At 46.7% G+C, this 68,175-nt stretch overlaps 3 protein-coding genes across 9 annotated transcripts in view; all 3 read left to right on the top strand.

The window, feature by feature from the left end:
- The first annotated feature begins 7,909 nt into the window (after positions 1-7,909).
- On the top strand, positions 7,910-38,851 carry bcl9l (bcl9 like). Of its 5 annotated transcripts, none has more exons than XM_030380339.1 (10): positions 7,910-8,312; positions 14,544-14,630; positions 26,503-26,576; positions 27,022-27,407; positions 29,882-30,010; positions 31,516-31,699; positions 32,444-32,528; positions 32,849-35,438; positions 36,371-36,634; positions 36,845-38,851. In XM_030380339.1, the coding sequence occupies exons 4-10, from the start codon at positions 27,080-27,082 to the stop codon at positions 38,137-38,139; spliced, it is 4,875 nt and encodes a 1,624-aa protein (XP_030236199.1). In that variant the 5' UTR covers positions 7,910-8,312; positions 14,544-14,630; positions 26,503-26,576; positions 27,022-27,079; the 3' UTR covers positions 38,140-38,851. The 5 variants fall into 5 exon arrangements, with proteins under 5 accessions (XP_030236199.1, XP_030236195.1, XP_030236198.1 ...); XM_030380338.1 differs by lacking the exon at positions 7,910-8,312 and adding an exon at positions 9,375-14,445; XM_030380335.1 differs by lacking the exon at positions 14,544-14,630.
- Positions 38,852-39,782: 931 nt separating this feature from the next.
- ddx6 (DEAD (Asp-Glu-Ala-Asp) box helicase 6) lies at positions 39,783-52,866 on the top strand. The gene is made up of 14 exons (XM_030380383.1): positions 39,783-39,927; positions 40,509-41,086; positions 41,392-41,455; positions 41,940-42,044; positions 42,668-42,797; positions 43,815-43,961; positions 44,995-45,089; positions 45,226-45,348; positions 45,776-45,904; positions 46,329-46,445; positions 46,539-46,602; positions 48,374-48,475; positions 48,999-49,178; positions 49,668-52,866. Exons 2-13 carry the CDS (start codon positions 40,884-40,886, stop codon positions 49,172-49,174), a joined length of 1,455 nt encoding a protein of 484 aa, XP_030236243.1. The 5' UTR covers positions 39,783-39,927; positions 40,509-40,883; the 3' UTR covers positions 49,175-49,178; positions 49,668-52,866.
- A 2,804-nt stretch (positions 52,867-55,670) lies between these two features.
- treh (trehalase (brush-border membrane glycoprotein)) overlaps positions 55,671-68,175 on the top strand; it is a 13,303-nt gene continuing 798 nt past the window's right edge. Inside the window, exons 1-18 of one of the 3 annotated variants that reach the window (XM_030380368.1) lie at positions 55,671-55,898; positions 56,690-56,790; positions 56,961-57,108; positions 58,048-58,135; positions 58,690-58,790; positions 58,976-59,068; positions 59,269-59,385; positions 60,358-60,468; positions 60,671-60,720; positions 61,351-61,554; positions 63,104-63,321; positions 64,201-64,312; positions 64,481-64,593; positions 64,706-64,759; positions 65,308-65,622; positions 65,931-65,955; positions 66,315-66,509; positions 68,125-68,175. The exon at positions 68,125-68,175 is cut by the window's right edge and continues 798 nt beyond it. In XM_030380368.1, the coding sequence (XP_030236228.1) occupies positions 55,810-55,898; positions 56,690-56,790; positions 56,961-57,108; positions 58,048-58,135; positions 58,690-58,790; positions 58,976-59,068; positions 59,269-59,385; positions 60,358-60,468; positions 60,671-60,720; positions 61,351-61,554; positions 63,104-63,321; positions 64,201-64,312; positions 64,481-64,593; positions 64,706-64,759; positions 65,308-65,448 (1,740 nt within the window). In that variant the 5' untranslated portion in view covers positions 55,671-55,809 and the 3' untranslated portion in view covers positions 65,449-65,622; positions 65,931-65,955; positions 66,315-66,509; positions 68,125-68,175. Of the gene's footprint in view, positions 55,899-56,689; positions 56,791-56,960; positions 57,109-58,047; positions 58,136-58,689; positions 58,791-58,975; positions 59,069-59,268; positions 59,386-60,357; positions 60,469-60,670; positions 60,721-61,350; positions 61,555-63,103; positions 63,322-64,200; positions 64,313-64,480; positions 64,594-64,705; positions 64,760-65,307; positions 66,510-68,124 lie in introns of all 3 variants that reach the window. The other 2 variants (XM_030380367.1, XM_030380366.1) reach the window with 2 other exon arrangements.

Genomic DNA, 68,175 nt, shown 5'->3' with positions numbered 1-68,175 from the left:
TGTACTCTGCCAGGCGGTGGGTGGAAGGCGCTGGCTGGGGTAGGGGCTGGCTGCTGGATGGCTGCTTGCTGGCTGGCTGTTGGTTGGCTGCTGGCCGTTGGCTGGTTGCTTAGGAGCAAGGCGGCGCTGGGAAGAGTTCCCCTCATAATGTATCAAGACCCCAATCACCCCCCCCCCCCCCACCCCCAGCCCCCCAGACCCCTGTGAGGTGCTCCCCTGTCCCCTGCAGACACTGTCCAGACCGGCCCAGGGGACCCTGTCTGTGAATCACAGCCCAGCTGAGTGGCCTTGCCTTGGGCTGGGGGACAGAAGCAGGAAGAGGGGGGCCCCCCTTGCTCTCCTGAACAAGGGGGGCCCCTGGGAGTACAGACACAGGAAATGCTGTCAGCACAAGATTTGTGCACGTTAGCTATACTGTAAGTACAGAGATGTACGCTACAGCTATACTCAACAGCAGTGGTATATGTGCAGTAGTATAAGTGTCTGCGGATTTATAGTGTGAGATCTCAGTTTCACGCATACTCGCATCGACTCTCCACCTATGCTTCTATTCAGGATGTGCAGTTATGTATGTATATATATATATCTCCCACACCTTCCTATAATCCAGTCTCAGCAGCCACTCATGATGTGTACGCTCTCTGCAGTAAGAAGGGATTCCATGTATCTCAGACGGAACCAACCTTGGTTCCGAGTGTCTGAACGACCTGTAGGGTCTGAATGGATGAGTTTAACAGGCTTCCACCGGGCTCTGGACCCCTACCTCACACACATAGACACACACACACACACACACACACACACACACACACACACACACACACACACACACACACACACACACACACACACACAGACACACACACACACACACACACACACACACACACACACACACACACACACACACACACACACACAAATACACATACACACAGACACGTGCAAGCAAACACACGCACGTACATTAACCTACAAACACACACACACACACACACGCACACACACACACACACACACACACACACACACATACGAACACACACACACACACACACACACACACACACACACACACACACACACACACATACACACACACACACACACACACACACACACACACACATATACACACACACACATTGGAGTTATTTTTATAATAGTGTTGTGAATCTGTTTGCTTACTTGTCTGTCTGTTTGTCTTTCTTTATTTCTGTCTGTCTGTCGCCCTGTTTTTCTGTGTCATTAGGGTATTTCATTAAGTGGTCAGGTTAATAGTCCAGTGAGTTAGTTTGTTGGTGGGTATTGCGTGTGTAACCTAACTGGGTTAGACACCCACCTGGGTTAGATTCCCAGTTAGGTTTGATAGACAACTGGGTTAGATACCAGGCTTCCAGCCACCAGAGTGGGATCCCTCCCGGCCCTCTTCCCTCATGGAGGGTCTCCATGTCCGGGAGAAGCGGCCTGGAAAGTCAGCAACGATGGTGGGGGTGTATGGGGGGGGGGGGGTGCCTCAGCACCAGAAAGGGCCTTCGGCTAACAGCATGTGGAGGGGCTTTGGTGGCTAATGTAGCGTGGCGTGCTTATGTTGCGCGTGCAGTCCCGACCACTGTCCGTCAGGGTCCAGGAGGCCCATCTGTCACATATAAGACCCGCTCCCGGGACCTCCTAACACTGAGAACTTCATCTGGAGCTTCCTGCTGCCCGGCCCCGGCCCCGCCGCCGCCCATCCACCCCCACCCAGCCCCTCTCCGTCTCCCTGAACCCCCAGCCCCTGGCGGAGCCTCTGGTTCAGCTGTTTACCGTACAGTAGCTGGCCGGTGGAGCTGCTGGTTGCCCCCATGAGCAGATGGTCATTCACAGAGCCCTTTGTTTTTCCGAGAGTCTCCTGCAGCAGCTGAGGGGGTTACGATGCGGGGTGCAAGCGGCGGAGGGGGGGGGGGGGGGGGGGGGGGAGTTAATGATGTAATAATCATCTTTTATCGTTGTTTTGTTTTACAGCCCTTCTGTTCTGGCTTCTGAGATGATGAGGTCCGCGCCACCGGAAGTGATGGCTTCCGGATAAGCTGTCTCCGAATATTTTATCACCATGGCGACCGTTGCTCTCTCTCGGTTAGGTGGGCGATTTCTTTATGCTAGATATTTAGTCAGTCAGTCAGTTAGTTTGGTTTTTATCGAAACACTAACCTGACATTGTTTGGTTGCATTATTTTTTCCAATTATATCCAATTCCTGCAATTTGCCCTGTATCAGGGACTTTTTAAATTAATGCATCCAAATTCAAACCCTTCATAGTGGTTAAAAAATAAAAATAAAATAAGACACTCGCTGAAGGACTTGACTGGATGGTTGTTTGTCAGAGGAGAGATGAGACGGGCAGGGTTGGATTAAGTCTTCCTCTATAGTGAAGCTCCCGGCTTCACTACCTGAGAGTGGGTCAGTCCTTGTTTATGAGCGTGTAACTTACATCCATTGAAGAACAATGACAGCCGCGTGGACGTGGATGTTTCTATTAGCTAGCAGAGCTACAAATCACACAGCAGCAGCAGGTTTGGACTGTCTGTTCTGCTCTGAGCACTGAGAGGAATAAATGCTACTGCTCCTTCTGTTAGTCTATTGGTTTCATCTCATTCTTCCCTTACCCAAGACAGAAAATAAAAAAGTAAAAACTCCTTGAATTCCTTATATGAATACAGGATTTGTTTACTATTCAGTGAACGATATCATCACAAGGAAACATTGCGGTTGTATAAATCATGTGCCAACGCAAAACAGTGGTTGGTAAAAGTGTGACCAACATTGTGGACCAGATGAATGTGTAAACCTTTAAAATAGTGTTGTTGCAGACCAGCCCGGAGCCCAAACATGAAGTCATGAGGAGGAGGTGGAGACCAGAGTTCCATTATCTCAGCATGATGCTCTGCCACATGACATCATCACCACAAGTGACAGTGTCTCTGATGTCAACCAATCACACGCCTCTTCACAAACACGGAGGCTACGCATACTAACAACCACACTGACACAAACATACACATACACACAGATAAACTAGTCCTTTTCAAGATGGCCTGGGAAATTGGCTCAGTGAGGAAAGCCGAGCAGTGAAAGTTGACATTACCATCTTGGTATTTTCTGTCTTTGATCCTTTGTTGTATTATTTTTTTTGCAAGGTAAAGACTTCTTTTTTTTCTAACACAAACTCGAAGCAGAGTGGGGCTGCAGTCATATGGAAGCAGTGTGGGTCTTGTCTCAGAGATAGAAACGATATGAATCGCTCCTGGGAATTCAAATGTCCAGTCTGGGATCAATTACAAAGACAGGCTTCCAAAAGCAAAGAGGGGTGCTGGGACACAAACACACTCTCTACCCTCGTCTGGCCCTGCACCGGCATGCAGCAACTGCTCGGCTACAGACAAACACACACACACACACACACACACACACACACGCACGCAAACGCACACACACGCACACGCGCACGCGCGCACACACACACACACACACACACACACACACACACACACACACACACACACACACACACACACAAACACACACACACACACACACACACACACACACACACGCACACACACACACACACACACACACATACGTGTATGCAGGCCCACATACATACAAACACTCACACATGCAGGCCTGACAGACGCACACGATGTGCCAGAAAATGACAACAATAAACACGCACAAAAAATACACACACACATTAAACAAACTTGAACCGGTGACCTGCGGCTTTTCTGGCGGATGATAGGCTAAAGTGGCCTTACTGAAGGCCCACTCACACCTGATCTTAACGAGCCAGTAAGGGGGGGCGGGCCTTCCAGGTGAGGATCTTCCAACCCCAGCCATTGAGCCACGTTAGGTGGGCGGGTGGTGGGGTCGGAACTTCCGTCTGAAGAAACGTAAAAGGTCGAAAGATTAGGGGTTTCGCACTGAGCACGCTCCAAAGCTTCCTGCTCGGCATCTGTTTCCTGGTAAATCTCTTTACCCAGAATTCCCTTTGTTTCTGTCCCATGAGCACATCTGCCCCACAGCCACGGTGAGGGACATAAAGAGCATGAAGGGAAAAAACTGAAAGTATAAAAGAAAATTGAGAGGAGTGGTAAGGGGAGAGAGAGAGAGAGAGAGAGAGAGAGAGAGAGAGAGAGAGAGAGAGAGAGAGAGAGAGAGAGAGAGAGAGAGAGAGAGAGAGAGAGGGAGAGGGAGAGGGAGAGAGAGAGAGAGAGAGAGAGAGAGAGAGAGAGAGAGAGAGAGAGAGAGAGAGCAACAACCAGAGACAAAGAGATTTAATATGATCCAGACTTTCTAGAAGGCTCATTGTGTTTGAGAGTGAGTACACTGCCATAATTAAACTTATTGTACTTGACGGCAAGGCGGCAGCCAAGAAAGAGCGTATACTTTAATAGTTTAACCAAGATCACAGCAACACCTTAAGTCTTTGTAACCTCTTTTAGGGTCAGGCTTAAGTTTACAGAGTGCAAGACCTCAGCAGGTGGGCTCGTAAAGGACGAGACCCTAGTTCTGACTCTGCCCACGCTCTCTCCTTTCCTGCAACCTGCGTTAATGTCAATATACACAGCTACAATCAGCTGGAAGCTACTCGTTGCTTTATGTTGCCCAATACAACTGTCTGCCTGCCTGGTAGTTAAATGATGGTACACTGCCAAGGAAATCGGTGTTGTGTTTTTGGCTACCAAAAGAAAGTCAAGGGTTATAATGGCGGAGAATTTTGGTATGTGTTCAAAAGCCATTGTATGCACAACCCACATTATATTAAATTTCAGAATGCACATTTACATAGTATTGCTTTTACATTCTGAAAATGTTCCAACAAGTGGGACGTTCCTAGATCAGATCCAATATAAAGAACGTGAACGAAGATCCTTAATTTTCCACAGAAAGACTCTGGTGCCATCTAGTGTTCAGTGTTGAGAACAGTTCAAAGATATCTTCGATGCGTAGCAATGTAATCTGTTACATCATTAAATTGTGGTGGTTAAAACCGCTAATTGGAATCTGAGTCAAAAAATAAATCTTACTTCAATCTGGAACACATTGTATTTTTATAGAATAGCAGACATCAATCGAAATTTCTGAAAATAAGCTACACCAATTTGCTTTGTAATTTGCTTTGTAAGACTACACACCATACAGCAGTAGCCCGGGCACCAGACAAATCTGTGAGCTCATGTTTAATGGGCTATTTGCGAAATTGGTCTGGCAATGTCAGGCTAATGTAGCAGCAATAATAACACTAAATTAATAAATTGATAAAACATTTATTTTAGACACACAAGTGCACACACTGGCACACAGACACGCACCCACACACACACACACACACACACACACACACACACACACACACACACACACACACACACACACACACACACACACACACACACACACACACACACACACACACACAAACACACACACACACACACACACACACACACACACACACACACACACACAGGCACATGCATGCAAACATACAAACAAATTCAGGCACACACTTACACACACACACACACACGCACGCACGCACGCACGCACGCACGCACGCACACACACACACACACACACACACACACACACACACACACACACACACACACACTATATATCTCTAGAGCGATGTCTAGGTAAGTGAGTGAGTGAGTGAACCAAGTCTTCCACACACACAATGGCAGGGGGATTGTTGTCACCACAGACACCATTCGTTGCTTGGCAACATACACATCATCTCTAGCCAACTCTAAAATCGAATCTAATGATGGTGAGATTCCGGCAGTCAGGCAGTGAGAGCGTGAGATGGAGAGAGGGAGAAAGAGATTAAGAGAGAGAGCGAGCGGGGGAGGAAGAGAGAGGGAAAGCAATAGGGAGAGAGAGTTGGAGAGTGGGATAGAAGGCTGCAAAGAGATGGGAAGATGAAGAGTGATGAGATAGAGATTGATGGAGAGAGCGGAGTGGGGGGAGAGAGAGACAGAGACAGAGACGAATTGAGATAGAATGGGATATAGATGGATAGAGAGAGAGGGAGATACAGAGAAAGAGATATTTGGGGCATGAAGAGAGAGAGATTGAGAGAGCGAGAAAGAGAGATAGCGAGAGAGAGAGAGAGAGAGAGAGAGAGAGAGAGAGAGAGAGAGAGAGAGAGAGAGAGAGAGAGAGAGAGAGAGAGAGAGAGAGAGAGAGAGAGAGAGAGAGAGAGAGAGAGGACTAGATAGCAAAGAGGGATAGAGAAAGAGATAGCAGAATCTCAACACACACTTCTAAGCTCCCAAAAACGTAGAAGAACACAAGGTGGGAAGTAGGATCGGAGAGGAGGAAGCTCTTTAGGTCTGAGGCCTCTAGTTCCTTATGTTTCATTTGTTTCTAATACTATATTTGCAGTAGCAAACTAATCGGTGCATATTTTAGTAAACTATTATTCTGAAAAAAGTACAAATATCATTAAACAAAGCCTATTGAGAAGCCAACAAGTGTATTGGGGGGACTGAGCGGTCTTACAGTTGTAATGTCAACAGCAGACATTAACTTTGACAAATCTATCCAAATAGTCCTCCATGCCTCCCCAATTCAATATTCTACGATGCCCATTTGTAGTGTACTGTATGTGCTGTCTTTTATCAGTACATTGGAGTACACTTCTGAAATACCAAATGGTTGAGCACCATTTAGCCTCGATATGTGAAGACCTTACGTTGGATATTTCCTTTACAAATGGTCATCACAGCCTGCTGAAACGAGTTCATTTCCATTTATTGTCCATAAGTATCTCCCTCCTCTGCGTAGACCTATCACATTCCCTGAGGATAAACCAATTTACATTCTTGTTTTGCTCTTCAGATCCATGCCAGTTTCCATGACAACATAGTTTTCACTTTCTCACCCTCTCTCCCTCTGACTCTCTGTACCCCTCTCTCTTTCTCCGTTTCTCCATCTCTCTCCCGCTGTCTCTTACCGATCCTTTCTTATGTTCTCTTGACCTTCCCCAAGCGTTTCATTTACTCTCTCCTTCGTCTATTCTGTTAATTGGCCGCTGCCGCTACAGGACAGTACATGCCAATGGAGGCAGAGTGTTTCGTAAAGATGTTAATGTTTTATTAAATCATTTATGAAATTGAAATACCTAATATTGTGTGCTGCTGTTGCATGTGCGTTTGTGTGTTTGTGTCTGTGTGAGACGATCGCCCTACAATTTGTTCAGAAAATCATCTCCAGATTTACAAATCTGTTTTGATTACATTACAAAGGCATTCGTCACTCACAACGCACTATTCTCATATAAATGGCAACATTTCAAATCAAGGCAAATGAAATACCAAAAAGTGAACACTAATCATCAATCAGTCATTTTGGACAGTTCACGTGAGGGAATTTCTTCCACCAGAGGGAGTCCTCTCGCGAGAAATCAGAGCCACGTTGGCTTTGCAACAAGAAACAACGGAATATAAACTTTATCATGCAGCCACTTAATTACACGGCAAACCCTCCCACTCAGTATGTCCTTGTCCACAGACTAACTGAATTGTGATGTGGAAATGTCGGCGTGCTGCTGCAGTTGAATGTGCACAACAGGGTAGTCTTAAGGAGACAACGCTTTCATCGACTGATTAGTTAATTAATCCGTTTATTTGAATTCCCTAAACGACAGATTTCTAATCAGAGTAATAATATGGGTTTTACTGTATTTTCCAGTTTTTTGTCATATAATAAAAGACAGAACCTAGAGATTGACAACACATGTGTGTTCATTATTTTATTATTTCATTTTTACATGTGATGCATATATATTTATGTTATTGTTCTATAGTTGTAGAATGTGGTGTAATGCCTCTTTCTGTCGATGACCAAGTCTGGCGTGTGATAACCATTACAGTGACATAGGAGAGTGCCTGTGGGGCCACGCCAATTATTGTCCGTGTCTGTGTGTGTTAGTGATATTCAATGGACTCCCGGTGAAACGCATCGTCCTGCCCTCTTTTATATCTCCAAGAAAGAGTGGGGAGTCATGAACCGCTGCAAGGTGACGCGTCCTCCGTCAAAAATCGAAACTTCAACCTAAAAGGAGAAAGAAAGGTTTTTTTCTTAAACACCAGCCATTTAACCATTGGACTCCTCGTCGACTATCACTGGGACCATCTTGCGCAGTAGTATACTACGGGCGGAGTGAGAGAGTGGTAGCGGCGGACACTTCGGGGAATGTCGGCCGGCCGTCAGTCTCTGACATCGGCCTCTCTCGTCTCAAGACAGCGGCGGCGTAACAGCGGGTTGAGTAGCCATCATTTCTAAAAAAAAAAAAAAAAAAAAGAACTACTGTTAGCATAAATGCTGTGGCTTCTCTTGTTTCATTTGATCGCTTTTTTCGTGAAACGGTGTACATGTTAACTTTCTGTTCCCAAAAGTCTCCGTTAAACAAAGTTTAAAGCCCCGTTAGCTAGCGTCGGTTGACGGCGACGTCAGTGTACCTAGCGCTTAGCATGCTACGTTAGCCGCTAGCTCCAGTCTTCACTTAATGATTACTGGTGGAGGGGAGGGGGGGGGGTGACACATCACATCACATCATGGGGGTGGGGGGCATGTGACTTCTCATTACCCCCTCAACACGCATACACTTAATGTCCATCGTCATCGTCATTGCACTGGTTTTGTTTGTGCTTTATGCCACATTTCCCTTCCACATGTGTCAACAACAACTAACGTTACTACTACTAGCTAGGCGGCGAGCTAATGTGAGTGATAATGTGAACGCTTGCAGCTAAACGGCTAACTGAGACCCAGTGACAGGCTATACATGACCAGAGCTGTCACTCCTACCGTATGCGTAGTCTAGCAACTCAGCCACAGGGATTCAACGACCATGCACTTACCGCCGCATGACATGACATGCAACTGTTGTTATTACCTGTGAATTATGATTTACGCGACTGCGCTTGTCTTCCCTCTCTGTCTCTCTCTTTTCTCTTTCACCTGTGCTCCTTTCAGCAATACTATTTTATACATTATTAATAGTCCCAGTAGCTATTGGGAGGCTAGAGTGCATTTGCTAACCACATGCCTAACAAAAAGGAAGAGAATATAAAATAGATGTACAATCTCTTGTCATGGACTTCGTGGTTGTGATGGAGTGGACTGGAGGTTGCTCAACGAAGGCTGTACGTCCACTTCAGGTTTCGTCACGTTTGAACACTGCTTGTTTCATTCTTTAACATATCAATACTTTTTTTATTTTACTGCTTCTACAACTGAAATACACACACACGCTGCTGTGTGTATTTCAGTTGTAGATGCAGTAAAAAAAAGGGTAGTCTCAATGCAACCTCTGTCAATCAATCGTGTGTGTGTGTGTGTGTGTGTGTGTGTGTGTGTGTGTGTGTGTGTGTGTGTGTGTGTGTGTGTGTGTGTGTGTGTGTGTGTGTCAGATCCATCCCAGTCAGCTATATATAGCGGCTAACAGAGTTTGCAACTTGATCCAAATTTTCTTTGAGGGCTACAGACTCAAATCTGCTTATATGTAGACCTTTTAGGTTTAATATTGGGAAATATTCTGTTAGACTTGCAACCTATTAATTTGGGAATGCGGTGGGAATAAGTAGAATGCTCAAATATCAATTTTAATAAATTGTGGTTGATGGTAAGTGTGCTCATTGAATGAACTGGAAAAAATGGAGGTGTACCAAGGAAATTGGGGTTGAGTCGTTAAACCGACAGTTAATTTTGATTTGACATTTGATTTTGAGAATAGATTTGAATATTGGAACATACAGTGAAGCGTCAAAATAATGACCATAAGATATAAAAACTAAACGAGCCTAAACATGAAATAATTTGGTATCAAACTGATCCTTAATATTGCTGCCTTAATAGTGCACAATATAAATCAGCTGCTCTTCAGGTGGAAACCGTTGGCAATTGCAATTGGCATTATAAATATTTGTATGAATAATTACATTTTCTATTTGTTAAAATTGTTCCTTTGACTTTATCTGGCCAAACCGCATTTGTATAGGTCTTGAGGGTTACATGACCCATGTTCAAATATGGGTTCTCACATTAGATGGTATTTTAAGTAATGTGGGTGGCATAATAGGTAAGTGTTTTGAAGTTCAGGTGGTGTTGGTGACGTCAGTGGTCAGTAAATGTCAATGGAGTGGTTTGCTCAGCCATGACTAATTTAGCAACACCAATGCAAGGTCGTCTTCTTTTCCATCTGCCTGGTTGGATCTCTGGTACCAACTAGTGCTGTTTGATGCGAGACCGTGTCACTCACCGCACCTTTGACACAGACGATTAGAAAAACCAGAGTAACCGCTAAAGGAAACTGCATTCAGCCATTTTATTCCCTCAGCTAGCACACTGACACTGCTAGGAGAAGCCCATGAAAACATTGAGATTTTTATTTTTATGAATTTGAATGAGAATTATAAGCAGTGTCTCTACCTGAAAGTCTCTGAATGAGTTGTGACATATGGCGGTCGACTCCGATGCAAGCAGAGCCCCAAGGTGGTGAACAGCTCGGCAAATATGTGTCTTATCTGGCCAGGTGATCTGAGAGCAGAGGGGTGAGTTACAGGGAGCTCCGCGAAGGCGAGCTATGAAAGAATAATGTGATATTGAGATCTTTTCCACCGTCGGGCTGGATGAGACCGTTCAGTGTGTTGCCACAAACTCCCAGCGCGAACCGTAGTTCCTCTTGAACTGTCGGCCTCGCGCTCTTGGCCTCTGCCGTGTTCTCCCGGGAATGAGAAGTTTTTAAAGATGTCACAGGGAGGGGAAATGGAAATTACCTCACAAAATAAAAATTTGTGAGGTGGTTTCTTTGTAAACCAACCAAAATATAAATTCCGAATGAGATTCAACAGCGTCGGTGGGATATCCTCTCGGTACTACACCTATCAATTATCAAATCCTGAACGATAAATACACACCAATCGTTAATTCAGTCCCAACCCAAAAACCCTGTTTTACATGAAAATGTATTATTCTTCTTGGAACTATGAATTCCATTGGACTCCATAGATAAAGAAGTATTCTGATCTCAGTCAGATTATTGAGACACATTGATGTGTATCTTCTTCTAGCCACTATTACTATTTCGGACAATATCTTTTGCATCATAATTTGCATGATTTGCTTTGGGGCAAGGATTGGGTTCTAAAGTTCTGCCTGAACTTTGACAGGATGTCGCAGAACTGGCTCACCAGAGATGAGCACAACCACAATAGATAAATTAACATAACCTGAAGTGTTGCATCTTTTTTCCCCAATCAACTCTGATTCAGTTATGCAGATTTGGGTTACTTGGGTTTTTAGCAGAAAAGCTATTTAGCAGTGATAATGTGGGGAGTACTGAGGTTAAAATCAGAAATTACCCTGGCAACATCAAATGGCAAGAGACAAACTGCTTGTTCCTTGCTGCGGATGACTCCAATATCTGAATCAAATTTAGACATAAACCCATTGTTTTCCCCCTTGTAATCGAAGTGACCTAACCTGCTTAACTATTTACCAAAGCATCAAATGCTTTTATCTAACCTGCAAAACTGAAGGCTTAAAGCAGTGCTTGAAACCACCGTTTCAGTAGAGGTGTGGATAAGTCCATCCTAAATGCCATCATACCAAAATACCTTATGCTCCTCACTCCCATCTACGCGAGTGGACGTGTTCCCGCGAGAATTGGCCTTTGAATTTTTCAAAGGCGCTGCAGATAATCAGACATTAGAGTCTTAACGTGTGTACCCCTGCAGGTTGCCAATCACCTGGTGTGAACCAACGACCCGACAGCCAGACAAGACTGATTGTCAAGACCAGTCTTGTTTACTGCCGAAGTCGGCCATGACTTTTCAAGTGGTCAAGTGTGCAGGAGCTATCCGTCCCTCTGCTCCGGAATTGCCTCCCAAATGCGCCTAGAAAGGGCAACTCTTACTGTAACGTACCATTCACATACAGATCCATACACCTTTCCCATATGAACTGCAGTCGTCATAATGGAAGTATTGGTGCATGTGGGGCGCCATTATGTTGGCATTTATGCTCATTTTAAGGCCAAACTTTATATTTCCCACAATATGTGTTGATTTAGTTACAGTTGGTTTATCCATGCATTTGACCTCCTATGCTCTTTTTTTTTTTTTTTTTTTTTTTTGTATTACTTAACATTCATCTCTGATCCATATTCATGGTTTCCTATTTTGTTACGGAAATATTCTTCCCAAGATGAGCTCATTCACTAGTGCAAGATTGGTTGTCTAATTTGAATAAATATATTTCTTCAGGGGCCAGTCCAATGCATGGGTGCGGTTTAAAACCGTTCAAGACACTTTGCCTAAGAACGTTGGTGACCGGCTTAGATGATTTGCCTCGTTTTCCCATCTGCTACGGCCGGTAAAGTGTAGTTTACGAGGGCTTGCCGAGTTTGCCTGCGTTAGTTACACTAGTTATCAGTCCTCTTCTGAAGCCGAGATTAATGGTCGGTCATATTACGCATGTTGTGGCACCTTCCAGTCAGCCTGATTTCAGTTGCGAGGCTCATTCGTTGTAGCGACTGTAAATCCCTGCCCCCAGCGACATGATTGGTCAAAATAAATTTGAGGTTAAAAAAGGTTTTGAGCTTGTCTACCATCAGACTTCAGATGTTAATCTAACGTCCGATTTGTGAGACTACTTCACCATTGACTGACATGGGAAACTTTGCTCATTAATGCGACAAGTTATTTCGTCTACCCCTGGCTGTAAGCTGTCATTCCCATAAACGATATGCAATTCATCACAATCCTTAAGACTCTTTCTTTCTCCACCAACGGAAACCGGTTAAACAACATTTTCCCGCCATAAACACATTCCGTCAACTGTCACAACCTTGGAAACAACATTCATCCAATGGCCACACATAAGCAGACCTGATACTTTCCATTTTGTGTGGCACTGTGTGTGTGTGTGTGTGTGTGTGTGTGTGTGTGTGTGTGTGTGTGTGTGTGTGTGTGTGTGTGTGTGTGTGTGTGTGTGTGTGTACGTATGTACGGACAGACCTATATTATCTGGTGGAAGTTTGACTCGGCTCCTTTTTAGTGTTGTTTGGTTATTTAACGCGCCGTCCAGGCTGGTGTTTGCTAAACACAAGTGTGTGCTAGAGAGTACAGGCAGTCTCTTCTCTCGCTGCCAGTCAGGGGTGTGTGAGCGCCGAGCGTTAAACAGAATGCCCTCTGTCCCTCCCGCCTACATAGGTTTTTTGTATTTCTTCCAGCTCTGTGTCGTACGGCCCCCCTTCTGTCTGCAGCTCGGTCTTTTTCGCATTGCTCCAGTTGGCGCACTTCCCAGAATGTGTCAGAAAGGATACGACCCTCGACCTTTGACCCGCTGTACGGAATGAGCCTAGTGCTTCCTCCCGGTCCGCGGTGGGCCCATTTACTGATGCGACCATGAAACGTAGGCCACACGCCCTTCATTTCTCCCGCGAGCCCACTCTGATTGGTGGATATTGCCTCAACCCGCCTACTTTGATCGTACACACAAACTATAAGAGTTTTCTCTCCAACATTCTCGTCGAATGATGAGTTATTGCAAAGAGGGCATGAAATATTGTATGGCGTACATAGTAAAAGACTAGGCCTAACCCATTGTTATACTTCGTACCAAATGTTCACATTATGCTGTCTCTTCAGTTCTCACCAGTTTAAATTGAGATCTTGTTACCAGTTCTGGGTGTTACCAGATGAACTAGGTTTGTTAACAAATAAGGGCTGTACCAGTTCAACCACAATGAATTATCCCAGAGTTCTCTCTAGTTTGTTGAGCAGACCACTTGTTGCAACTTACCAGTTTGGCTTATTAACGGTTTGGCTTATTAACGGTTTCACAAGATAGCTTAGGATTAGTTCATCATCATATTACCTTTGCGTGTTTGCCGCACGTTCATGGGGCCATGTCGTTTATCTGTGTCGACTAAAGCAAGATCTGTATTGAAAGCTTTTGAAGGATGGGTTCGTGAATTGGACATAGCGTTGAGAGACAGGAAATGTGTAAATATTGCTTTAGCGTCTGCATTATTCTACTATTCCAGCTTCTCTCGGTATAAACAGCATTGCCAAGCCTATATTTACCTAGCTCCATGGCATGTTTTGTTGCCGCAGCAACCTGCCCCCCCTCCCCGCCTCATGCCCCCCCGCCCCTCCAATGAGGTGATTCCTTGGCTGTCACCTGTGGGCTGTCCCACAATGCACAGCAATTTAACCTCGGCTTGTAGTCGTTCAGCACAGGAGCTGCTGGCACGGAGCACCCAGGAAAGGCTGAAGTTATGCAAATCACCTCTGGAAAAACACATCACTGATGGGGCGCGTCTTTTCTTCAAGGAACCAAAACTAGGAGGGCAGCCCCCTGCTGAGAACTCATCTAATGCTGAACAATGTGAGCATGTAGCGCCTGTGCCGAAGCTGAAGCTGATGGTGTCTGGGGTATTCTGCTCAGCTTAATGCTGTGATTTGTTTTCTGACCCTGTACGGCAGATTTTCTTGTTATCCTTCCTGCCTGATGCATCACCACGACAACAGGCTGCAGGAAAACACACTGCATGCTGGGAGAGAAGAACAAAGGTGCGAGTGAAAAAGGGAGCGTGTAAAGATTGCCCTGGCGGGGAGTGGGAGAGGTGTGAAGTAGGTTTTATGAGAGCGGACCGGCTGGTTCAACGGTCACGCTGTGAGGAGATACTTTGAAAAGACTCATTAAGGTTTCCTTTCTTACATCTGAGGGGGAGAGAGAGGGCTTGTCTCTCGCTATGCTGCTCAACGCCAGAGAGACACTCTGCAGCCATGCCAGCTATCTCCACTCGCCCTGCTCTGTTTGGATTAGTACAAGAAATAACAAGATGTCCTTCACACAAACTGCACATTCATCACATTTGTTAGCGTTGATGAGACACAAATACGGATAGTGAAACCTTTGCCACACACCGGCGGCACGCTAAAAGCAAATCACGTAAATAACCTTGGATGAATCCCCCTGCTGATGCGTTTCAACCATCTTTTATATTAACGTTGGCCTCTTAAAAGTCAGGTCACTGAGCAATGAGTCCTGTATAGGCATTGATTTACCTCCACACATTGACGTTTATATATTCAGCCGAAACCTCAATCTGAACAATTGCGCCCTATAGAAACCGTCTGGGTTGGAGTGGCTGCTATTACGTATAAAGGCATGTTTTTCTGTAGACCTGGGGTGTGTTTTCCTCCTTCCCTTGAGAGCATTATTTTCTGTATCAATAAGCATCTGTCCATTTTAGTCATCCTCTTCTGAAAATAATAGCTTTTCATCCCCGAGCTATCAGACTCGCTCCCACTGCTAAGGCCTTAATATTAATAATTAGGTCTGTCTTCCTTGAGACTGTACTATTTATTCATGTTTGTGTTTTAAATATACTAATCGCTATGGAATTCGCAACTTCTTTACGGAATCTTAATTCTCTTCTGTTCTCCACATTTCCCATATCAGAGGAATGTGTGGGTCTGATCATTTATGTATTTCCTTCTTAGCTACTTATTCAATTTTATTCTGCTCTGATCCAATCATCATTAACTATGCTAACTATGCCTTTTTTTTTTCTGTGGGGGTTATCTCCACCACTTTGACAAGACCCCACATTTTTCTTGTTTCACTGTTCTGCAGATTATATAGTGTTAGTATATTCCTGTTGCTTACAGTGACCAGGCTGTCGACCGTACTTCTTAACATTTCAAATCATCTTCTGGACTAACCCTGAATTCATCTTAATATTGCAACAAAAAATAAATTCCAATCCTTCCCGCATAATAGTCCTGTCATAGAGTGTCTTTGAATCTTTGGGCACTTGTCCTCTTTGAGCAGACCTTGATTCTTTAGCCCAATGAACAAATCCTTGTGCAACACTATTTTCAGTATTTGGCATATATATCGCCAAAGTTAGGTTCTTCTGCCTTGGCCACAGATTTAAAGAAAGTCACACAGACCTCTTATCTCTGTTGGCCTTGACAGCCTTTTACTCCCTGACCTGGCTCGTTCGAAAACTGATCCACCACTGATGGTTAGCCGAAGCATGGCTGGTTGCCTCAAACCACTACTGGTCCCTTCACCCGGGAAATTAAACTCCCGTTAGTTTGAATCTCCCTTTAACCCGGATGCCTGTTGCTTTTAGGATTGATTCTTTTTCTTACTCTTACACTTCTCTTGAACCAATTTCTAAGTTCAGGCAGGAGCTCCTCTACAGCTTCCGCATGAGCCAGGTTATGCAGGCTAGGTAAGATCCTATGGCACCGCTGGCTGTTCCAGGGTCTTGGCCATAAAAAAACTGAAGGAGACAGCGTTTTATGTTTTTATACTCCCTCACAGTCTGCTCCTGGAGACCCTGCTTGCACAGCCGGTTCCCTTCGACACATTTTCTCAGACACATCTTTACAGAAGAGCTTTGGATCTATGAAGATCTGTGATCATCCCCATTCATGTTACTCTTGATCACATTATACCCTGAATCCATTCATTTTTGTTCTTGTTACACCTATTGTATCATTTGTGATCATTTCGGATGTTGGATGTAAGGCACCTTGTTGCAATGATTGGCATTAGTCGCTTTGATGTTTCTCTACGCTTCATGTATAGAAATAGCTCCATGTGCTGTGTTTAAAGTGCAAAAAAGATGAGAACCGTTCTCTGTGTGTGTGTGTGTGTTTTGTGTTTGTGACATGCTCCCGCAAAACAGGTGATTGGATAACTTGTATGCCAACTGGCTTATTAGACGAAGGAGGATTGTTTTCCTTGCGGTAAACAGTTTGATTTTGAAGGTTGGTTCGTCTGCAAACGTTCCTTGGATTTTCACTTCTTCCTTTGTAGGGGGACATGGATGTGAGAGAGAGCTGACTGGGTTGTCCATCTCCTGTGTAATTTAACCAGCCTCTCTCCCTGGTTCTCCCTCTGTTGTGGGGACGTGGATGTGATGGAGAGCCCAGGGTTGGTTGTCCATCTTTGGGCGCCGGGCAAAGCCTCTGTCCCCGGTTATCCCTTGGTCGGCTCTGGTCTCAGCCTGCCTGCCAGTATGATTCTGTATCAGAGTGTCCTGCAACCCTTTGTATTATTCAAGACACATTCACTAGGCAGCTGTCCCTTAACAGTACGTAATGGATTTCGTTTGGGAAGTTCATTATTCTTTAGTGTGAAATCATTACTTTAATTGAGCATCCTCCGCTGAATGAACCAATTTAAGGGACTGCGGATCCATGAGCAGATGTACCCTACATGTTAAAATACACAAGTCGCCTCAACTGAGCAGCATCAGCCACTTCCTCCTTGTGGTGCATGAGGGTACATTTACATTCAGCAGGATCGCTGTCACCATCGATCCGACCAGGAAGTCGGTGCCCTGGGTCCTACAAGGACACCACTCCCTCTAGTCCGCCCGCAGCATGGCTGCTTTGAAAACAAACATGCACCCTTAGGACTCGCTGTGGCCCTGCCCCCTGACGCCTGTCCACACCCCCGCCGTCTGCTTTAAGTTTTGCCGTGCGCAGTTAGAGTTCATCAGTCCAGCCGGTGTCACAAAGTCTTGCTGCGTTTGTAAGCGTGTGAGGGCTGAGGTGTGTGTGTGTGTGTGTGTGTGTGTGTGTGTGTGTGTGTGTGTGTGTCGGTGGTTGTGTGGGCGGAGGCTGAACTGTGGTTGCACGTGTAGGCTGAGCTGTATGTGTTTGCGTGTATAGGCTACGCTGTGTGTGTGGGCTTAGCCTTGTGTTTGCATGTTTTTGTGGAGGCTGATGGTACAGAGGTTGGGGTGTGTGTGTGTGTGTGTGTGTGTGTCGTATGCTGAGGTGTGTCCGGTGTCCTCCTCTTTCCTGTCCAGCATGTCTCTATACAGCCCAGCGCTCCTGCAGGTCGCTATTAATACCTCCCTACCATCTATAAATACAGCGTACTATGTGACCCACTGGGACAGAATAGCACCGCATTCTCCAAACGGTAGACACACACACACACACACACACACACACACACACACACACACACACACACACACACACACACACACACACACACACACACACACACACACACACACACACACACACACACACTGCTGTAATGCTCTCCTATCTGACCTACATGTTACTCGCGATGCCCTTGTCCATCAGAATGTGTTGAATCCTGAAATCCATGCCTTGATCTTTCTTATTTTGTTCCTCGTCTGTGGCTCTAGGGACCCTAAAATGTATTTAACAAATATATTTTTTAAATGAGTGGGAGGTAATTGGATGAACTGGGAGCACTCTTCAGAACCGTCCGGGCTGATTGAGAACAGGGATGCTTGTTTCCACGGATACTCAGAAACACAAGGGCTCCTTGTGCAGCATCTTGTGTGTGTGTGTGTGTGTGTGTGTGTGTGTGTGTGTGTGTGTGTGTGTGTGTGTGTGTGTGTGTGTGTGTGTGTGTGTGTGTGTGTGTGTGTGTGTGTGTGTGTGTGTGTGTGTGTGTGTGCCTTAACAACAGTGTGGATGCGGTAAAGTAAACGCCATGTGCCCTGCATTTCTAAATAATTTAATAATTTCGTAGAGAGCTGTGGGAACAGATGTCAACCAGATTTAACTCTAAAAGACTTCTCCGAAAGCTCCTTGAAAGGGTCAATCATGATGTTGTTGAGGTAAAGCCCATAACTAATATTACAACGAAGAACTGGCTAGTAAAGCTTTCCGTAACATACGGTGTAGTGAAGCCCTGCTCTGTGTGCGTGTCTTGTAATATCTGTATGCACTAGAAAAGTTAGTTTTATTTTCAATTTCGTCTGTGTCTTACACCTTGGAATAAAGTCTTTCCACTGAGAGAATGTTGGACAAAGGCGTGATTGTGCCTGATGCCTCTCTCGTAAGTTGGGACATGGATTTGCTCTGATAACTTCAGGTTGGATTTTTAGCTCGGAAAAAGGACTGAAAACTGTTGAACTGGCAGTTGAGTTAAGCATATCTAACTACTGGGAGGCTGCTGGTTTAATTCCCTGCCAAAGAAAGGTGTCCCCAAGCAAACGTCTTATGTGTGAGGGTGTTCACACTTTAAGTGGCTAGCAAAGCACTTCAGTACAACTTCTTACTCTTCTGACTTTCTTCTTAAATCAGCCGACAGAATCTGTGACTCACCCTGAAAGAAGCCCACAAAGAGTTACTCCATTAATTTGAGTATGTGACATTGTATTCAACTCTCTTCCGCTATCTCGATTAGTAACTTTCTAAACAGCCTCATCTTATTCATCTTAATACTAAACTTTGAGCTTAAAGGAGTACTACAACCTGGTCCCTGCTATTTTGGGTATAGGGGACTAATGCAGGCAAAATAAATTGAAATTGGTCCAGTATTGTTTAGCGAGAACAACGTAGTTGTAATTCGCAACAACGGACTGCATTGTAATCCTTTGGGGCAATAGCACAGCGTCAATGTACGTCCTCTAAAAGTGCTTCCTTTTACCACTGACTCAAATCACATTCTAACATTATGTAAAGGATCCCTACAAAGAAACACAAATTGTCCTTCACCTTTCGTTAGATCCTGTCTGTTTTGTTATTGTGTCCCGCCAAGTTGATAGTAGATTAGTGTAGATCGGTGATATGGATATGAGGCTGTAGTCACACACACTTTTTTTTTGTTGCTTTATCTACCAGCTAAATATTCCACATAATGGATGAATGCTCACCATTGAACAGTACTAGTTCTAGAGTGATATACAAACTAAAAGGGTATCATCTTCATCTTACTACCATTTATGCTCCAGAGTACTGAGTACGGAGTACGCTCCAAAATACGCCATTTGATTCACTTTAGGTCCATGATTTGTTTGAATGTTGCTGTGATTTTGTGAGAGAATGGGCAATAAGTTGCATTCACCTGATCGGCTCAGTCCTAATGAACGAGTGAACAGGTATTAAGGACCACAATTCATGCTGGGGATTTTGGATTTGTCATTTGGATCTTTCTTATGACCCAATAGAATGGTCCATGCCACGATGTGAGTCACAAAAAAGTTATTTTAGGCGGGTGTTTATTGCTATTAATTCTGAATCATAACACTGCATTGGAGATGGGTACAACAATTGGGCTGAGCGGGAAGCAAAAACATGGACCGTATTTTACCTTTCTGGAGTGAGATTTGTTCACTATTAAGACGGGGTTTACTCTGAGCAGAGCTTGTCATTTCCTACTGATGAAACGGACTGTAATTGTAGCCACGTTACAGAAAATAATGGATTTCAGAGAGTACCTCAAGGCCAAGTGCATCCTATCTGCAGAACCTCACCAGTGGGTTGCTAGCATCTTTAGCCATGGAGAAAGACCACAGAAGTTAATGAGAACAAGCATAGCACTGTTCTTCCCAGATGGAGGCAAAGCGGTTTCTGTGATCTGATGCTAAACTCATTAACTGTTTATGACAAACTGATGACTTGGCCTACAGGAAAACATGTAATCAAATAAATCGACAGATAATACAGAAGATAGTCCCCTGTAGAAAACACTTGCGTTCAGTGGAATTGCAATCATCATTTTACTCATTTATTTTAATCTACGATGTAAATGTCACTACCATTAAGCAGTAATGGATGATCAGACCAAAATGTCTGTGAGTGCTCGTAGACCTCTCCCAATAATAATAAGTGTCTCTGATGCTTTTCTGTTCAGGATTAAAACCGCAAAGGCTGTTTGTGAAACGCTTTGTCTTTAAGAAGATGGCGGTGTGGTTACTTCATTCTTGGTGAGTCCAGTCCCTGTGTGTTCTCTAATGAACAGCTGTTCATAAACCCATCCGCTATAGGCTAAATTGACCAATACACAGCCCTTACCCGAATAGATCCCTGCATACATACAACCTGACACGGGTGAGTCGCTAACCACAGATAGCCCTTGACCAATGAAAAAATATCCTGGCACCAAATGGAACCAATATACCTCTTGATACACTAACCCATTTCAACACGTCAACTTAAGTTACGATTAGTCGAATGTTTGACTTCGAGAGGGAGGATGACCACTGCCAGTCCTGGTGAACCAGGGCAGTTGGATGCGACGGCTACCATTGGCTAAGCCACCATCCAATGCGTCCTCCTCCTATTAATAGGTTCGGCATGCAAACTTGTGGGATCCTAATCCCTCCCTTATGTTGCTTTGTTTTTTGGCATGGTGCTCCAGTAGTCCAGTATTACATCATAGAAAAACACCAGGTCACAGCCCGTAGTGAGAGAACAGCCCGGAGCATAAAGCCTCTGCCGAAACCAGAAGCACAGACATGTTGGTAGAACATGAGGCCTTGGTGGACGACAGGAGCAGAGATGCAGCCTGAGTCGATTGCGCCCTGCCACAGTATGTTGTTTAGATTTACTTTGAGCTGTTTGGCAAACGCAAGCCAGCATAATTGGTGTACTACGAACAAGCTAAAAAATTTTGGCTGCACAACCTAATTTCTAAGAACAATTGCATAATACGCATTTGCGCTTTTTAATGTGTGTTCACAAGTCTGATGAACTTTACTGGGGCAGGATAGAGTATTGATTTGATGTTTTTCTCCCAGCTGAAAGGTTCTGAGTTTGAACCCCAATGTCCACAGTCTACGTGTGGGCGTCCCATGGCAAGAAGACTTGGGCCTACCTGAGCTCCGCCTGGCCAGCGGTTGTTTTTTGACAGTCTGAGTGTATAGTCAACCTAAACATGAGTACAATAAGCGTCATCATTCTTCCTATTGGTGGGGTTTCAGTTCATGTTTTTCCGAATTGTGTGATCAAATGCTCGGTTCCTTGTCCATCCCTAACAGGATTGTCTGCCTTAAAATGAAGGAGTACATTTTGTACTTTAATTATACTTTTATCTTTTCTTTCTTTGCATCATATCAAAAATGAAAAGTAAACATAACACAAAATAAACCAATAGGCATTTAAAGTGCAATAATCATATGTTTGTAAATCCTGCTCCTTTAACCCCGAAAAATGGCTGTGAATGCTATCAACGCCCCCAAGCCTTTAGAGACTTCCTTGTATCAATCTGAGTTGGTTGAAAAATGTTGGCTGTAGAGAGAGCGAGTAAGTTAGTAAATTGGCGTTTAGGTTCAGCCCCCACCAACTCGGCACCCCTCAAGCCGTCACATATCGGATGGTGGCGCCATAATGGCTCAACCTGTTTGACGTGCTCAAGCTTGCAAGGTAATGCAAGTCGAGAATGGGCGGTGATTTATATCGCTTTTGGTGCCATTGCATTTTATCGTTTACCGGATTTGAATGAGGTGAGGTGATCTAACAACTGCTCTCTCTCTCTCTCCGCCTGCCATTCTCTGCCATACCCCAGTTAGTTTAATAAAGTTTAACTTATAATCGTAATTGTAACTGTTCTGTGTAGAAGTATAAGTCCCACTAATATAAAGGGTCACTGTTTTTAATGATTATATGTAATTATATGTCATTATATGTCATATCTCCTTGTCATTCCCTTGAGCCGGGCTGTGACATTATATGACTCCCAAAGTGGGATTGTTAGTATTTCAATCTGTCCCGAACTCTGTGTTTTCCAGTATGGTATGTTATTTTCCATCACCCCTGCTTCCTGTGCTAGTCATATATTCATTCAGTTCTTGTCACTTTGAGTGAACAATGTAAATGTGTGAAAAGAACCAGATTAATACATTTCTTTGTTGTAACTCAGTCTTCTCCACCTCGTGTTGCGAGGGGCTGAACGAATGTAGTCTCACCAAGGTGAATTGTTAGAATATCTTGTCATTCAATCATACTCTATACTATAGAGTATACAAACACAAGGTCTTGTCACTTGCGATGCGGAAATACTAAGCAATGGTAATCGAGTGGTACCTTGAAAAGCGTTTTATAAATTCAATTTATTATTAATTTTTAGTTGTCCTTTGGCCCTGAATGTTTGAAACCTTTTTATTATTGTGGCATCTGTAATATTTAATATTCAGAGTGGAAAAGTTTAGCAAAGACATATCGTTGCGAACTTATTCACCCTAGTTAATGTGATTTCCGTCACAAGAATTCGATGTTCCCAAATGACCTAGCATTTGAACACTTTATCTCTCTTTATAAAAGGTTTTCCCCAAAGGACATCATAAGTTATCATAAGTTTGGTATCAGACCAGCAGTCTTGTTTTTCTAACAGCTGTAAAGAGGACAACCCTAACTCACCCAGCTCACTATCTTGTGTATATATACAGTATATGCTAATTACATTTAGTTGCAGAGATTGCTGTGGTTGTGTGCAGAACCTCAACATGACTTTGCTCTGCAATGAACAGCTGCAGTCACCTCATGTGAGGCTTTAGTTTAGGTCGAGGGGACATATGTTGGTCTCGTATTCTGGTGTGTTTCGAAGTTACCCACAATATAAACGTGACGTAGAACTGAGGAATGGTATCTAGTAGTCACTCATGAGGTCATGACCACTGTACCCACTGATACTCTTACCTTGAAAGTAGAGCTGACCTCATACTGTTGGTTGGGCTGTTCGGACTAGATGCTTGCTTTGTTCAACAGATGTATGAGTAAATGTGCTAACCAGGAGAGTCAGTTTCCATGTAGTTATAAAGGTTTGTTGAATCAGTGAGTTCGTCCTATCATGTCTCAACCCAGCCTCTATTCCTGGGACTATATGTCTCAACCCAAGCCTCTACTTAGGCTTGGGTAGGTCTTTCTTGTCCAACACTAGTAGGCCTATCATGTGCAACACTATACTCTCCTCGCAGGACTATCGTGTCTAACGCCATCTTCTGCTCGTAGGCCTATCATGTCTCAACCCCAGCCTCTAGTCGTAGGACTAACATGTCTCTACCCTAGCCTCTTCTCAAAGTCATATCATTTCCTAATCCTATTCTCGTAGGACTATCATGTCTCAACCCTAGCCTCTAGTCATAGGACTGGTCTCTAGTCAGGTCCTAACACCCACCTCTTCTCTTACGACTATAAGGTTCCAACCCTGGACTCTGCGTGTAGCTCTCACACAGCCCTACATTGTGAGTAGATTCCACACAAACACACACACACACGCCCTCCTCCCCCCACATTGTTTTGCTGAGATCTAAGTGAACCAGACGGTGTGAGTCCCTCTCCCCACTCGGGTTAATGACTGATTGAGTCCACCGCGCGCGAACAAGGCTGGCTCTGTGTTGACCTGAGCCAGCCTTGGTTAATGACTAATAGAACTAAAGGCATTGTCCCCTTTTTGTCTTTACCAGTACTTGTCCAGGTGAGCACACTGGATAAGTTACCCCCTCCGATTTTTCTCTTTCCCTTCTCTCGTTTCTTTTGTTAACAGCTGTCCTGAAAGACGGGTCCGCCCGTTTGCTGTGGTGTGATGTCATAGTTCTGAGTCATCCCCAGAGACATTGCAGCGGTGTTGAAATGTAGTGGAGAGGTTTGCAGGGAATGTGGAATGCGTAGGTTGAGGTTCACAACAGTTGCCCGACACTTAAGGCGCGCGGGGGGGGGGGGGGGGGGGGGGGGGGGGGGCTGGCAAAATGGCTGCTCTGACAGTGATTGGCCAACTTTTGTTTCGTTGGTCCCCCTTCGTACTGGTTTTCACATGGGTGCTTTTGCATATTGTTCATGTTGTTGTTCACCTGTGCTAAGGTGTGGGGAAACAGTTCATGTCGAGACCTGTTAATATATGCAAAATGCTCAACACACATTCACATAAACGCACACACTGTCCCCAGAAGGTTTATCTGCCATAGGTCTGAATTATTTAATTACATTCTACACATGTTTTTAATTCAATGAACACACACTTGTGTCGTGTGTGTTCATTGTCAACCACAACAACATACAAGTGTGGTTTCAAAACAAGTTAGAGAAAGATTTTATTAGATAAATGTCCACATTGTTTTACTTTTAGGGAAACTTGTAGTTTGGAATGCTGGCATGATGTCTTCAATTCTCATTTCCTTGTTCTAAACTGATTTGTTAAAAGGAACTGGTTTGAGTTTCTGATCTCATTAGACTGTAAGTGGATGAATAAAATGAACGAATAGATGACAGGACAGCAGTCGGAGAATGCACCTTCCCGGCCTGCTCATCATATCCTCTTTACTGCTAATAATCCTTTCACATCCCTCCGCATTCGCAGTACAGGACAAAATAGCTAAAGACTTTTTTGTTGCCGATACTCCCACCTTTTGAGTTGAGAGCTGCAGTCGAACGATAGAATCCTAGGATTTGAACAGTGATGACACAAACAATGACAATTAATTCCACAAGCATATTACCACCAACTCAATAACTAACATGCTACTAAAATGGAGGCGGGCATTGCGTTGTGACGTCACGATGTCCAAGCCGGCCCTATTGATTTCTGTGGTTATGGCTCATCAAATATTTGGACCATTTTAGCCCAGCTCTGGCGATACTAAACCCACTGTCCCAGTGGAAAAGGTCAAAGTTCAGCGCCAGAAGTCTGGGGTTCACAGGCACAGGCAGGTGTGGGTGTTTTGACGAGCGCAGGCCAGCAGCTGTGGACTTGAACCCTGGGTCCTTTGGCCGGGGGGGGGGGGGGGGTGGTGCCTGTTGTGGCGCCGCGGTCCCATGGACGGCCCGACACGATGGTAGCTTAGCATCGAAGCGTCTGTGTGCTACAGAATCTCCGCACATTTTGGGAAATGCAGGAGTTAGGCATCGGGTTGCCTGCTCCGAAACATTCTGGTGTGCGCCGCTGTAATAATGGGAGAAGCCGAGGAAATGTGTTTCAACTTAGAATCTGTGTGACGTGTAGGAAATGATTCCTGTGTGTGAGTGTGTGTGTGTGTGTGTGTGTGTGTGTGTGTGTGTGTGTGTGTGTGTGTGTGTGTGTGTGTGTGTGTGTGTGTGTGTGTGGAAAGTGAGTGAGGGACTTTACTAAAGTAGGGGCAGGTAGTGTGAGTTTGGGACACACAGTTTGTGTGTGTGTGTGTGTGTGTGTCTCACACTCACACACAGGAATGTGTGGTGGAGTTTTTGCGGTTTGCAAACTGTCGGGGAGGGGGTGGTACCTCGCGCAGCGCGGAGAGTCCCTCCCCCTCACTAAACCTTTCTCAGTCTGCCCTCTTTTCCTTAAAGGGGAGGTTACAGCAGTCATCCAGGGTTTGGGCTCTTAAAGGGGTGGTCACAGCAGTGTTCCAGTGTTTGGGCTCTTAAAGGGACGGTAACATCAGTGCACCAGTGTGTGGCCTGGCCCTGAAAGGGACAGTAACGACATTAACTCAGTGATTATTTGACCAGGCTCTTAAAGGGATAGCCGGATCTCAGTTCCGCTGCTTATCTACACCCTCATTGGTCATCTAATCGCTGACCTAACCCCCTTTCTATTTCTTTTTTAACTTAAAGATTTGACTCCTCAAAGCCTATTCCACATACGTGCAAACGCAGGTCACAGAGATAGTGTTGTCAAGGCAGTGGTTGTGTTGTGTTCCTGTGTTGATGTTGTTGTTGCTGTGTTCCCCAGGTCAGCGTGTGGCCAATGAGGATCCCTGTAGACCAGCATGGCCTGCTCTCAGTTCACCCTCTGGGGGAGATGAGGTGAGGTTTCCAGACTTGTGGTTTTTACCCTGACCCAGACTATATTTTGTATTCTTGTGCCTCTTTCACGAGTTTGACTCATTATCTGTGTTATTTTGGATATACTTATTGCCCAAATACTGATTTTATTTTCCATCTTGGTGGAAAGAACATCATTATTACTGAGTTTATCCTGGGGCAGATCAGTCCTGATATTTGGGGAATTTAACTCCCAGCCAAAAGGTAATGCGTTCGATATCCAATGTGTGTGCTCTATATCCTTGAGCAGGATGCCCGAACCCCTACCTTCTCCTTAATGACATGTATTTTAATTCATTCTTTCACATTGGAAGAAAGCATCTGCTCAATATCTTAAGGGTAAAAGCGGGAGTCCTTATTATTCTGGGACAAAAAAATGAATGGAAAAAACAAATTATTGAATTCATCTTGTTTTTTTCCTTCTCAGTTTTGCTCGCAAGCGAGTCCAGAGCCACTCAGGCGCAGCCTAACCACCAGCCAATCAGATGCATCCGGACAATAAACTGGCCAATCATGGCAAGCAAGTGACCGGTGACAGCCGATCCCAACTAGCCAATGTGAATCAGCAGAGTCAGCAGAAGGCGGGAGCTGTGGCCCACTGTCAGAGTCCAAAGGGGGTGGGCGTCGGGGGCCATGCAGTCAAGACCAATCAGATGGCTCCGGCGAACCCTGGGCTGAAGGCCGCCAGCCAATCGGCGAGCGGCGTGGGAGCGATGCTGAAAACCAAATCGAAGCGGGAGAGGAGCGTCTCCGTGGACTCCGTGGAGCCCAGAGATGCCCTCGCCTCAGCTCTGGAGGCAGAGGCCAAAGCAGGTGAGCCGGACAGACACGCAGACGTGCACACACACGCAGGCGGGCACACACACGCAGGCGGGCACACACACGCAGGCGGGCACACACACGCAGACGGGCACACACACGCAGACGGGCACACACACGCAGGCGGGCACACACACGCAGGCGGGCACACACATGCAGACGGGCAGACAAACACACAGAGAGGCAGTCACAGATGGGCACACGCATCGACAGAAGAATAAACAGACACACAGATGGACACACAGATGGACGCATAGATAGACAAACGGAAGCATAGAAGCAGTTGGATACATAGACAGATGGACACAGACAGACAGACGCATAGACGGCAGACACATGGAAAGACGGACACAGAAAGGCAGACCGACAAATGCAGACGTGCGCATGATGACGGGGAGGCCCACTGAAAGATGCAGATTCAGCGGCGCACACAGTCACAGCCAGACAGACGGACCGTGAGAAGATTGTGTGGCGACGTGCGTCTCTGTGCGAGGGTGACTTCCTCCAGCTGCTTATCAGCCCCCATCTCGAGCAGAAAAGCCACAGTAGGTGCTTTCACCACCTCCACTAGGAACCTCCAGCGTGTGTGCTCCTGACCTTTCTCTCGCTCTTCTGGATTCCCCCTCCGGCCCCTCTGAGCACTGTTGCATGCTGGTGTTTTTTTTATTTTTTTTTATCTTTGACCATGTGTGACATTTGTCAAAATACCCCCCACTCCCAAACAAATGCGAAAAAAAAAAAGAGTTATTTGAGGAGCTCGGGGTTTAGAGGCTGTGTAGGTTTGGGTTGTTTTCTGTGAAGTTGTTTTCCTCATCTCCAGTGAGACCGGGAGATGGGGTTAGGGTTGGATCAGTGTAATTCCATTTAAAACGTTAAAATAAAAGACTTGAAAGTGTAAAAAGCAGCGGTGGAGGGATAGCTCCTTAAACTAGAATTAGATCTGTTTTGATTCTCCTCTCGTACGGAAGTGTGTGTTCTGCTAGTACCCGCTCACTGGAGACCAATGTAATGTGATTTTTATAAAGCAACATCCTGCTTCAGCCTGCTTTGTGTGTACGCAAGCACATGCGCATACACACCCACACCCACAGATGCGCGTGCACACATTCACACGCGTACACACGCACGCGCGTGCACATCCATAAACATACAGTCACTCTAGTTACTTAACATACAGGGTGGGGGAGAAGTATGGTTCTGACACAAGAGAATGAAAGCTTTTTGTAGATCCTCCCCTGGCACCATTTTCTCTCTCTCTCTCTCTCTCTCTCTCTCTGTCTCTCTCCTCCTGTGATCTTAAAACGAAAACAAAGCACATTCAAATTCACCGCACCAGGGCATGCTGTTTGAAGTGTGCCGCTGCCACACCTGCGACCGGCCAATCACGGCAGGTCGCCCTCCAGTAAAGTTCTAGAATGCTGTGTCGCCGACCAATCACAGTAGGTCGCCCTCCAGTAGACTTCAAGAAGGCTGGGTCACCGACCAATCACAGCAGGGTGTCCTCCAGTAGAGTTCTAGAAGGCTGTGTCACCGACCAATCACAGCAGGGCGTCCTCCAGTAGAGTTCTAGAAGGCTGTGTCACCGACCAATCACAGCAGGGCATCCTCCTGTAGAGTTCTAGAAGGCTGTGTCACCGACCGATCACAGCAGGGCATCCTCCTGTAGAGTTCTAGAAGGCTGTGTTCCGACCAATCACAGCAGGGCATCCTCCTGTAGAGTTCTAGAAGGCTGTGTCACCGACCAATCACAGGAGTGGGGTCGCCTAGTGGAGTTCTGGAAGGCTGTCTCACAGACGAGTGACGGGAGGCCGCCCTCCAGTAGAGCTCTGGAAAGCTGTCTCGCTCAGTGTCTCAGCGGCGGGAAAACTACTGTTTTCACACGGCTAAAGGTCAGCTATATATCTCCCTGGTCTTTGAGATGGCCTGCGCACCGCGCTCTGCCACAGGGTGGACCCCACACTGAGTAAAGGGGCTGCTCTAATGTCGGACCTCCACAAGCAGAACATTTCTCTGTTCTCTAGACTTGAGCGTCGACCCATAACCCCCCCGAGAGCTGCCAGACATCAGTGTTGACAGAATTAATATAGGTCTGTGCAGGTAGGTGTTGGGGATACTGGTCGGGCAGAATCAAGACCAGTCAATACTTGTTAGGCTCTGAATTGCTATGCATTGAAATGGAAGGATAGAGGATGGGATGGATGGAATTAGTTTTTATATAACTATTTTAGAAGAACCTTATTTTTCCATTCTGGTTGAATTCTACAGCTTGTTGTAAGTTTGTTTATCATTCATTTATGATATAACTGTACAATTTGAGCTACTGGTCAGCTCACTGTGTGTGTGTGTGTGTGTGTGTGTGTGTGTGTGTGTGTGTGTGTGTGTGTGTGTGTGTGTGTGTGTGTGTGTGTGTGTGTGTGTGTGTGTGTGTGTGTGTGTGTGTGTGTGTGTGCCGCCCGTCACCTGTGCAGAGGGTGTGATGCGTAGCAAGCGGCGCTGCGTGCTGGAGAGGAAGCAGCCGTACAGCGGGGATGAGTGGTGCTCCGGCCCCGACACGGAGGAGGACGAGGACAAGCCCCGCGCCGCCGCCCCCCCCCACCGTGAGTACAGCGCCAACACAATGCCCCCCCCCCCCCTTCGTCCGACCACCACAGCCCCAGCTAACCCCCCCGCCTCACGGCAGTGCAGGGCCCCACCACAACAGCAGGAAAAGGTGCAAGCAAGGGGGGTCTTTATCCCGTCTGTTGGATGGATGGATGAAGGGAATAGGTGGTCTTCAGCTGTTGTTTTGTCCTGTGCTGTGAAGGCAGAGGGATTTGTGCCTGGGATATTTTTGCCCTTTTCTAAAGGACTTTGTGTGTTGCGTGGTACAGTGTGCACTTTGTATTGTGTGTCGGCCTCATTGTCTAATTTTCTGTCCGACCGTGGCACTTGTGACTCAGTTGTGACAATGACGCCTGTGACAATTTTCTGAACAGATCAGACAATAAAATGATATCTTATCTGAACGCCCCCCCCACTGTCCATGTTACACAAATGCTCGTTTGACCTCCCCCTCCCTGTGGGTTTGAACAGTTTTCGCCAGAACACACCCAGAATCCTTTGCTTTACATTCCAGTGTTGTTGCTATGGAGAGGACCGGTTTAGGCTAGAAATCGCTATCATTACGTGTTTTTATTTTTTTCCCCTCGTGTCATTGACAAACATCAGTAGAGAGCATGTGACTCTCCCCCCTCCCCTGCTAGGCTTCCATTATGTGGTGTTTGGCACCACCTAGTGGTCAGACGGCTAAACTGAAGAATAATGTCAGAGTTCCAGACATCTTTATGTATGTTATATTATAATGGTCTTTTGCAAATTTGCTAGGTTTCAGTTGATCAGCTACTTTTTCTTCCCTCCATGTTCACTCTACAATAAATGTAGTCAATTTAAATATCCAAACACACTCTCTTGCTTTCTGTCTTTTTCTTTCCCTCTGTCTATCTATCTGTCTCGGCCCCTCTCTATTTCAACCTCTCTGTCTTCCTCCCTCTCTGTTTCTCTCCCTCTGTCTCCCTCACTTTCTGCCTCCTTCTCCCTCCCCCTCTGTCTCTCTCTCTCTGTCTCCCTCACTTTCTCCCTCACTCTCTCCCTCCGTCTCCCTCCCTCTCTGTTCCCTCTGTCTCTCTCCCTGTCTCCCTCACTTTCTCCCTCGGTCTCCCTCACTTTCTACCGGTCTCCCTCCCTCTCTGTTCCCTCTGTCTCTCTCCCTCTGTCTCTCTCCCTCTGTCTCCCTCCCTCTCTACCTCCGTCTCCCTCCCTCTCTGTTCCCTCTGTCTCTCTCCCTCTGTCTCCCTCACTTTCTACCTCTCTCCCTCACTCTCTCCCTCCCTCTCTGTTCCCTCTGTCTCTCTCCCTCTGTCTCCCTCCCTCTCTACCTCCGTCTCCCTCCCTCTCTGTTCCCTCTGTCTCTCTCCTTCTGTCTCCCTCACTTTCTACCTCTCTCCCTCACTCTCTCCCTCCCTCTCTGTTCCCTCCGTCTCTCTCCCTCTGTCTCTCTCCCTCTGTCTCTCTCCCACTGTCTCCTTGTATCCCCTCTCTCGGTCTCTGTCTCTCCCTCTCCCAGGGGATCGAGGGGGTCCTGGTCCCGGATCTCTCCAGGGCCTCGTTGGGCGTCCCTCTGGGGGCTCGGGGTCAGACCCCGGGGGGGCGGGGCTCCGGCGTGGGGGGGCAACAGGGCCCAAAGCGGAGCCTTCCCTGCCCTCCTCCCAGCAGGTTGTGTACGTCTTCACGACCAACCTGGCCAACAGGTAAAGCGCCTCCTGTACTGTTACCAACTATTACCGGAGCCTGCGTACTGACACTTAATGCCACGTATACATGAACGTATCTTAAAGGGGAGTTAACCACCAAATCCCTCTTTGCTGTAGAAACCGATCCTGTTTGGGTCTGACATCAAAAGTCATCAAACGGGGGGAATTCTCTGCAAAATGCAGTCTGCTAATTCCGGCTGAATACACTTAGTTTGTGGACTTTGTATGTGGGGATGTTACAAATTGCCCCAAGGAGTGCTGCTTTATCAAAGACGGAGGCTGCTTGAAGAATAATATCCTCACAGAAACCTGGTCCCCATATCTTTTGACATTACCTAGAGAGATTTGTCTTAAAAATAAATTCATCGTGCAAATTCATTTCTACTTTGGATTTTCTTTGAGGTTGCTGAAAGTCCGTTTTTTTGCAGTTGATGGGATTTTGGTGTATCTTTTGAGATGTGTGTATCATAACGCTAAATGATGAGCACATGATTTGAGTGCGATGTGTAGTAAATCCATTGTTCTGTTTGCTTTTGACTTGACTGTATAATAAAGTCTTCATCACATATTTATATCCCAATAAACAATCTAATGCAATGTTTACGGACTGCAGCTGGGTCTCCATCTTGGCCCAGTCTCCTCTAAATTACTTTGTGCTTTGTTCCTATTTAGTTAGGACTGGTAATATAACCGTTTAAGTATGCAATATTCATGTTTGTGTGCTTTTTTGTGTGTTTATAGTGCTGCCGAAGCAGTACTGAACGGCCACTCTGGTTCCATCCTTCAGTTTCACCAGCAACAAGTTCCACGCAGCAAGCTCGAACAGGTTAGTAGACACAGGAGGAGGATAAAAGTAGTCCACTCAAGTGGCTTGAACCACGAGTGCTCCCACCATGTAGGCGGTACGCGTTGTAGCAACCCAGGCTCGATTCCCAGCGGTGGGCCGATGCTACAGTTCACTCCCTCTCTTCTTCAACCCACTTTCCTGTCGCTCTTCACTGTCCTGTCTGTAAAGGCCCAAAAGCCTGATGCTGATAGACTACTTACTTTGGCGAAGGTTTTAGATGTGTCTATAAAGGGTACGATTAGGGTGGTGTGAGATCCGGGGTTACGTATGTAACTGTGTTTACCTCTCTACTCCTTCAGGGCCTCAACGCGGGGAAGATCCCCAGCCTCCCGGAGAAGATGAGTTCCAGTGGCTCCCCGCCAACGGGAACGCCGAAACCCCAGGGCGGGACCCCCGGCTCTGGCTCGGCCGGAGGGGTCGGGGGCCCCCTGGCTGCGGGAGGGCCGTCGTCGGCGGGACATTCCGACAATGAGTCCCCTCACAGCAGGACGGGCGGCCCCGGGCCCTGCAATAACCTCCGCCTCGCCAGCCACAAGGCCCCGGGAGGCGGCGGCGGTACCCCCGCCGGCCCGGCCCTGGGGCCCGGCGCCGGGGAGGGTCCTGGAGGGATGGCCCACCCCAACGCCGGGGTCTCTCCGTCAGACAGCCCCTCGGCCGTGGCGGCCCACCTCCAGGGGGACCCGGGGGGGCTGGAGGGGCCGGGCGGCGGCGGCGTGGACGGCCTCTCCAAGGAGCAGCGGGAGCACCGGGAGCGCTCCCTCCAGACACTCCGGGACATCGAGCGGCTCCTGCTGCGTACCGGGGCCCCCCCCGGAGGGCCCCCCAACCCAGGGGGCCCCAACGGCAATCCGAACAACAACAACAACAGCAGCAGCCCCTCCAGCAACAACAACAACAACAACAACAACCTCCCCGACGGCGGCGCGGCCGAGGACGGGGACGGCGGTACGAACAGCGGCGGGAGCAACGCCCCCGCGGCCCCCATGGGGGGGCCCAAGAAGTACGAGGAGCCGCTGCAGTCCATCATCTCCCAGACCCAGTCCCTGGGCGGCCCCGGCATGGAGGGGCCCCCCATGGACCCCCAGCATCACGGCATGCCCCAGCACCCCCACCCCCACCCCCACCACCCCCACCACCACCACCTGTTCTCCCCGGGCCTGGACATGGGCTCCATGATGGGGCCCGACGGCCTGACCCCGGAGCAGATGGCCTGGAGGAAGCTCCAGGAGGAGTACTACCAGGAGAAGCGCCGGCAGCAGGAGATGCAGCCGCCGCACGCGCACGCGCAGCACTTCCGGATGATGTCGGAGCACGTGGGCATGCACGGCGGCGGCGGCGGCGGCGGTGGTCCAGGCGGCGGCGGCCCCATGGTGATGAGGGGCCCCCCGCCTCCCTACCACAGCAAGGCCGACGACCAGCCCTGGGGCCCGGGCGGCATGATGGCCGGGCCGATGGGAGGGAACGGGCGCCTGATGGAAATGCACCCCGACGACCCCCGCGGGCCCCGCTTCCTGGGGCAGATGCAGCGAGGGGGGCCCCCGCACGGCGGCGGGGGTGGGGGGTTCCCCGGTAGCCCCGGGTCGGGTCTGCCGATGGAGGGCATGGGGCCTCAGAGACCCCCGCGCGCCGGGGTGGTGTGGCTCGACGACATGCCCAACAACATGGGGGGCGGGGGCGGCGGGCCGCCTTTCCAAGGGGGCTGCTATCCCGGCGGACCGCCTCAGCACCTCCAGGGCGACGGCGATCGCATCCTGACCCGCGAAGAGATGTTCCGCATCATGGAGAAGCGGCAGCTGCATGAGCTCCACCGGCTGGAGGTGGAGCGCCTGGCCAAGCAGCAGCAGCAGCAGCAGCAGATACAGCAGGGCGGCCTGGGCCAGAGGATGGTGGACCACCCGGGGGGACCGGCCGGCTTCCCCGGCATGGGGATGGGTCGCTGTGCGCCGTCCCGCGGGGACCCCATGGACTTCCCCGGCTCCCGGGAGATCCTGGGCTCCCCCGGAGGAGGAGGAAGAGGAGGAGGAGGAGGAGGAGGGGGGCCGCCCCAGATGAGAGACTTGGTGGACTCCCCGATGGGGAGCAACCTGAACTTGAGCATGAGCGCCCAGATGAGCGCTCAACAGGAGCAGCAGCAGCAGCAGCAGCAGCAGATGATGCTGGCCCAGAAGCTGTGTGGCCGTCCGGGAGGGGCGGGGCCTTTAGGGGAGATGCTGAGCCCTGAAGCCATCTCCAGAATATGGGCAGCGCAGAACGGACGGCCGGTAAAGAGAGGAATGGGGCCCGGTCCCGACGGCGGGCTCCATTTCCCCAACCAAGGGCCCTTTTCTGGCGGGCAGATGGAAGGGCCGTACCTCCAGCAGCCCGGTCCGGAGATGTTTGGACCAGAGCAGCAGGGACCCTCCCAGATGGGAGGCACGCCCCGGCTCAGTCACATGACCATGGCCGGTGGCATCCGAGGCCCCGGGCCGGGTTCTCGCCGCCCGTCCGACCTGTCGATCAACGTGAACCCGATGGGCTCCCCCTCCATGCCTCCACCACATCAGCTCAAGTCGCCGTCCCTCAGCCAGGAACCCTCCCCACTCCTGCCTTCGCCCTCAGCGCCCGGGCTCAAGTCCCCCTCTCAGATGTCCTCGGCGGGGCCTAACCCTCCTCTTCCACCGGCCTCGGGGGCCGGAACGCCCTCCTCTGCTTCCATGAAGTCCCCCCAGCTGATGGGCTCTTCCTCCCTGAATATGCGATCGCCGTCCGCCTCCCCTGGACACCTGAAGTCCCCGGCCCTGCATGGGGGCTCCCCAGGATGGGCCTCCCCCAAAACAGCTCTTCCAAGCCCGGGCAGGCCGGCCAGTGGCAAGGGGCTGGGCAACGGAGGGGGCAGCTCCACTGAGACGGGTACGGTCAGAGCGCAACCCGCTGACACATTGCCTTTAGATTCCTTTGTACTTTTGAAGTAGTTTGTTATTCATTGGTGAACCATTCCACATCCTTGCACTGCTCCTCTTACTTAACTTTACTTTATTAATTAACTTAACTTTATTTATTCATCCCGAGAGAAATTGTCTGTGACAATTGCTCTGCTCAAGAAATTGGGTTGGTGATATATGATATATGAAATGATGATGGTGTGTGTGTGTGTGTGTGTGTGTGTGTGTGTGTGTGTGTGTGTGTGTGTGTGTGTGTGTGTGTGTTTTAGAGATGCGCGTTTGGCGGTTTAGCCGCGGACTCCGCGGCTAAACCGCGGATCGGGCGGATGACGCGACCAAAAATAATATTTTAATTCAATTCGGGCGGGTGGCGGTTAAACCAATCAAAATCAAAATATTTATTCTTCTTTCTATTCTTATATATAACATCTTCCGGCAGTAAATTATATTTGATAATCCACTGTTGCTAAGCAGATCGCTTTTTTGTGGTAACTTTGCTGCTAAGCGTCGTCAACTTCTTTGGGGGCGGACTTTTGATCAACGCTTCGGAGATGGCAGTGCAGGCAATAGGCTATCCTACTAGGGACTTTAGCCTTGCAATATCTTTGTTTCATTGGATCGGTCTCCTTTCAAGAACACGCAAGAGCTTTCTAGCCTCGCGTCAGCAGCGCCTTGCATCGCCGTATAAAAGCAACCGGCGGATGGATGGTGTGTGTGTGTGTGTGTGTGTGTGTGTGTGTGTGTGTGTGTGTGTGTGTGTGTGTGTGTGTGTGTGTGTGTGTGTGTGTGTGTGTGTGTGTGTGTGTGTGTGTGTGTGTGTGAAATATGTATACATGATGTATGCATAAAAAATAAAATATACAACCTTAAACGTAATTTTGCATTCATCTGTTTCCCCAGGACCGTCCCTCCCTCCCAGGAGCTCCAACTCCACGCCGGGGAGCCAGCCAGGCTCGCTGAACCCCAGCATGCCGTTCAACTCCTCCTCCTCCCCCGACGCCCCCCCCCCAACCCAGAACCCCCTGTCCCTCATCATGAACCAGATGTCCAAGTACGCCATGCCCAGCACCACGCCGCTCTACCACGACGCCATCAAGACCATCGCCACGTCCGACGACGAGATGATGCCTGAGCACCCTTCTCTGTCCGGCGTCAGCATTGGAGGTAGGGACGCTACGCAACTGTGGTTTGTGTTCAGCCAAGATGACCTCATTACATTGTGGAGATCTGTCGAGAAAAATTGGTTATTTGTTAGTCTTTTTTCTGTTTGCAGCCTTTGCGACAAGCTGTAGTGAATAAATTGTCGAAACGGCACAATTTTCAACGGTGTATCTCATGAATGCTGATCTTAAAATGTACAATCTCTCCCACCAGGGAACATGGGGAACCCACAGGGGAACCAGATGCTGGTGTCCCAGGGCGCCATGGGACCCAACGGGGAGCCCCAGAGTCCCATGGGCATGATGCTCCACGGCCAGACACAGATGTCCCACGACGGGCCCCGCTCCATGCTGTCCTCCCCCAATCCCATGGCCATGGCCGGGATGAACCCCGGCATGATGGGCCCTGGCCAGGGCGACGGCATGGGACACTGCAACATGTCCCCCATCCCTCAGAACCAGATGGCCGGCTTCACCCGAATGCAGCTGCAGCAGCAGCAGCAGCAGCAGCAGCAGCAGCAGCAGTCCCACGGACCCATGCACTCTCCCCTCGGGGGACTGTCGCACCACTACCCCCAGCCCGGGGACGACGTCATGCCCTCGCAGCAGCAGCAGCAGCAGCAGCAGCAGCAGCAGCAGCAGCAGCAGCAGATGCTGCGGGAGCAGATGCTGTTGAGCAAGGGCCACCCCCACCACCGCCACCCGCACCCCTCCCACCCAGACTTCTCCTCCATGGGAGACGGGCCGGACCTGAGCGAGGTCATGCGCACTTCGCACACGGGGATCCCCGAGTTCGACCTGTCGCGCATCATTCCTTCCGACAAGCCCAGCAGCACCCTGCAGTACTTCCCCGCCAAGAGACCCCCGCAGAACCCCCACCAGGGCCAGGGCCCCGGCCAGCACCCGGGTCCCCCGCCTCAGCTCCTCAAGCAGCTGTCCTCCGGGGGCCCCCAGCAGGGCGGCCCCATGTCCTCCAACCCCCACCTGGCCCACCTGCAGAACATGATGGCTGAGCACCAGCTGCCCACTCACACCGCACAGGGGGGCATGCGCCAGGGCATGGGCATGCCTCCAGGCGCTTCCAGGGGCCTGGGGCCCGGCGGTGGAGGCATGGGTCCCGGGGGAGTGATGGGACCTATGGGCCCCATGTGCCCTCCAGGACACATGATGGGGAGGACAGGTATGATGCCCCAGCAACATCTCCAACAACAACAACAACAACAACAACAGCAGCAGCATCACCACCACCACCACCACCACCACCACCAGCAGCAGCAGCAGGCCATGATGGCCAGCCTCCACCAGGCCTCCCAGCCCCACCCAGGCATGATGTCACCCCAGCAACACCCGCACAATCTCATGGCTCAGCAGAACCTCATGATGATGCAGGCCAGGGGCTCCCAGGGGCCTCTCATGTCCCCCCAGGGCCCCATGATGGGCCCTCCGCACCGGGGCATGTCTCTTGAGGGCCCCCTCGGGCCTGGAGGGATACCCAACATGCCATTCTAGTCCAGCTCGCTGATAACCGACAACCACAAAAAAAGAAAGAAAACAAAAAGAAACAAGAAAGCTTATTTCCATCATGTTGTTCCTGCGTTACGTCAATAATGTTTTCATTCATGTTATTTCTGCAATTATTTAAAAAAAAGAATTGTAAAAAAAAAATGGATCACTGATAACCTTCGACTTTTGGAGTTCCAGCTGATAAAAAAAAAAAGGAATATTGAAAAGCACCGTCACATGGTTAAGACATATGAACCTGTTTTCTAAAATACTGTAATATGTGTATATTGCACTAATGTGTGTATTTGTTGTGGGGAAACATTGCGGTTGAGGGGAGTAGTGCCTCACATTTCTATTTGTTTTCCTATTGATTATTTTCTTCAACTATAAACTGTTGTGCAAAGGAAAAAAAATAATATAATATATAGTTGCTGTACATAAAAATGCAATTTGTGATTGTTTGCCATCGTTGTGTATAACTGTTTTAATAGAAGTCTACAAAATAATAATACTGTTCAGTTGATCCCATCGCGTTAGTCTCCGTTTATTGTCTGACGTGTGTTGCATTGATAAAACCGAAGAGGAGACGTGGTTGAAATATACAATTAAACTTTATTTGTTAACTTGAAGGTATCTGTAAGAGGACATTCTGGTAAAACGTTGTACATTATTAAACGACATCTAAGTGCAATTACAAAAGCTGTGCGGATTCTCAGTACATCTTGTAGACTTTTTTTTCTTTCAACATCTACTTTACTACAAGGTCCAAACGACAGGCCTGATTATGTCGGTGACATTGTGTCGCCACGACTCTTTGTGTGTATTTAAACTGGAGCAGAACCAGGAATGGGTGAGCGGCTGGTTTGACCTCGGGCCAAAGTCCAACGGAGGCCAGCACCACTGCATCGTTGCAGTCAGTTAGTTGCAGAAGTGCCCACATCGAGTGCCCCCCCCTCTAGTTGATCTAGCATGGTCCGTTTAGATTCACCATCTCTTTTAGTCTTGAAGGCCACCATGTGTGTCTGCCACGGCGGCGAGGTTATAAGCCGACCGGCAAAGATGGAGCACAGCAGGGAGGCAGTTGGCGCTGGGTTTCTTCATGTCTCCTCTGACTGTCATAAAGTGGAAACCACAGTCCCAAAGCGACAGCACATAAAAGCTAGATGCAGGAAAGACAAATGTGGGGCTAAGGAAGGATGATGTGTCATTTGCATTTAAACAGCACAGCTTCTTGTTGTGCTGATTTAAATGGGATGTGTTGGATAGATAGATAGATAGATCCTTTAATAAAGGCAATGTCTCTGAACTGAGAGGAGCAAAACTTTGTGAACAAATTCCAGGCGAAATTCTAGATCATTTGTACAAGGCCATACACCAATTCATACCTCAATTCTGAAGTAAGTGTACTAAAGTATTAAACCCTACCTATTAAATAAGTTAACTTTGACAAATGCACTCCATATACACAAACCATTTTTTATCTGATAAAAATTATCCCTTTTACGTTTCAGAATTTGTGATTGATGTAAATTGGATCACTGGGTAAAAAATGTATCGATTAACACATTTCAATGTTCTTCGAGACTTCTAAAGTGGCTGCCTGATTCTCAAGTGAAATCCGCTGATGGCGTTGCGCGTGGGAGGGGTTTAAGAGGAGCCGAAGCCATCGGGGCCGTTCGGTTTAACTCGGGCGAATTTATTCCGACAGACCCGCGCCGTAGTCCGCAAAAATATATACTGCGTTCACCGCACAAACATTTACAAGAGTGAAACGGCGCTTTCATTCATTCGAAGGTACATTTCTGCTAACCCTAATGTCGAACTAAATGCTATTTAAATGTCCAGGTTGAGTTGTCCTGCGTTTGTTTAGAGGTGCCTGTACACTGTGTTGAGCGGTAGTCCGGCTAGCTGGATGCGGCTAAGCTAAGCTGACGTTAATGTTGGCAAAGGTAAACTTTTTGTTCCTGGCATATGTCACTCCTAGTTCTAGGTACCGATATCCACCCGATACTTTTATGTATACTTGCAGACACGTCCACGGTGAATAGGATTCACCAGGGTAGCACAATAGGGCTTGTTGGCAGCTACGCGCTACTATTGCTTGCTGTTAGTTAGCCGTTAGCTTGTCCTGCTAGCTTATTGGTTAGCCGAGTGACGGGTGAGACAGCAATAACAAGGATTAAAATGCCATGAATCTGTCGTTTTTATCTAGTTTGTCCGTTTACTATGAAGTATTGCCTGGCTGTGATTCATTAATTTCGGAAATGTGTGTACTACTCGGTTCCGAAATGGACGAGACCTCATTAAGATTATGTGATAATTGGTGTTACGATAACAGTTTCCTGATTTGTCTTGTCGCAATTTTTTTTCTCCAGGTTTTTGCAAACACCTAGAAGACGAAACGGTGATGCAAATCCAGATTAGATAACCCGGTATTTGATGGGTTGTAGCTGAGACGATACCAGCAAACACTTTCAGCGTTATAGGTGTGCTTAATTAATTCGTCCCAAGCTTTTTTTTTTTTCTATTTACCTTGCGCAAGGACGATTTCATCGATTTGCTCCAACGTGGGATGCTCAAAAAAGACTTGATTGAAGAAGCAGCTGAAAAAAAAATTAGGGGTTAGGCCAAACTTAAGGTGGGGGAACGGACAATCCTCCAACATTTTGAGTAGTCCCAACGGGGTTGACTTACTCGCAATTTAAAGACACTTAATTCAAGGAAAAGTAAAGGAGTACGGAGTCGTCCACATGAGCGCCGCAAGAACAGAGAACCCAATTATTTTGGGCTTGTCCAACCAGAATGGACAGATGCGGGGCTCGGTGAAGCCTGCCGGGGGCCCTGGAGGAGGAGGAGGTGGTGGAAGTCAGCATCAACCAAGCCAGATTAAGACCTCCTGCACAATCAACAATGGCAGCTCCCAGCCCACCACAACAGCCAACACGGTCATCAAGTAAGATTGGTGAAGAAGCAATGGGGTAGATTACTATCATATATGCTATACAAGTTATTTGGCACTACATTTTGTAAGGCCCTTGTATACCTAGACTTCAAACTTGAGGATTTTTCCGGCTGGTGGGTTCGCTTGCTGAAATGAAACCATTTGATGGCTGGTTGGACAAATGCAATATGAATGAGAGCATGCACTTGCATGTTTTTTCTGCTTGTAATCGTGTTGATGGACTTGCATTTATCGAACTTCTGGAGTGATGTTTTTGTTTGAATTACTTTCATGCGTTAAATATCTTCCCCTCATAGGCCCGGAGATGATTGGAAGAAAAATTTGAAGCTTCCTCCAAAAGACACGAGGATGAGAACTTCTGTAAGTGTTCAGCAGTAATTATTATTTCCCTTGCATACCTCACTTTATAAAAATGCTCTAGGGTCAATTTAGCTTGGAACGCTATAATTAATGTAAGGACTACAGTCAACGAAAACAAAGCTGCCAAGCAATATGGGTTTGGCCTTGACAAGTGCATTTCTAAATTCATTGTTATGCATGCTTGATGAGGTAATTGATTGTCGGGTAAAGTGCTGGAAAGTTCCCCCAGTTAGAAAACCAATGGTTATAGAGCAATACAGTTCCTATATTGCTTCAGTTCAAACTAGATAAAAAAGCTTTTTGAAAATTGTGCCTCCATTAATAGTGGGTCTTTGAACACAATGCGTTTTCTGTGTTTTCTATCGTTTTATAACTTTTTAAAATGTCCTCACTCTTTGCAATCCTACTGCCTTGATCGTTTGAAACAACTGTTTGCCCCGGCAAGATTAAGTTAATAAAAGAACTGCCTTTCTGTGAATTACAGGATGTTACAGCAACTAAAGGCAATGAGTTTGAAGACTACTGCCTGAAGAGGGAGCTTCTCATGGGCATCTTCGAGATGGGCTGGGAGAAACCGTCTCCCATCCAGGTAGGTTCTGCAGCCTCTCGGTACCTCTAAAACTTTTTGATTGTGGTAAACCATGATCAAAGAGGCAAATAAATGAATTGTCAGTCAAACTTAAATTTGTTTGAAAGTTTATAGAAAATGTTAGTCATTATTATTGGAGGTGCTCCATTTTTGGTTTTACAAAAGTCGTAAAAATATTGTTGGATCTTTTGTCACTGCCGTGATTCTATTTGGAAAATGCAGCATATTTCCTGATGTAAATATTCTACGTAATTCTGTTGGTCCGATCTTTCACACTGTATATCCTTTTCATGTCCTTTATTCATAATGTTCCTGATGTAGAAGGACGTTAATTTGTCTGACCTTCTGCTCTTTAGACCATAGTGGAAACACAGAAAACGGGCCGAAGCCTTTTTATTTCATTATAAATAGTTACTGTAAATTATGGTTCCATTTCATTCCCTCTCAAAACACTACTACTTTTATCCTTTATTTATATTACATTTTGTGCTTGCTCATTTATACCATCACAGTAAACTGACAAAAAATGCCAAAGCACGCGTAGCCTTCCCTCAAGGTGTACTGGTCGGGAACTACTGCTGAGACCTTGGGGGACCCTGTTGATGTCTGAATGTCCATCACAGGAGGAGAGCATCCCCATTGCACTATCAGGACGGGACATCTTGGCCCGAGCCAAGAACGGCACAGGAAAGAGCGGGGCCTACCTCATCCCATTACTGGAACGCATCGACCTGAAGAGGGACTGCATACAAGGTGAGGAAGATATTAGTTATGTTGTCATAACCGTGTTAAATATTGAAACCTGGTTTAGGTGTTCACCCCCAAGGTAGTGAACAGAATACTTTTTATATGGTCTATGAGGCAGACGGGTTGTGTTGGCATTAGGCCTGGGTGGTCTCTTGGATCAAATTCATTTTTTTTGTATTCTCATGATGCCCTTGTTAAACCATCCGACACTTGAAATTTATTTTTTTTTGGCTAAATTGTGTGCGTTTTGCTTTTACAAAATATAGTCAGCAAACCAAGTCTATTTTATCCCATTATCGTGTTCGTGAACATTTTGTGGTATTTTGAACGAAATGTATATGTTTGATGGCTGGAGAAAGCGTATTCTGCTGAGAAAGGTGTTTGTTGACCCTTTAAAATAGATTTTCACCTTACAAAGGGCTTTTTCGGTGCCCAGCTCATCTGCAGTGCTTTGGAATGGCCACAAATTCTTGCAAATATGTTTTTGTATTTATATACTATCGTTTGTATTAATAATGGATTTATCCCATATCATTTTTAGTAATGAGTAAGATTTTGAACCCTTAAATATAGCCTATTAATATTTATTATGTACCTATACACAGGCTTGTACATTGCCAGTGCCACTATCGTCATGTTGTTAAACGTTCTGACCACTAGAGGGCTTTCTACCATAAGATTTTCTTTCTTGGCAAGCAAATAATATTGGGCACAAAATGCGATTAACGGAGGTAACTTCCTATTTAAAATTCTTAGCTGTGTTCTTACTGCATCCATAGTGCCAAACTACAATCATAGGAGTTGCTATAATTAAATGTTTAATGTGTACTGAGTTATCGGTTGCTTTTGATAACACGGAGTACAATTGTATCCTTTCAGTTTTGTTTGTCTACCAAGGTATCTGTTAATCTGACTTGGTATCAGTTACTCTGACTCAGTATCTGATACTCCATTTTAACTGCCGATCCGGCAGTTAAAATGTTACCCGTGAGTTGTTTGCTGACGTGTGGTTTATTCCCCCAGCGGTGGGCATCGTGCCGACCAGAGAACTGGCACTGCAGGTGAGCCAGATCTGCATCCAGGTCGGCAAACACATGGGCGGGGTGAAGGTCATGGCAACGACGGGTGGCACTAACCTCCGCGATGACATCATGAGGCTTGACGAAACAGGTACAGCATGACTCGTTGGAGGTCTTTTCAAGTGAAAGTCAATCTAGGGTGAGGTTTTGTTTCAACTTGAAGTTTTGCTATTAGAAATGGATGACAAAACAAACTGCTACCCGGCAGCATATAAATACAGCCGCTTTCGCTTGTGGGTGTCCCATGTCATACATTTTGATTAGAAAAGGTTGGCGGTAGTAGGGCCTCATGGAGGGAGTGATCAAATGAAAATTAATCCCGGGCCCATCCATCTGCACTTATTGACTTCAGCAGAGAAAAAAGCAATTAGAAAAGATCATTAAAAACAAACTGAAAAAGCTGTTTATGGAAAACATAATTGCCTACTTTATGTCCAAATGGAAATGAGACTGTTTCTAATGGTGGTGTTTTCAGTGTAATGGCTCATCTCTAACAATGTACAATGAACCACTTTAGTATTATGAAGTCATCACCAACATGCAAATGCTTTGGTGGTTCCCCCCCTTTCAAAGCACAATATTGGCAATTTATCAAACGTAATCATGACCATGGGGGTTCTATTCCCCTCTGGGGGCAATGTTATACATGCAAATGTCTTTACTACTTCTCTAGGAATTAAGTGGAAAACTACTCTACTCTAAATTCATGTTAGTTTTTATTTAGGATAGGCTCCTGGCTGGGGTGTTTGAATCCTTGAATAATAATCGGAGCCCCTACCTACTAATTATAGACGTGCATCTAGGAAAATGACGTATAATTCACTTAAAGTCGTTTTGTAACGATTTGGCTTCTAAAAGGTGACTGGTATGTCATCATGGCTGCCTACTCAGTTGTTGCAATGCTTCTGACCTTCCTTGGACTCTTAACGCCTTTTTTATCTGAGCCACGTCTAAATTTGATAAAGTAGTTGCACAATTCGACTAGATATGCAAAGACATCAACCATGGTGAATCAATAGGTCAAGGCTTTTGTTTGGGCAGTACTGATCGTCAACCTTTACTGGCTGACAAATCAATCGCTCTTTCATCTTGAATCAGTCTTGTTTGTGTTTGTTTGTTTGTAGTGCACGTGATCATCGCGACCCCTGGGAGAATCTTGGACTTAATCAAGAAAGGAGTGGCCAAGGTCAACCAAGTGCAGATGGTCGTTCTGGATGAGGTCAGTTGGCTTAACGCTTGGTTTCCCGACCATTCCTCCCTGGTTTTAATCAATCATGGACTTTGTCTTTGAAGACGGACCAGTGAATGATCACGGTTAAAACTACCTCCTCGGATTTATTAACCTCCCCCTCCAGGCTGACAAGTTGCTGTCTCAGGACTTCATGGCGATGATGGAGGAGATGCTGAGCTTCTTGCCCAAACAGAGGCAGATCCTGCTCTATTCAGCCACCTTCCCTCTCAGCGTTCAGAAGTTCATGGTTGGTTCCCTTCTGTAGCCGTTGGCCTTGTCTCACAAATCAGATTTTAGATTAATATCTAGAGTCGAGTTGTAGACAATCTCAAATCTGGTTGACTGGGAGGTTTAGCTTTCTCTCGCTTCAAATTAGTTTTGAACAATCACCTTACCGGCGGCGGGGATCTGTATGCGTCTAATTGGGAACACAAACCCAGCCAGCAGTAATGAACATCAAGAAATAAACCCTGTAGTCTGACCCCTTGAGAAATACTTATTAAAGTCCCCTTCTGAACCCCATTCCCCTTTAGTTGAAGCACTTGGGCCCCTTATTTGTTTGACTCATGGCCATTGCTATAGAGCCGACTGCAAGAAAACCATGAGACTTAGTCAAAACACAACAATTTGTTGATGGGCCATGCTAACTTGTGGTGTGTGTGTGTGTGTGTCAGAATGCTTACTTGCAGAAGCCTTATGAGATCAACCTGATGGAGGAGCTGACCCTGAAGGGAGTCACCCAGTACTACGCCTACGTGACCGAGCGGCAGAAGGTCCACTGCCTCAACACGTTGTTCTCACGGGTACGCATGAATCCCTTGCACTCTATATCACTATGTCAAAACAAGAATTGGCTCAAGTAATATTGGCCTTTTTTATGTCTGATTTCAATGGCCTATAACTGGATAAATTACAACTGTTTCTATCTAAATAATATTTCAAACATTCAGTTTGTTTTGCAAAACTTGAAGGCATCCAGGACGGTTTCTTTGTGATAGATTCAGTCAATACAAGTACTACTACTGCTGAAGTGCAAACTGTTGGTAGTCGTAAAAAGTAATTTATTTAGAACTTATGTTGCGTGCGCTGATTGAAGGCGAGTTTTGGATGAACAATTTCACAAGGCTCCACCGGTTGGAACGGACGGAATGCCAACCAACAATTCGGTCGCTGTTCCTCAGTCGTGTGATTTCTGAGTTGTAAAACACTTTCTGCCCTCCTCCACAGCTCCAAATTAACCAGTCCATCATCTTCTGCAACTCCTCTCAGCGAGTCGAGCTCCTTGCCAAGAAGATCTCCCAGCTGGGCTACTCGTGCTTCTACATCCACGCCAAGATGAGACAGGTCAGCCTGCCCCGCTGTTCGTTAAAGCAGCCCTGCTGCTGTCCTCCAAGGCCCTGCTGTGTAACTATACCATGTCTGTCTCTCTCCACCCAGGAGCACAGGAACCGCGTCTTCCACGACTTCAGGAACGGACTCTGCCGGAACCTCGTCTGCACTGGTAAGGAACCCTGCCGTGCTGGATCCTAGACGATCAGGAGGAGGCTTGCAGGTCGCGCCTCAAAGGATCTTGGATAAAGTGTGGTTCTTATGCAGTATTGAAACTAATTGGGCAAGGTCCAGTATTGAATTGGTAAGCATTGATCAGTGAGTGTAATGTTGTCGCAGCAGTTGAGCGGGTATGCCAAGTCATTTACTCTGGTACGATCTCTAAAGCTTCTGAGCGAGAAAGTGGACCAAAACGATTTAACTACTGTAAGCTTTGACCAGAAGCAAGTGTTTTAAATGAGCTTGTGTAGTGAACAAAATATGACTTTGCAATAAAACTTGCTGCAATCAAATCATAGACTAGGTAGAATATATTGCTCCTATTATTACTCCATTAGTGGTTGGGAATAATTCACCAGTATACCCGCTACACCTATTTACACCCGCCCCCCCGATGTCTAATGGAATATTTGGCTATTGAACGGTAATGGAAAACCTATTCAAAGATCACTCCTTCTTGGCCTACTGTTAATATCGTTGGTAGTGTGCAGAAATTAATCTAAATCCGAATGATGGATCTTGATCTGGCCCTGGTGTTGGTTACTTTAATGGACTATGTTGTTGGCCGTGATCCGTCACCATCGACAGACTGTTGGCAAACAGACTCTCATAATGTTGTAGCTTTTCAATTTTGAGGTGGCTCTATATTACCACCTGGTGTGTTTAGCCATTGCTTGGGGTTTCAAAATCACTCCCATGACATCGCACATGGGACTGTCTAGCCAGTGTGATGGCTAGATTCGCCTTCAAGTTCATACAGTAGACTGGTAGGTTTAGTGACAAGTAATCAGGTTACCCGCATCGGTAAAAAGCCTATTTAAAAAAATAAATACATTTTGAGGGCATAAAATGCTCGTCTGAGCATCGGTAGCTAAGCATGTTTTTGGCCTGGTTAGTACTTGGATGGGAATACCAGGTGCTGTAAATGGTGTCGGGTGGTGGCCAATAGGTGGCACTCTTCCCTCATGCCTTAACATCAATCCTGATGCCTCAGTGCAGTGACGGGGACACTGCTGTGGAAGGCACCGTCCTTCGGAGGAGACGTAAAACCCAGGTCCTGACTCACTGAGGTCATAAAAGATCCCAGGGCTCACCAACCAGGTTCATTCAATCTCGCCCCCTAATCATCCTCCTGTATAATTGTCTGACTCATTAATTCCCTCACTCTCCACCTAAAGGTGGTGTGTGGTGAGCGTTCTGGCGCAGATAGGCTGCCGTGCATCACCCAAGTGGGTGCTGCTACACACTGGTGGTGGTTAGTGAGGTCCCCCCTTCACTCTGAAGTGTCTTTGAGTGTCTAGAAAAGCACTATCAATTCAATCCATCATTATTAGCATTCAAATGACACTTGTAGAAGCCTTAAATTGTTTTGGGGACTATATGGAGAGCAAAATAAACAACAACTCTAAAGCATTATCGTGAATTTGCCTCATTCATATAGTCCAAGCTGTGTTGACCACTGCTTTGGGGCGATAACTGCATGCACGAACGGGATACTGAACAAGTTACTATACAGATTTCTATTCATATGGAACAATTCCGTTTTAAGGGCTGTCAATAACCCTTTATGCTGTTCAGCTGTGAAATTGGTATCAAATTGTGGCGTTGGTTGTATTAAAAAGGTATTAAAGTCTTGGTTGAAACCTGCTCATACATCTGGGTGAACCCTCCCAGGTTTGATGTCGTCATTTATCTCGTGCGTGTATTTTGTCCTGGGTGTCTAGACCTCTTCACGAGAGGCATCGACATTCAGGCGGTGAACGTCGTCATCAACTTTGACTTCCCCAAGCTGGGCGAGACCTACCTTCACCGCATCGGCAGATCAGGTAAGGTCGACTTTACTGCCTCCCCACATCACATAACTGCCTCTTGTGTCACGTTACTGAATTTCCAGGGAGTTTTGTTTTCCTGTCGCTCCCTTCTTTTGTGATCGGGTACCTCCACTCGTGTATTTATACTGGCTGTGAGCACGGAGAGTCCCAACCCATGTTGGCCGTACATTATCCTCAATACTGAGGACCAGGGCCACCTGGTTAATGTCGTTTTCAGAAATGGTTAACCTTCTTGCACACTGTGGCTCCGCCCTTCAACAGCAGTTCTATGTTGCAGTTAGTCATAGAGGGACATTCTCAAACACTTGTATCTTGAAATATGGCAGGAAAAGTAACTTTCCTAGGCAACCTCAATAGAACTTATTCAAAAATGTGTCTTTAATGACCTTTGTGCTGTTGCAAAGCAGTGGTTGTGGTGGGCTTCTCCTTTATTTATTGCGTGGTTGGTCTGAATCTAGAAGTATTTTCTGTTTGGCAAAATAAGGTCTGACTTGTACACATTCCCCACGGTTCCCAGGTCGTTTCGGACACCTCGGTCTGGCCATCAACCTGATTACGTACGACGACCGCTTCAATCTGAAGGGCATCGAGGAGCAGCTCGGGACGGAGATCAAGCCCATCCCGGGCATCATCGACAAGAGCCTCTACGTGGCGGAGTACCACAGTGAGGGCGGGGAGGAGGGCAAGCTGTGAGCAGGTGAGACCTTCACCGTCTGCTGCAATCAGCCCTGGGCTTTGGTTAACGTAATGCTCCTTTACTGGGAAATAACGTTATCTTCTACTTGCCCAAAGTTTTTTTTTATATCCACCCGGTCCTCTCCAATGTTCTAGTTTCGACAGTTCGCATTTCAGTTGGCCTTCACGTCGACGAGGGCTGCTTTGCCAAATTTGCTTCCAATGATTTTGGCAAACAATGTCAAACTTGGTGTAGCTGGTAAAAACGGAAACCTTCTTGCTAAACTTTTTGAGTTTCTTGTTGATTGCTGGGTTTAATTGGCAGTTTAACATAAATGGTCAAATAACATGGGGCTTGTAGTTTTATCTAAAAATGATATACATCTTTTTTTAATCCTAAAAATGACTAATAATGGGCATTTTCCTAACAGTATTTTGCACCTCTGCTCATGCAGTTTGCTTGAAACTGAAGGGACATATTCAAATCTAACTTGTTTGTTTCTCTCCATAGATCCATCTTCAACCCCTTAACACCCCTCCCGTCCCACAAACCCCCCACCTTCCCGCGTCCCTTTCCAAGCTATCTCGGCCATCTTTCCCTTTATATTTCCTTCCCCGTTCCTTTTTTAAATGTACAGCTTGCGTCTGTCTTTATTTGCTGTGGTGCCACCATGAGGCTTGTGTACGCTGGATGTGACGAGTATAAACCGTTCCTTTCTGCTGCAGAACACTGACAATATGAGCGCTGGGAGAGGGGAGGAAAGCACTGGGGGAACCCAGTGGGGAAAAGAACAACAAAACTCTAGACGCACATCTAATAACACAATCCATAGCCACTAGCGCCCACAGACCCTCACCCAACCAACCGACTGCTACGCCCCCTACCTTCCATCCGCCGCTCTGCAGTCTTGCGTTCCCTCTTTCATATGACTTGGAAGAGATTTTAAGGATTTGTATCAAGTGCCTTACCAAGCAGTAACTTGTTCAGAAGTAATAACCCAACCGTCCTGCATCCTGTCTGCCCCCTTCCGACACTTCCTTCCGCTCACAAACCTCAAGTTCGCCTACGGGGAGAAAATCAACCCCACCCCCCACACCACTTCTATAGTGACTCCACGACAGCGTATCACCCCCCCCCCCCCCCCCCCCTCCCAAATCATCTTCCTGGTGACTGAGGCAGAAACTATCCACTCAGGGGTCCGCATCACCTCCGAAGGCTTGGTGGCGGTGCAGGCGTCTGGCGGCCAGAGGAACACTAACATGGAATATCTTCGTTTACGGAGATGCAGTCGTTCCATTAATAAGAAGAGATATCCTAAGCGGCTGCCAGGTGCTGTCCTGTAGCATCAAGGAGAAGGTGTGCTCATGGAGAAACAACAGGCTCTGGTCCATACCTCCTCTCGTCCTCGCGACGCAACACTAAGACTTGATGAGCACCCTGCGAACGTCGGAGCGTGGATTCCTGTCTCCCGTTATTGGTTCCCCCCCCCACACTTCTCTCCCCCCCTCCCCCCAACCCACCCTGAACTCAGAGCTGTGCCACTGACTTGAGGCACTCCCATGAAGCCTTGTATATACCTTATTTCATTTTAAAAAGATTGTTTTTAAGCAAGTTTCAAAGGCTGGCTGACGAGAGGTTTTGTTTTTGTTTAACCTGTTGATTTAGACCTCGGCGATTGCGACTCTCCCAGTAACCTCCCTTGGTCCCAAACATTGGCCCCTTTATTTATCCTTTTAGACATGGCACACTTCATTAGTGACTTCAACCTAATTTTTATCTTGTGCATGAACCGTTTTGAAATAAGGTACAATTTCAAACTGACCTGTAGGCCATCTGAATCTGGTGGCAAAGTGCAATGTTTAAAACAGAAAAAAATAAGAGCTGCACTTTTATTTTCCTTAAGTAACGGCCCTTCATGACCTTTGTGTTGCCAGTGTTAACGGAGTTAACATTGTAGACGGACGGTGCTGATAAGCTTATGTGCGTAACGATAACCTGTTTGTTTGTTTGGTCACCAGCCTTTGCTTGTTAAACTTGACATATATAGCGCACGCCAGACGGCGCGAGCGTCGGTTCCTCCTGACAGAATATCGTGCCGTGTTGTAGGACTACTTGCTGCAGTGCAGCAGAGCCTGATCATTTCTGTTTAGTATTCGGGCAGTTATAAGCTGTTACCTTGATCTCTGGTACATTATGTTTGGGAGAAAATAATGCTCCCGTTTTCAAGAATGTTTTAGTGTACCACAAAAAAAGCAACGCATCGAACCCAAGTTGTAGCAGGAATTCAGCCTCCGTGCTGAGGGTCTCCTAAAGTGAGCCATTTCGGCAGAGGATGCTGCACAAACTAATGGGTTCGGGGTGGGATGGAGCAGGCGGGCCACACCAGAGTACACGTCTGTGGGTTCAGGCAACCCACTGACAAGACGCCACTGCTTCTTGTTTAACGGTATAAAGAGGTGTGTGTTGTGTGGGGTGGGCGTACTGGGCAGGAAGGAGCACCAAATTTATCTTTGAGACACTATTCCGGCTTCTTCTCCTTCTGCCCAGTCCTGGGTATCGTAGCTCGTGTATTACACATTAAAAGTCTGCATTTATTTTGTTTTCCAATTGGAACCTTTTCAGAATACCAATTAGGCTCCCTTTCCAACAGAGTTGGTGAGTTGCTCTTTTTATTTATTTTCTGGGTTCTAATCGATGAGAAGTAATTGCACACCTAATTTATTGAACCCCTTGAGAGCGTCACCAGGTTTCTCAGGGTGGCCTGTTATCCAACGCTTCTCAATGGTTAGAGCCGGATCCCTGTTCCCTCTCTTTACCAGTCTCCCAAGTGTCAACATTTCCTATTTGGCAGTTTTTGTTTGTTTTATTTTGTTGGGGGGGAGGGGGGGGCGCTATGTAATTTGTTAAGTTTTAAAATGTATGAAATGTTTGACTGGACGAGGGAGCGGGGAGCCAACACCAGACGCTTGGCAGCTGTCTGTTTATTAGACCATTGGTGTTATCAGCAACTGAATGCCTTGACCTTGTTTTTAAACTAATCCCTTGGGTCTTAGTTTAGTGTACTAGGTTTTGGTTGGATGTTGCTTTACGTCCAATGGTTGACAGGGAGGGGCTTTGATGCATCTTAAAGACTGAGACGAGAGCATCTCGCCTTTCATTGGCTGACCACATTTGAATAGTTTTTGTGCAATACAACGGTCTCATTCTTTAAGATGTACATTTAAATTTAAGGGTGGGTCAAATTCGGCTGCTGCCCTGATGCAGGTTTCAACACTTAAAATGTAGAACACAATAAAAGGTGAAGATTGACTCACTAGTCCAGTAGAGGTGAAGGCTCCTTTTCGGTTAGTTTGTTTGATTCCTGCATCAGTAAAACCACGCAGGGAGGGGCCCTTCGGGCATTTTGAACCAGAAAACGCAATAGAGACAAAAATGAAGTTCTCAAGTTCTCAAAACATGTTTCACAAAATATCTGCCCTTGAATTTGGAGGAATTTTGTTTCAAATAATGGCGTTTCATTGGAAATACCTTGCTACAAAAAGGAAACCAAATTTAAGCGTTTTGTTTTCTTCTTCGGAATTCGCACTTTAGTTAATTGGCAATTCTTCAGTGGAGCGAATTTTACTAATGACCTGTGTTCAAAATAAGTTATGGTTATTGAAAGTCATTAAACGTTTATGTTGACATAATAAAGCTCACTGAACTTAAATCTTGTGTTTGTTTTCCTTTTATCCATGTTTGACGTCCGCAGAATTGGAGATCACCCTTCGGTAACATTTTAATCCGGATTTTTTAACATGACCCCCTCAGATTCATAGTGACCCCGCCAATGTCCCTACAAAAGGCCAAAAACATCGCCGGTAAAACGGAGGCTTCCTCCTCTTGAAATGTCACTGGAACATGTCTTACAACTGCATATGCTGATCCTTCTCCGAGACGGTGAAATACTACCACACGACCGACATTTTCTTTCAATTTTATTTGTAAACAAACCACAAGTGCGCGCAAGTTTCTTTTTTTTGTAGTATCACTCCGCAAGCGTCCTCGGTTGCTAAGCGACGTCAACGTCTTTGGCGACTATTTCTCAGTTGATCAACACTAATAATAATACATTTAATTTAGAGGCGCCTTTCAAGACACCCAAGGTCACTATGAATGCTGGTAACAAATAAATTGTGAAAAGACACACCGTGTGAAGTTATTTTTTTGGCCATAGTTTCCATATGCTAAAGACGTGTCTAGTTCACCGTCATGCAGGCTGTTTAGTCAAATAAATAGCGAACTGTTTTCGGCGCATTTAGGCCTATCTGCCTAAGCCCAAGATTAAATAATTTGGATGTTGGATGTTGAATGTTGATGGCGCAGTTGAAATAAACAGATTTCATACAAATCATAAAAGCCTCTCCCTGTGTCATTGTGTGTGCGTGTATACGAGGTGCGTGGGTGCATGTCTGCGTGCGTGCGTGGGGGGTTAGGGTTTGTTTCCCTGGCACGAAAGGGGGAATAAATAACATCCGTATCGGCCAAGAATGTCACAATCGGTGCATCCCTAATTAAAACATTAAAATAAATTGAAAACTCACTCCTTACTCCCATTACAAAGGATGCAGCAGTTCGCAAATATCCTGAACTGAAAGAGGAAGACTTGAGAGTCCAACTGGCCATGTTTAAAACAAGTACAAGGTCAACAACACAACTGCAGATGCTGTGCATGCTTTGAAAGAAATGCCCTCTGATGTCCGGGGCCTGTTTGATCAGGTAGAGACACTAGTGAGATTGTTGATGGTGGTGCCCATATCTGCTGAGGCAGAGCGCAGTTTTAGTGGGTTACCCAGATTGAAGACATGGCTGCGACCAACCATGACTCAAAAAGGCTCAATGGCATTGCTTTGTGCCATATTCACCAAGAGAGGCTTGACAGACAAAAAATTGCCCAGCAGTATGTTCAGGGTAATGAAAGGAGGAGAGATGTCTTTTGGTCCTTCAGTGAGTCTGCTTAGACAGTTAATTTGTTTGGCTTTTTGTTCATTTATGTAAATATGTTGTTTACACTTCTGGGTGTATGCACAAATGTTTAAGTAAAACATATTTTGCATAAGGCATGAAGTTTCTGTGGGTGATTGGCATTCCAGACAAATAACAGTTCCATTATATATGGCTATGTTGATCAAGTAGGCCTTTGTTTAACAATGTTCACTGTTTATCCATGATTTCAAATAAGAATTCTCCAATGGCTTTTTAGTGAAAACCATTGGCCCATAGGCTATTAAGAAAGTAACTACTTGAGCGCTAGTTAAAGCCCAGATTACACATAAATAATTTATTGAGTTGAAATCATTTGCTGACAGCTTTGTCCCCCACAGTTCAAAAATCCCATTTGCGCCCCTGATGGGCGGTACATAATGTAGGCTATCTTATTAGGCTTAATGAACATTTAACTAAACGATAGGCTATAGATCTAAAATATATTATTTTAATTTCAAATTACAACCAATAGATTTTGGTACTGATAAAAACAATTAGGCTACATCGTTTTAATCTGTACTTCTATAGTATATAGCAATAAAGAGCTGTAGGTAGCTTTCGGCAGATCATGGCTTTCTGGTACTTGAACTGTTTCAATAAACATTAATGACATAAATTAACGACCGCCCACAGACTGAGCGACCAAGCCAGCCAGCAGAGCGACCGACACAGTGAGCGCCGCGACCTACCCCGCGACGCACGTCTTTGGTCACGGAGCACACTACATGCGTCCGTCGGCGGATGGCCGAGGGCGTGTCCGGCGTATAGTGGACTAGTCTCTGTAGGCCGGGGGTCTCAAAGTCACGGCCCGGGGGCCAATTGAGGCCCGCGGGATGAAATATTGTGGCCCCCTAATTGACATCGAAGTTTAGTATTAGTGCGGCCCGCGCGTTGTCAAACGCACATTTTTGCTGAGTCGCTTGCCACGCTTTTTTATCACTTGTGATAGGGTGACCAGATGTCCCGGTTTTGCCGGGACTGTCCCAATTTTGAGTTACATGTCCTGAGTCCCGACAAAAGCCAAAGGACGCTAAAATGTCCTGGTTTCCACCAACCACTATGAAATGTCCCCTGTTGTCAGCGATTACATAGCCAACATGATCTAATTATAGCCCGATCAATAACTTAGATTGGGTCAGTTGTGCTACTTTTTTTTGGTGGAATACTTGATGTGGCCCAGCCTGACCTCCAGCGGCCCCCAGGTAAATTGAGTTTGAGACCCTAGACGCATAGCCTACTGCAGCCAATCAAATCGCTTCCTTCTACAAACCCGATGTGTGGATATAAATACAAAAGATGACACAAACAGGTGACTAAAAACAATGCTATCATTCCACATTTCTTTAAAAAAATATAACCGGTGGATTTTTCCTGCTTCTTCCTGCTTGTTATTGCAAAATGGATCCAGGAAACGCGTGGTGTATTTGCATAACCGCGATCTGATTGGCCAACGGATCCGGCGCTGCCTGAAAAGTTGAACATTTCTCAACTTTTTGACGGAGCCGAATGGAGTGATGGCCCCACAGTGTATTTCGCGAGCGCCTGCAAAGCCAATGAGATCCGCCGACGGACGGAGGTAGTGTGAACAAGCCTCCTCTGCTGGTGCTGAATCGTGTTCCTGTTGGAGATGGCGGGTGGTGGAACCTGTACGGCGTTGTGGTTCCTCTTCAGACTCGTCTCATGTCAGCAGAACATGCCTCTTCCACCCTGTGACAGGTAGAAAATAGAAATACTGACAATGTTTGGACATTTCCAAGTTTATCTGGAAACTGATCGAGAGGAACAGTTATTGAAAAAAGAACGCCTGTTTTTGCATTGTCTGAGTGAATGTTGATCCTAGTCTAAGAAAATAAAAAACGTCTTTGGTTTAACTTGTTAGAACTTCCAGATGTAAAAATTGCTATGATTCTGGCTTTGGCTTGGCAGCAACCATGGAAAGTAACAAAATACCAAATGGACATCTCTGCAGTCTGCATATTTACAGATGGGTTATTATTTTATTCTGGCAACTAAACATTCAAACACAAGGGTGTTTTATGCAAGACTGATGTTATTGTTCTGCCTTATTTAAAAAAGTTTGCGTGCACTGAAGTGAGAACGTATACAATTCCTCCTTTATAAATCTTGCATAGTCTGACTATAAATCATAAAGTGTGTTAATATCTAATGTAATACTTTGGACCTGGTGTAATGGCAGCTGATAATGTCAGTGTTATTGCTTGGCCTCAGAATGTGAACACCCCTGTATGGCCCTGTACTGAGATAGGATTCTGTAGAAGTCTTTCGGATGAGAAGTTGAACAGTGGTCCAGACTCCTTGTGGTCCATAAAGAGCCACTTAAGAGTACGGGTGCTAACCCCTGTGTCCTGGCAAATATTCAAACATGGCCACCTAATCACCCTTTGGTATCTAATTGGCTCAGGTTTTTCCTCACCTCTACCGTTTTGTGCATTCATTTGTGAAATTGATGGAGAATAATTCCAGGTAAATGTATTTTTACTTTACAGTGAAATATATTGCACAGGGCAACTCCTGCACCATGTCCAAACGGCCAAACTATTTAATGATGACAAACACTTTGTTGATATGAAGTTGAAAGAACACCCTGGTATGTTTGCTATATTGCATATACGTACACCTTTTTACTTCTGCTCTTTAATTTGTTTTAATGTTTGAAAATAACCTTGTTTTTATACGCCTGTAAATTGTCTTGCAAAAATTAAATGTATTATATTTCAAGTTTATCTATGAACTGCCTCTATGAACTATTATTTTTAGATGTGGTGTTGTCAGCTTTTCAAAACCTGTCCCAGGACTGGCCCAGCAACGCCATCCCCCCCTCCACCCTTCGGGACTTTGTGGGGTTGTACTTCGACGAACCCGGGCTGGAGTTTGAACCCTGGACCCCACCTGACTGGAAAGACAAGTGAGATCTGGTCTCCTAGACACTACTCAGCTGTTTATTGTGTGTGTGTGTGTGTGTGTGTGTGTGTGTGTGTGTGTGTGTGTGTGTGTGTGTGTGTGTGTGTGTGTGTGTGTGTGTGTGTGTGTGTGTGTGTGTGTGTGTGTGTGTGTGTGTGTGTGAGGATGACGTGACTAGGGATGTTCATCTCCCAGTCTAAAGGTACTGGGTTTGATCCACAATGTCCTTAGCCTTACCAGTAGGCATCCTGGAGTAATGAGAAGCTCTCCTCCTGATCTGCTTTCATGTACTGCGCTCAGTCGGCTTGGAATGGTTGACCAAATCAAGATTCGATGAGGTGACCCATTCTTTTCCCCATTGTTATGTTGTCTGTAAAGCCCTTAACATGATCAGGGTGAAACGTTCGGTGCGAGAGTTTCCAACCCCTTCACCTAAATGAGGTGCGCCAAGCAGCTACGCCCCGTTTCTTTCATAATATCGTGGTATATCAATAGGGTTATGTTTGAGGCAGAGGCAGTGCTACCATTGGGCAAGGTCAGGTAATTACCAGGGGGCCTCGTCATCCCCATATCGTGTTTCGCATTTCTTTATTATCTTTAAATTAATTGTCGTGTAAGGTGTAGGGCCCTGGATATCTCTCGCCCTGGCCCACAAAGTTTCCCAAACCGCCCCTGGCGTGAGGCTAAAGGTAGTGCAGCGCATCGTTGGGCACAAACGCTCTCCCCATAGGATAACAATCGAAGCGCCCTTTCAGGTGAATGGGGCTCAACTTTGATGTACTTATTTCTGCCTTGTCTAATCGATGGAATCCCAATGGACCTTACCTGATTGAATAAAGCTCGAATTGTTGATGCATAGGAACTATCTTGATACCCAAAATATAGTTTTGCTAAACAGCTTAATAGTTGGCGAGTGGTTTGTCGTTTGTCGTTTTCCCGGCAGTCCGAAGCTTCTGGGCAGGATAGAAGACCCAGCCCTGGCCGGCTGGGCTGCAAAGCTCAACCAACTGTGGAAGTCTCTTGGAAGGAAGGTGATGACGTCATGATAACATTTCATAATGGAGCTTTCTAATCAAATGGTGTCGATTTAAAATAGGGATGCACCGAATATTCGGCCTCATTTATTTAAAGGTACATTGTTCTTAAATTCTTGCTATAAGGTCTGCTGGAATGTTAGAAAACGTTCAGTATTGAATGAATATTTTGTATCAAATTTGTAATTGATTTTTCTTGTTGAAAAGCAAGACAAAAAAGTTTATAAAAGGACATTTAATTGTTTGATTTATGCAGTGGTGAAAAATGAAAGCGAAATGAATGAAAAACAGCAAAAGCCACATTCGGTATTCGGTTTCGGCTTTAGGCCAACTGTTTCAGTATATTCGGTTTCGGCCCAGAATTTTCATTTCGGTGCATCCCTAATTTTAAACGAAAGGATTGCACATTTTAATAAAAATAAAGATCCATTTGAACGATTTCCAAATGCATCCCTGGTTCAGATTTGACTGTTTTCCCTCGTGAAGCACATGGTGTTCTGTTTTGCCTGAACACCCGCGTCTACATACGCTTTCACTGCTTGAATTCCCAGATCCGCCAGGAGGTGCGAGACCACCCCGAGCTCTACTCCCTGATCCCCACCCCCCACCCCCTGGTGGTGCCGGGGGGGCGCTTCAGGGAGCTGTACTACTGGTGAGGCCCCGGGGCTCTGGGGAAGTGACAGCCGTAGCGACATCACATCCTGTTCAGGTGTCAGCGTGCGGAGTCCTGATGTGTTCCATCTGTCTGTGTCCCATCCCGTCTGTCTGTGTGTGGCGTCCCGTCTGTCTGCGTGTGGCGTCCTGTCTGTCTGTCTGTGGCGTCCCGTCCGTCTGCAGGGATTCCTATTGGGTGGTCAACGGGCTGCTCCTGTCAGAGATGACGACCACTGCCCGAGGAATGATCCAGAACCTCCTCTACCTTGTAGACACGTGAGAGACTGTCTCTCCCGCCTCACACCGCCAGCCATCTGTGTCCCCTTCTCCCTTCCCTCCAGGATATTTTAGTTTGTGTTTAGTCTTTGCAGCGTCTAACTCCCGCTCAGCCCCAACGCGACCAGTGTGAGAACTAACCTCGCCCTCCGCTGTCTGAGCCCCCGTCAGCTCACTGGCTCTCCCCGGTGCTCCCTCAGATACGGCTTCGTTCCAAACGGCGGGCGGGTGTATTATGAAAGGCGCAGCCAGCCTCCGTTCCTGACGTTGATGGTGGAGAGCTACTACCAGGCCACCCAGGACCAGGCCTTCCTCAGGTGATCTGCCCACTTGGAACAGCCCCGCCGCACAGACCGGCACTCCTGGAGCATATCCCATAACCTGCTGGCAAATATTAGTCCACTTACTTTTCTCCTTTTCCACCTGCTTTTCCATCTTTTCTATTTGTCTTTCTTCCTTTTATCTTGTTCTCTTATTTTTCTTTCTTGTTCTCTTTTGTCTCTTTTTTCATTCAAGAGCATGTCATTCGAAACTAGGTAAAAAGAGTAATATCTATTATTTAAACAATATCGTGGGAAAGGGATTGCTCTTATCCTGAATATCAGTATAGCGGTGTTTGGCCGTAGGTACAAGGCTGCAGGCAATATCAGCTATGCTTTGCTGATATTATGCAGTGCAACAGCTCGACCCCAGGTTTGATAATGCTTTAATCCAAGTTTTACAAGCACCATTTATAAGCTAAAAGTACTGAGCGATAACAGATTATGATTTGATCATTAATTTTGCTCCGCCAACACAAATGGTTCCAAGAGTGGGACTTGACTGTTGCCAAGCAACATAAACATTTTCCTAGACCCTAGCTTGCTAATTTGTGTATGTCTACACATTACCGCAGGCCAGCTACCTTGTATCCGGTACATTTACCCGTAAATTTCCATTTATCTTGCAGCCAACTTGTCTATTGATGGTCTCTTTTGTGGCATTACATCAAGATTGTTGATGTAATTAACGTTATTAGAAACGCCTGTACACTACATGTAACATGTGTCAAAAGTCCCGTTGCTGTTGTACTCTTCATACGCCATCATTGATCTGAACTCACTCTTCTATTAATATAATGTGCATGAAATCGAATGTGTACATAACTAAACCGTAAATTACTTTCTCAACCCCCTCTTCATAATGATAAACACAGTCTCCTCAGTGAGTATGTGACGCCGGTGCTTATGAATGCTGTCCCAGTGCCAACTGGGAACACTGGGGACTTAACACTGTCTGGTGGTCCACAGGGGAGCCTTGCCCACTCTGGACAAGGAGTACTCCTTCTGGATGCAGAACCGCTCCCTCACCCTGCATAATCACACGCTCAACCGCCACCACGTCCCCGTGGGGTCCCCCAGGTCGGTAGTCTACAAACATTACTCCGGGGTCGTTGGATGGTTTTTGTAATTTCAAGTCGTTTGAACCAAAGCGATTGCTGCAGTGACACGGTGCAGGTTTATGCTCCAGAAGAGGAAGACCTTGTGCTCTGAACTAGAAGGATGGTCATTTCCAAGTGAAGATGGCGTTCTGCGTTATTGAGACGTGTACGGTTTATTTCAGGCCTGAGTCCTACACGGATGATCTGGAGCTCGCTGAGGGACTAACCACCGGTAAGGAGCCATATTCACCCTACATTAAACCAGTCGACTTAAAAATCCCTATTACTGGTCTCTTGTCCATTTCCCCTCATCCTCTTTTTGTGTCATTTTCTCATTTACATTTACATTCAGGGTATTTAGCAGACGCTTTTATCCAAAGCGACTTACAATAAGTACATTTGTCATAAGAAGTGCATCAATATATCGCTGTCGGTACAGAAAGGATGGTCATAGAACCCAGTGCTAGTACAACAATCGCTATGCTAACCAATTCCCCGTGTAACAGCCATGATAGCAGCTACTGCAGTTGCTACACAGTTCAGTACTATAATACAATACAATACAACACAACACAACACAACACAACACAACACGATACAGTGTACAATGGTTGCCAGAAGGGGGAGGGTGGCTATGCAGAGTCGAGGTGGACTCTGAGCAGGTGAGTCTTGAGTCTTTTTCGGAAGATAGTGAGCGACTCTGCGGTCCTGAGAGCGGCAGGGAGCTCGTTCTACCACTGAGGTCCGAAAACCGAGAAAAGTTGTGACTTTGCCGATCGGCCTTTGCTAGCTCTTAGCGATATCCTCTTCTTCTCCTTTTTTTCTCCCTCCTGCTCCTCCCCTTTCTCCCCTCCTCGCCCAGACCTCCAGAAGCAGCTGCTGTGGGAGGAGCTAAAGGCGGGGGCAGAGTCTGGCTGGGACTTCTCCTCCCGCTGGTACCGAGCCGCGCCCCCGGGCCAGACCCCGTCCCTGGGGGACACGGGGGCCAGCCAGGTCCTGCCGGTGGACCTCAACGCCCTGCTCTGCCGCAACGAGAGGACCCTGGCCTCCTTCCACAGGCTCCTGGGTGAGCCCACGCCAGACAGCTTCCTTCATTCCTTCCCTTTTAGGGACGGGGGCGCTGGATAGTCTAGTGCAGCGTTGAGTGGTACCAGTAACCTAAGCAAGGGGTTTCGGGCTGGGTACTTGCTGAATTTCTTCATTTTTTTTTCATTACTGATTACAATTGTAACGCCTTATTTCCATCGGGGACGTACGCGCCGCGGAACGGCTGCGTCCTCTGCCCTCTGTCCATCCACACCGGGCGCGTAACGGCAGCGTAGCGCTGCCTTGCGAGCCAGCTGTATTCACGCGAGATCACGCGATAATCCTAAACCTAATGTACTCACCATCCACTCCCAAAACTACTGCAATTAAATGCCAGGCTTTGTCCTTTCTGACATTGTCCTTATAAAAAGGATGATTTATTTCATAAATTATTTCATGTTGCTCCACTTCGACAATCAGTCTCTCGTCGTCTATGTTGCCGACCCTATGAGACCCTTTGATTGATTGACTGCTGACCTGGTGCCACCGGTCATGACGTAATGTTGATGTGAAGTTGGGATAGGCTACACTAGCTGAGTATTGAGTTTTATTCAGAAAATTGACCGGATGCTCTATGGCTTTCACTATTTCAATTCCTGCCCGGCTCGATCTGCACTGTCGATCTGCTCTGCTCTGTTGACGCGGTTCAACAACGGCTCGCGTCAAAAATAGAAGTGTTACGGAATTAATGCGCTGGGGCGCTGCTGAGACGTTCCACGGCACGCCCGCTGGGGGTGGTCTCATTGATTAGAGTGGCAGCAATCAGCAGCGGTGACCGCGGTGCAGCCGTTCCACAGCGCTTACGTCCCCGGTGGAAATCAGGCGTACGGATATCACACCTTAATGTCCATATTATCTTAATAAGTGTTTACAGGGGTGCTCAAGTCTCATTCAGACTCCCCTGTTTCTAGCACCCTGTTTTTCTCCACCTACATTACTTTATGTTCATATTATCACCAAATTGCATGCATCTTTTATTATTTCCATTTAGTGTTGGTGCTGGTTTACGGGGAACCTGGCTGAACAAGTGACTTGTAAGGTCCATTAGTACAAGTATATGAAGGGTCCATAATTAAATACATACAAATATATATGGTGGTGCTGAAAACTGTCTGTTTGCCCCAACGTCTGCCTCACTCTACCGGGAGCCCTCTTTAAGTTGGATACCTCACTCTTCAGGATCATTGATACGTATCCAATCTAAATAAAATACCAGTAGTAGTCCCTTTAGATGAAATCTGTCTGCCACATCACTAAATGGTTATTGACTAATTGACCGAATGACGTTTCCTTGACGGCGGACTAAAGACTAATTGACTAAATGGATAATTGACTAAGTGGATTGCCTAATGCAGAACACAAAAACCGCTCATTGAGTGGAAGCTGAATGCTATTAGATGAGCAGCTGCAACGCAGGCGTCTCGCCCTCTCCTCACCTTTGACGGACGGACGGACGGGGGACGGGGGTTCTGACAGCTCAACATCACCCGTCAGCGCGCCCTGACATCCCGGCGCCCCGTTCCTGGCAGGGGATGCCGAGGCGGCCGCTGGCTACGAGCGCGCGGCGGCGGTCAGGCAGCAGGCGATGGAGGCCTTGATGTGGGACGAGCGGCGCGGCGCCTGGTTCGACTTCAGCCTCCTCGCCGACGCCACCCGGACGCAGTTCCACCCCTCCAACCTGGCGCCGCTCTGGGCGCAGTGCTTCTCCGCGCCCGCCATGGCTGAGAGGGCCCTGCTGTACCTCCAGGTGCTGTCCTCTGTTTACTGGACGAGAACCACTCTTTATCTACCTGTCAGCTGAATGACCATCTAACTATATCTACCTGTTAGCTGAATGACCATAACTATATCTACCTGTTAGCTGAATGACCATCTAACTATATCAACCTGTTAGCTGAATGACCATCTAACTATATCAACCTGTTAGCTGAATGACCATCTAACTATATCAACCTGTTAGCTGAATGACCATCTAACTATATCAACCTGTTAGCTGAATGACCATCTAACTATATCAACCTGTTAGCTGAATGACCATCTAACTATATCAACCTGTTAGCTGAATGACCATAACTATATCTACCTGTTAGCTGTATGACCATATAACTATATCTACCGGTTAACTGAATGACCATCTAACTATATCAACCTGTTAGCAGAATGACCATATAACTATATCGACCTGTTAGCTGAATGACCATAACTATATCGACCTGTTAGCTGAATGACCATCTAACTATATCTACCTGTTAGCTGGAATGACAATATACAGTAACTATATCTACCTGTTAGCTGGAATGACAATATACAGTAACTATATCTACCTGTTAGCTGGAATGACAATATACAGTAGCTATATCTACCTGTTGACTGAATGAAAATGTAACTATCTACTTGTTAGCTGAATGGCAATATAACTATCTACCTGCAGTCACTCAACATCCATAAACACAGTATAACCTCCAGAAGGGGGCGCCCACGCGCTGCAATAATCAATCCATCCATGCATCACTGCCCTCCAGCTTGACTACTTATTGTTGCTAGGGGTTTGCTTTGTTGTTGCTATCTGTATGACCTGTGTTGTTGTGGTGGTTGTTGTTGTTGTTGTTGTGATGTGTTCCGACAGGAGTCTGGGGCGCTGCGGTTCCCTAACGGCGTCCCCGCGTCGCTGCAGGACAGCGGGCAGCAGTGGGACTACCCCAACGCGTGGCCCCCGCTGCAGCACATGCTCATTGAGGGTACGCACTCTCACCGTGGCCCGTGATTAGGCTGGGTGACGGCCAGCCGAACGGAGTGGGGTAGCACTTTGTTAGTCATGCTCTGGGTTTGATGCCCACATTTGGTTTGTCTTGCCGATGGTGTCAAAGCACATACTATATGTATATATATATATGTAATTGTTCCAGGTTTGTCGAAATTGCCTTCGGATGAGGCCAAAAAACTGGCATTTGATTTGGCCCAGAACTGGATCAGAACCAACTGGAGGGCGTTTGACGAGTACGACGCCATGTTTGAGAAGGTGAGGACTGTGGTCGCAACTCTGGTTCCAACATGTGGACCCCTTCTATCTCACTCCAACTCTGTCTGCCTCTTCCCTCATCCTCTCCATCTCTCTCTCTCTCTCTCTACAGTATGATGTGAACGGAGACGGTAAACCAGGCGGGGGTGGGGAGTATGACGTTCAGGTATTTACCTTTTCTTTTTTTTTTCCTCTTCAAACTATTCTGTTGGCAGGAATAATGCCAGCGTGGTCAAATCCTGGCGACGCAGCCTCCTCTAATTTCAGAAAGCCCTTCCTCTGCACCATTCCAATTTCCTGTCTGCCCTCATTATTTAGCATTTTCGCACACACACACCTACATGCATGCGCACGCTTGAACTGAATACATTTCAGGAGAACTAAGTGAGCCCAGAAGGAGGCTGGTTGGATTAATTTCGTAGCCGCACTGAACTGTTTCTAGCAAAGCATGTAGATGAAATAGGGGACCCTAAATCGACCCCTGAGGACTACCAATGTCATATTTTCAGGCAAACATTCAAGTTAACGAAGAAGTTCTTCCTCTTTTTCTCTCTTGGTTCTTGAATCAAGATTTCGATCATCAAAATTACAATTTGGAGCACTAAGATATGGCTTTGATCTTTGAATCTCAAATAGTGTATGATCATCTGTTGTGTTTATGCGTTGTTGAGGGGGTGGTTGTTGTTGTTGTTGTTGTTGTGTGTCCGGACGTAGCTGGGCTTCGGCTGGACCAACGGCGTGGTCCTCCAGCTCCTGGACCTCTACGGAGACCGGCTCACCGCCGGAGGTCTGAGTGGGACCACCACCAGCTCGCTGCCCCTGCTGCTCTGCCTGCTCCTCGTCACGCTCCAGTGACCTCCTCCCACAGCGCCTGGTCGGCAGCGGCGCGGGCTTAGCGTACGGCCGAGTTCACTTTACTGCACACCCGCCTCAGAACACACGTCAGCTCACCGCTATGGCTCCCAGGGAAGGAGCCCACGTCGGACGGATGAACGCATTACCCACGGGGACGAGGATGTCTGTCTTTAGGTTTGGTTTTCATTTGAATAACAAAACATGTCTGAGTGCTGTAGCGACTCGATTTATGGCATTATATTAAAATAATTTCAACCATATTTGCCCACTAGCTGCCTCTCTCTCTCTCTCTCTCTCTCTCTCCGTCTTTGTTTTGGAGTCTTGTGGTACATTTATGGTATTTTATTAGAATAAACTCGGTCATATTTGCTGGCAACCCATTTGTAAACATAGGGGAACGGATTTTGCTCGGATCGGAAAAAAAATCTCCAAGGATCTGCTCTTTGACTGATATCACAATAATTCTCTATTTCCACTTCCAGATGGTATTGCTGGGACCTCCTCCCAGTGAGTAGTGTGAAAAATGAAACCAAATCCTGTGATTGCCTTGAAGACGCTTAATATATGTCACTGTTTCATTGATATACTGTGTGTATATATATATATATATATATATATATATATATATATATATATCCTTTGTTTAATTTTTAAGCAGATCATTAATAAGTGAGCCCTGCCCATGCACATCTCTACCACTGTACGTGTGTCTTATTTTATAGTGGTATAACTGATGATGGCTCCATTGTCCTCGGCATGAATGCCAATGTCTAATTACAATATAACTTCTCTCCGTTTGAAGACGGGGGACAAAGCTATACGGCTCTGAGTTTTCTTCATTATGCCTGCTCCTCTGAACACTACAGAGAGGCGATGCGTGAAATATATGACAGTAGACTGGTGCTGCATGGGGATGAGGTGGGCTCCACACGATGGATCCCTGGTGGTGGAAGCTCAGCTCCTCTGACTGCAGGCCCCTCCTTAGCAGGAGCAGATGGGCGGTGCGCCGCCTAAAGGCCAGCAGACCCAGCGGTCCGTGGCCCCACCCAGATTACTTCCTGGTAATTTTGTCTTTTGACAGCCACCGCCTCCCCCCCCCCCCCATCCCAGACTACTACTTGAGAAAATGGCACGAAATCGATGATTACATGCATATCTAGTTCGTTACATTTATGTATTTTCTTTTTCTTTTATTAGCAGAACATTGTATTTAAGTAGGCTTAACTGCAATCTTGACTACAGGCCGTAACCTCTCAGCTGCGGGCCGCTCTACCGTTTACACTATCCTCCTATAGAAGAGCGAAAATCTCAGTGCTGAGCAATAGTGGCTTATTGTTCAAACCTGGTATAGTAGGAAATCCGATGTGTTCAGCATAAGAGTGCCAAATTTGTTCTGCAATTACATGGTAATGAGGGGATTGTTTGTGTATGTGTGGGTCTGTCTATGTTGATTTCTGGGTGCGTGTGCATATACTGCATATAGACCGTGTATCAGTGCAAGAGCGTGACACCCTGAAGTAGATTGACTGCCAGACTGTGAATTTCAGAGCAGCTCCCTGACTAGTGTGTTGCATGTTGGGATGTAAAGGTCGCTAGGTCTTGTCCTCAACCATCCCATCTGCTACTGCATACAAACCAGCTACTTACTGCATAATAATTTCAAGCCCTCCCTTTTAACGCCTGGCCTATGGTTGAACCACCCCTACCTTGCTTATTGACTCATTCTAACTCCTGGCTTATTGATTTAACCAACTCTACCCTGCTTTTTGACTCCTAACTCCTGGCTTATTGATTTAACCAACTCTACCCTTCATATTGACTCCTTTTAGCCCTCCCTTCTAACTCGTGACATAATGATTCACACATCGCCCCCCTGACATCAACTTAAACCCTCTGTCCTCCTGCATGAGTGGAGTGATCAAGCCCCCTAGCCTCTACCACCCTGCCCGCTGAGTGTAATTAGGCCCAATCCCATTTCTACCCCTTACCCCTTGCCCCTTCAAAACAAGGGGGAGGGGTAAGGGGTAGAAATGGGATTGGCCCTTACTGTAGCTGCTCCCCAAGTCGTGTCTGCTTTTGTCATCTTGCGAGGGAAAAATCGAGACGTTATCGCAAACTAAAACATTGACACGCGCACTGCCGCTGCGGATATGCCGGGAGTAATCTGATGAAAGCCGGTGACATGATTAATTCATCCTCTGCAGCGTGCGTGTATACATGTGGGAAGTGGACAGCCCTATCATCTTCTCTCGATGGAGGATCGCTGCTGGCAGGGCTCTGGCGGACACTAGCGCGTCCACAGGCCCGTTCTGGGTCCCCTTACAGCTGTCTGGCTGCCTATCTAGTTTCTGCCTGTCCGTCTGTTTGCATGTCTGTCTCTCTTTCCCTCCTCCCTGTCTGTTTGGCCAGCCCAACGGTGTCTCTTTCCCTGTCTCTCCGCCAGCTCTCTCTCCCCCCCCTTCCTGTCTCTCACTCTTTTGCCCCCTTCCTGTTTGGGTCTCCCTCTGTCTTCCTGTCTGTCTCTCCTGTCTCTCCCTCTCTTCATGTTTCTCTTTGTCTCTGCTCTCTTGTGTCATGTGTGCTTTGTAGACCCACTTCTCAAGGGACCCTCAGAGCCTCTAAAGAAAACACCACATTATAACATCCACTGATCCTTGGCCCCCCCCCCCCCCCCAGGAATCCAGGAATCCTGTCCCTCTGACGGAGGATCAAAGAGAAGGAGGCAGG

This window comes from Gadus morhua, chromosome 16 (assembly GCF_902167405.1).
Source record: "Gadus morhua chromosome 16, gadMor3.0, whole genome shotgun sequence".
NCBI classification, from domain to species: domain Eukaryota; kingdom Metazoa; phylum Chordata; class Actinopteri; order Gadiformes; family Gadidae; genus Gadus; species Gadus morhua.
Note: the sequence above shows the minus strand (reverse complement) of the source record. Positions and strands in the feature narration are given on the sequence as shown.

Excerpts from the sequence above, each read along its gene's own strand:
- bcl9l (XM_030380335.1), top strand. The coding sequence starts at position 27,080 with ATGCATCCGGACAATAAACTGGCCAATCATGGCAAGCAAGTGACCGGT. Across the intron at positions 31,700-32,443 it reads ACGACCAACCTGGCCAACAG|TGCTGCCGAAGCAGTACTGA; the intron begins GTAAAGCGCCTC and ends GTGTGTTTATAG. Across the intron at positions 35,439-36,370 it reads GGGCAGCTCCACTGAGACGG|GACCGTCCCTCCCTCCCAGG; the intron begins GTACGGTCAGAG and ends CTGTTTCCCCAG.
- ddx6 (XM_030380383.1), top strand. The coding sequence starts at position 40,884 with ATGAGCGCCGCAAGAACAGAGAACCCAATTATTTTGGGCTTGTCCAAC. Across the intron at positions 43,962-44,994 it reads CATGAGGCTTGACGAAACAG|TGCACGTGATCATCGCGACC; the intron begins GTACAGCATGAC and ends GTTTGTTTGTAG. Across the intron at positions 46,446-46,538 it reads TCCACGCCAAGATGAGACAG|GAGCACAGGAACCGCGTCTT; the intron begins GTCAGCCTGCCC and ends CTCTCCACCCAG.